General features: G+C 40.3%; 1 protein-coding gene, 1 long non-coding RNA gene and 1 other non-coding gene across 3 annotated transcripts; 1 reads left to right on the forward strand and 2 right to left on the reverse strand.

Annotated features, from left to right (window-relative positions):
• Window positions 1–24,481: 24,481 nt before the first annotated feature.
• Window positions 24,482–45,399, forward strand: OVCH2 (ovochymase 2). Its single transcript, XM_069554725.1, has 14 exons — window positions 24,482–24,569; window positions 27,407–27,516; window positions 29,181–29,272; window positions 31,461–31,633; window positions 31,990–32,085; window positions 32,317–32,468; window positions 33,599–33,796; window positions 34,928–34,943; window positions 36,632–36,722; window positions 37,371–37,495; window positions 38,258–38,398; window positions 38,773–38,903; window positions 44,398–44,491; window positions 45,218–45,399. Exons 1-14 carry the CDS (start codon window positions 24,482–24,484, stop codon window positions 45,397–45,399), a joined length of 1,689 nt encoding a protein of 562 aa, XP_069410826.1.
• An 8,656-nt stretch (window positions 45,400–54,055) lies between these two features.
• Window positions 54,056–54,159, reverse strand: LOC138421429 (U6 spliceosomal RNA). Its single transcript, XR_011249507.1, has one exon. It is a non-coding gene; the product is annotated as a U6 spliceosomal RNA (small nuclear RNA).
• Window positions 54,160–54,172: 13 nt separating this feature from the next.
• On the reverse strand, window positions 54,173–56,615 carry LOC138420882 (uncharacterized). The gene is made up of 3 exons (XR_011249352.1): window positions 56,402–56,615; window positions 54,788–55,096; window positions 54,173–54,413 (listed from the first exon to the last, which is right to left on the reverse strand). It is a non-coding gene; the product is annotated as an uncharacterized lncRNA (long non-coding RNA).
• Window positions 56,616–60,948: the final 4,333 nt, after the last annotated feature.

The following is a 60,948-nucleotide window of genomic DNA, read 5'->3' on the forward strand; positions in this document are numbered from 1 at the left end:
TTAATAGCTGTGCAGGCATTGGAAATAAGGGATTGGTGAGACTGCAAGTTGGAGAGTTTAAACTGAGACTTTGACACCCTTTTCCACATTTCTACTCATAATTCAAGGATCTTTTCCTTCAGCTTCACTGTAATGATAGCTAACTGGTAATAGTAATATACTCTTACTAGCCAAGTGGATGAGAAGCAGAATTTTCTGTCTCTTCTTTGACTTTTGGAGAAATAAAAGCAACAAACTCCTATCTAGGAAGTAATTGTAATTGGTTTATCCTGATACAGGTTTGGGATCTGACTACATTCTTTGTTTACTGTAAAGTGTAAAATTCCAAGTTGAATTATCATAAGTCATGCATAGGCAGTAATGTAAAACAGATTACTGTAATTCATTAAAGATGTGATATATCTGCAGTAGATTAAAGATGAATGCAAGTATTGTGCTTCTACTCCCATTGAAGAGGGAGTCAAATTCCCTACTGCTGCTGCTGCTGCTGCTAAGTCGCTTCAGTCGTGTCTGACTCTGTGCGACCCCATAGATGGCAGCCTACCAGGTTCCACCGTCCCTGGGATTCTCCAGGCAAGAACACTGGAGTGGGTTGCCATTTCCTTCTCCAGTGCGTGAAAGTGAAAGGTGAAAGTGAAGTCGCTCAGTTGCAACCCCATGGACTGCAGCCCACCAGGCTCCTCCATCCATGAATTTTCCAGGCAAGAGTACTGGAGTGGGGTGCCATTGCCTTCTCCAAATTCCCTACTGCTCAGTTTAATTAGGTCTTAGTAACTTGTTTGACAAGCTCAAGTGATACTCTGGGAGCTCTGTAGCTGGGACTTTTGGCAGATTTTTTTTAGGATTCTTGGAATATTCATCTTCATCCCTCAGGGAACCCAACTGTCATGTAGTGAGAAGCCTAAGCACCCACCTGGAGTGACAATGTATGTTAGTTGCTCCAGTTGATAGCTACAGCTGCATTCCCAGCAGATAGCTAACATTAACAATTAGAAAAAGCAAGGGAATTCCAGAGGAATATCTATTTCTGCTTAGCTATGCTAAAACCCTTGATTGTGTGGTTCACAGCAAACTCTTGAAATGCTTCGAGAGATGGGAATACTGGACCACCCTACCTGCTTACTGAGAAACGTGTATGTAAGTCAAGAAGCAACAGTTAGAACAAGGCATGGAACAACAGACTGGTTCAAAATTTGGAAAGGAGTATGTAAAGCCTGGGTGTTGTCACCCTGTTTATTTAACTTCTATGCAGAGTACATCAAGTGAAATCCTGGGCTGGATGAAGCACATGCTGGAATCAAGATTGCCAGGAGAAATATCAACAACCTCAGATATGCAAATGATATCACTCTAATGGCAGAAATCAAAGAAGAACTAAAGAGCCTCTTGATGAAGGTGAAAGAAGAAAGTGAAAACGCTGGCTTAAACTTCAACATTCAAAAAAAAAAAATAAGATCATGGTATCCAGTCACATCACTTCATGGCAAATAGATGGGGGAAAAGTGAAAAAGTTTGTAGATTTTATTTTCTTGGGCTCCAAAATCATTGTGGATGGTGACTACAGCCATGAAATTAAGAGATTCTTGTTCCTTGGAAGGAAAACTCTGACAAACCTAGACAGCATATTAAAAAGTAGAGACACCACTTTGCTGACATAGGTCTGTCTAGTCAAAACCATAGTTATTTCAGTAGTCATGTATGGATGTAAGAGTTGGACCATAAAGAAGACTGAGCCCTGAAAAATTGATGCTTCTGAGTTGTGGCATTGGAGAAAACTCTTGAGAGTCCCTTGGACTGCAAAGAGATCAAACCAATCAATCCTAAAGGAAATCAACCCTGAATATTCATTAGAAAGACTGATACTGAAGCAGAGACTCCAATACTTTGGCCACCTGATGCAAAGAGCTGACTCGCTGGAGAGGACCCTGATGCTGGGAAAGATTGAGGGCAGAGGAGAAGGGGGCAACAGTGGATAAGACAGTTGGATGGCATCACAGACTCAACAGACATGAATTTGAGCAAACTCTGGTGGGTAGTGAAGGACAGGGAAGCCTGCAGTTCTGCAGTCCATGGTGTCACAAAACATCGGACACAACTTAATGGCTGAACAACGACTATCCAGTCCAGACTAACTCTTCATCAGTAACAATGAAACTCTAAGACACGGAAGTAATAACTTCAAAAGATTGGAGGGAAAACAATGACCAACAAGATCATCTAAGGCAGAATTACAATTGTCTGGAGACATTTTTCAATCCATAAATCAATAACTCGAGGTAGCTTGAAGAAAATAAATAGAAAAATTGCAATATATATCACAATAGAACATCAAGAGTTTTCAAATCAGTGAAGAAAGAAAGAAAATGAACCAGAAGGAAGGTCTTAATACACAGGATGGAATGTTGTATAAATATATTGACAAATATTTGGATAAGTATAAACAAACACTGAGTTAATAAAGCAAGGATTATGCTTACTTTGGAGATAAAAGTAATAGTAAAGCTAGACTTCTGGATTGTAGAACAGCATTTAGGAGTTTAGAAATCATCATTCCTTCTTAACAACAATAAAGCTGAATCAACTGACAAAATAACAACTTTTCTTAGTCCATAAGAGAAGTGATATCACAGGGCAACACCCTGCCCCCTAAATTGGAAAGACAGACAGGTAGCTACAGAGGCTCACACCTTAGTGGAACAGAAATTCATGAGTAGAAATCTCCTAAGGAATCATTACTGATTTAAACCCTTAAATGTAACTGATGAATTTCTGGAGGCTCAGTGTGGACCAATTTAAGAAATAAAACTCCAAGGGGGCTCAGTCATGTGAGGTACCTCATTAAGTGTTTTACCTCCAGGAGCTCTTACCATATCCTCATAGCAAGCATCACAGAAAAATCCCCTCAGACTTCCAACAGGGGAAGGAAAGAAAGGAAGCGTTATGAAATATGCCAGCAAGTTCTGTCTGTCTTTACAGGATCTATCCTCAGGAGAAACCATTCAACCAGAGCCTAAGCTACTTGTGATGAGGCAAATACACAGCTCCAGCCCCCTCTAGTCATTCTGTCACATCTGAGGAGAAAAAACTGAGAAGCACTGGTGAAATTCACAGTCCAGGGCATAGACTCAACAAAAACTGAAACCAATTATAGAACTGTAGAACACTCCTCATCCCCCACACCTTACCATGACATTACTAAAGTCCTGTTTACTGAAGTTTCTTTTACCCAGTATATCATGTTTGCCATTAAAGAATTTGTTTTCAAAGCATGCTGAAAGGCAAAAAAGTCATCAGATATGGCAGGAATGTTGGTATTAGCAGACTAGAAATGTAATTATCAGACCAGAGATGTCCCTACAGATCCCACAGATATCAAAATGGTAATTAAGAAACACTATCAATGATTTTATGACTGTAAATTTGATAACCCAGATAAAATGAACAAATCCTTTGAGTACACAATCTACTAAAACTCACACAAGAAGAAACAGATGATCTAAATAGGCTTATATCTATCTATTGAAGATATGGAATTAAAATTAATAATCTTCCAAAACGGAAGACACCATGTCCAGATTGGCTCACTGATGAGTTCTATCAAGCACTTAAGGAAGAAATTATACCATTTCTTTACAATCTCTTCCAGAAGATGAAATCAGGGAATACTTCCTAATTCATTTATGAAGACAGCATTATCGCTAGACAAACACAAGTAAAAAACTATAGAATAATATTTCTCAAGAATAGAGATGCAAAAATACTCAACAAAGCATTAGTAAATTGAATCCCACAAAATATAAGACACAGACCTACATATTCTAGAAGTGGTTGAACAAACATGACCTGGGGGACAAAAATAAAACTCTCATAATACCTAGGTAGCATCATAGTCTGATATGTAAGAAAATTCAAAAGAGTATATACATTAATTACTGTGTTTAAAGAGCCTGCAATGTTTTGATATACAAGATCAAAATTCAAAAATAAATGACAATTTTCCACTTACAGAAGGATGGAGGAGAAGTACATTTCCCTATTCTGATTATTAAGCATAATTTCAAACTCTGGATATCATATATGAAACAAGCATAAAGAGACTCTGAAACTGGAGAATGAGATACAAACTTCTAGAAACCTTAGGATCAAAAGAATGACATGGAAGTGAGTTCCCAGGGTTTTCTTTTTCTCTCTTTTATCCCAAACTTGGGGCTGGCAAAGCCAGCAACTTAGAAACACCAACAGGTGAAGACCAAAAAATAGCCCCAACAAAGTTTAGTTCTTTCTAACCAAAGGACTGGGGTGGGGGAAACCTAGCAAAACGGAAAACTTTTGGACAATAACTGTTCTACTCCAGCCTAACATCACTCACTCACACACATGGATAAATGTTCTATCCCAGCTAAACATCACATACATACATACAACAGAGTTCCATTCCCACCAGAAAAGGATGAATGAGGTATCTCAGCCCTCTACTAAGATAGTGTCAGGAGAGTCTGAGCAGGAAACTGAAACTTTCATCTCTGCCAGTCCCCCTAAGGCCACTCTGTCAGTGCCAGTCCCCATCTGACAATAATAAGGTAGCACCCTCACCATTCTCCTTTACACAACAGAGCAGTTTTGGAGAAAGCCAGCTACACAGAAGATTTAAAGAAGATCCAGACTCTCATAATGGAATACCCCAAAGTCAATGATTCAACTAAAAAGTCACTCATCCTAACAAGGACCAGAAAAATATCAACTTGAAAGTGAAAGTGAAGTTGCTCAGTTGTGTCTGACTCTTTGCAACCTGTGGACTGTAGCCCACCAAGCTCCTCCGTCCACGGGATTCTCCAGGCAAGAATACTGGAGTGAGGTGCCATTGCCTTCTCCAACTTGAGAAAAAACAAATAATAGTCACTAATGCCAAAATGACAGAGATGTTGGAAGTTCGGAATTATCTGACAAGGATTTTAAGGCAATCACAATAAAAATGCTTCAACAAACAATCAAAAATGTAGTTGAAATTTTTTTAATAGAAAGTCTCAGCAAAGAAATAAAAGATACAAGGAAGAAACAAATGGAAATCTTGAACTGAAAAATACACCCCAAATAAACTCAATAAATGAGCTCAACAGTAGAATGGAGGGGATATGTGAAGAATCACTAAAATTGTGGTTAAAACGAAAGAAAAAACATGGTAACAGTGAGAAAGAATGGACTAAAAAAAATGAATAGAGACTCAGGAGCTATGGAACTGTAACAAAAGATCTAACATTTATATAGTCAGAGTCTTAGAAATAAAGGAGAAGAAAGGTGGTATTGAAAAAATATTTGAAGGAATACTGGCAAACTTTTTCAAATTTGGCAAAAGACTCAAACCTATACATTCCAGAAGTGTTTGAGAAAATAACAAAGAGGATAGTCCCAAGGACATCTGCACCAGCATATATAATAATCAAATTTCTGAAAACTAGGAACAAAGAAAAAAATTTGAAAGTAGTGAGAGAGCAATGGCACTTTACCTATAGCAGAAAACCAATTCAAGTGATAGCCAATTTATTATCATAAACTATAGAGGTTAGAATGAAAAAAAATTAAGTGCTAATGAAAGAAACTCTCAACCATGAATTCTATATCCAGCAAAAGTATTTTTCAGGAGTAAAGAGAAAATTGAGACATACTCAGATGAAAGGAAACTAAGAGAACTGATTACCAACAGACATACCCTAAATGAACAGCTAGAGGAAATTTCTTAAACATAAAATAACTAATAAAAGAAAGAATAGTGAAACATCAAAAAGCTGATAAGTAAAACTATATGGATAAACAGAATACATGTTCCTTCTCCTAAGTTTTATAAACCATGATGATCATAGCAAAACTTACAAGGCTATCTGATATGGCTCTTCAAATATGTAGAAATACTTAAAATAATTGTATAATTAACAGAGTAAAGAGACATAAAGGGAAAAAGACTTCTACTCTTCATAGCAATTCATATGATTATGCCATAGATTTTGTCATTACCAATAATTTTATCAATTCCATGATAGTAATTTCAAACATCTCATTCTTTCAGTATCAACTCTAGGTCCATTATGCAATTTTTTTTTAATTCCACTGAAAGCACCAATAACTGACGCAACTGTTTTTTCCAAGTCTAGACTCTGCCCTCTGTTCAGTTTCTACATCCCTTCTGACCTAGTTAAGATTCCACAGATCATCATTATAAGCATTCCTATGGTTACATCTCAATTTCCTTCCTGTCCTTCTCTTTATTCTCATCTAACAAAAGTAACTTGTGGTTGAAAGCACTTTTCAGCTTAGGTACACCTATAATATCAAACTGTGTCTTGAGAAAAAACAGATATGTTGACTAGTATCACTTTAGGTTATGACAGCAACCTTCAAGTCTACCTACATAGATGCCCAGATATACTATATTTTCCTAGTAAATTCATTTTTTAAACCTTCCATTCCATCCTTATGTCTCATAAAGAATGAGTAAACTGTGGTCTATAGAGATTTGAAAAGTTTATCATTGTCATATATATTGTTAACTAAGCTCAAAACTAGAACCTATATTCCATTCCCTAATTGTTGACTACAGCCAAAATCACCTAGCTCCCATGCAATTGTCCAAACAAGAAAATCAAATATTATAATTCATACTGGATTTATTATATCTGGGAAAATATCTGAAGTGGCACAAATTATTTTTTATTTAAAAATATTTATTGAGCACTTTCTATTTATCAAACACTCATCTAGGTATTTGTGAGCTTCTTGAGCTTCACTAAAAGAAACAAGAACACTGCCCTCTTACATTGTACATTCTATTTTGGAGGGCAAACAATTTGAAAAGAGGAAAAAATAAGAGTAAATAAGCAAGAAATTTTAAACAATGCTAAGTGCTATGCAGAGAATTAAAATATGGTGATTTGATAATGAATTTGTGGCTGATTTTAAATTGGTCAAGGGACTTCCCAGGTCATCCAATGGTTGAGAATCCACCTTCCAATTCAGGGGACTCCAGTTCCACCTCTGGTTGGGGAACTAAGATCCTACATGTTGCAGGGCAACTAAGCCCAAACCCTGCAACTACTGAGCCCGCACACCCCAACTAAAGAGCCCCGTGCCACAGCAAAGAGCCCACACACTGCAACAAAAGATCCACACACCACAACTAAGACCTGATGTGGTCAAAAGTAAATAAATAATAAAAATATAATAAATTGATCAGAAGAAACCTCTGTGCAGAGGGAACATTTATGGAGAAGGAAATGGCAAACCACTCCAGTATTCTTGCCTGGAGACTCCCAGGGACAGAGGAGCCTGGTGGGCTGCCGTCTATGGGGTCGCACAGAGTCAGACACGACTGAAGCGACTTAGCAGCAGCAGAGGGAACATTTCAAGTAAAGTATAAATGATACAAGTGAAGATGAAGTTTGAACATTCTAAATGCAATGGGAACAATAAAAAGTTTTAAACAGAAAGTCATACTCTAATTTACTTAATAATAAGATAATTCCAGCAAATCTAGGGGGACTAAATTGGAGAGGAGTAAGAGAATTAGCAGAAAACCTTGCTAGAATGTTTTATCAATAGTAGTCCAAGTGCACTATGATGCTGGCTTGGGTGGCAGTAATAAGGAATGAGAAGAGTGGGCAGATTAGGGAAGTAATTGATGTGTTAAAGAGTAATTTGTTGTTGGGTCAAGAGAAATGTGAAGACAATGCCAATATAAGAATTTTTTAAAAAGAGAAGAAGCTCAACTAAACTGCAGCTACCTATAGTTTTGAGGTTGTTCCAGCATCCCAGTAAGAAACAAGCCAGACCACTTGAAAAAGCAAATACAAAACAATGAAAAAAATCAGCAAGTACCACTGCTGCTGCTACTAAGTTGCTTCAGTCGTGCCCGACTCTGTGCGACCTCATAGATGGCAGCCCACCAGGCTCTGCCATACCTGGGATTCTCCAGGCAAGAACACTGGAGTGGGTTGTCATTTCTTCTCCAATGCATGAAAGTGAAAAGTGACAGTGAAGTCGCTCAGTCATGCCCAACTCTTTGCGACCCCATGGACTGCAGCCTACCAGTACTAAATATCAAATAATATTTCAGAAGCACTGCTATCAAATATCAAAACCTGCTACTTGAGGGACAAGAAATGTCATCAATTTTGAAAGGAACAGAGTTGACCATGTGTAGATTCCTGAACTGCCAATTGGAACATTTCCTACTTTTAAAAAAACCTCAACATTGAAATCTTTCACTAAATACACAGATAAATAACTATCAGTACTTTGTTTTTACCTGATTCTTAGTCAGCTATGAAAACTTCATACTCCATCAAGTGATAATTAAAATCAATGCATTTAATCAAATATTTATATTAACTTCATAATAACAATGTAAGAATGCTATATCTCTGGGCTTCCCTTATGGCTCAATGGGTAAAGAATCCACCTGTAATGTAGGAGACACAGGAGACTCAGGTTTGATTCCTGAGTCTGGAATATCCCCTAGAGTAGGAAAAGGCAACCCACTCTATTATTATTGCCTGGACAGAGGAGCCTGGCAGGCTACAGTCTGACAGGTCATAAAGAGTCGGACATAACTGAGTGACTAAGGACACAAGCTAAACCTCTGGTTTCATTCATTAGTCTCAGGATTGTGTCAGAGTCTCAAAAGACACAAATCTAGAATAAATCTTATATTTGTATAAGAAAATATATACATGAAAGACTCAGATGAATTCAAAATATGATATGAATGCTAGTATGATATAGAAAGCATGACATACAGGGCTGCAATGGAAAGAGAAGCTTTCAGAGCCAAAAGATCTAGGGATAAAATCCAGGTCTGCCACTTACTAACTAGGTGATCTTATAAAAATTACAAAATCTTTCTAAGATGCAATGTCCTTATTTTACAAATTGAGATAATAATCATACTTACTTCACATAGTCACTGTGTTAAATGGTATAGGTTAACACACCTAGCAATGGATGTCAATGAATGAATAATCCATAAATGAGAATCACATCAAGTAAGCAAATCTAAGCTTCCACTACCAGTGCAAAAGAACATTTATAAATTAACAACAATGGATGAATGTTACCTCCTTGTCTACTATTATGACGGAGACAGACTCGAGGAATCACTTGTGTATAGCAGGGCTTATTTTTGCAGGATTTAGGAACATTAGAGTACAAGAAAGACCATAAATGCTTCAGCATCAGACATACACAAGTTTGTTAATATCCTATTGAAAATCCAATGGGAGAAAATCTAATGAGATTGAGAAAATTAGATGTGTTTTCATGTTCCTACATGATTATGCTTCCTAAGAGATTTATTAAGGTCTCAAGGGCTTCATTTATTCTCTTCATTATTTACATACATATTATAACTACAAAGATCTAATTAGGTTTGAAACTTGATTTGAACCAATATAATTAACATAGGCTATGCTGTGACCATCTGTGACATTTCTGAGAAACAATCATGACTAGGTACCTAGAACTATTTTCTTGAGCTCTGTCCTATGGTTCCTGTTTAGGCACACCTGGGAAACTGCAGGAAGAGTCAGATGCTTTTCTCTGTGTCAAAATGACCCACAATTTAATTCAGACTTGACATTTCCCACTTATCATAGTGTTTCTTCAAATCCTGAATTCTTGAGATAGATGTTGAATTATCAAAGACACTTATATCCCATAATAAAAAGGAAGCAGACTCATAAAGAACAAACTAGTAATAACCAGTGAAGACAGGGAAGCAGGGAGGGGCAACACAAGCGTAGGGGAGTAAAGGTAAAAGCTATTAGGTATAAAATAAGCTACAAGGATATATTGTACAACGCAGGGAATATAGCCAATATTTCATAATAACTGTAATGGAATATAACCTTTAAAAATGTGAATTACTGTGTTATACACCTGTATATGATATTGTACTGTCAGGCGAGTGTATACCCCTTGGTTCTGTCTCGTCACAACAAAGGTTTGGAGTGATGGACATTAAAGCCCTCGGCGTGTCAGCTCTCGGGTCTTGGACAGACTGTGTTATAGCTCTAAGGTCTCAAACAGACTGTGTTATAGCTCTTAGACGAATCAGTGTTACAGCTTTGTGTTTCAGCTCTATTTTATTTAGAAAATAGGAGGAAAGTACATCCTCAAGGCATGAGAGCATGTTGACCCAAAGTCGCAAAGAGAAGAGTGACCCCACGCGAGAGAGAAAGAGACCTAGAGAGACCCCCCGCCCTTTGGCTAGTGCACCTCTTTTTATATGGTTTTTTCTCCCCCCGGGCCTGCCCTAAGTAAATGGACAGGGAAGCCTGGTGTGCTCCTGTTCATAGGATCTCAAAGAGTCAGACGAGACTGAACTGAGCTGAATTGAGTACATCCAAGAGGATGCCAGCCAGGAGTATTGTTTGTTCTACCTGAGGTCCTCACTCCGGTCCTCGGACCTTCCTTTGTTCTATTTTCTCAGGATTTTCTCTTTCTTGTCTTTTAGCCACCACCATTCTGGCCTCCTGTTTCCTATTCTAACTACCTAACGGTACAGAAACTATACTTCAATTTAAGAAAAAAAAAAAAAAAAGATACTTCTTTCTTTCCCTGCCCGTATTTATGTCCATCCCAATCTTCCTTTTCTAGATAAGCCAAGAATCTCTTCCTTGTTCCTGACTTCCATGTGGCCAATTGTTAGTTATTGTTTGTACTGTTTTGAAATTACTTTTCTTTACTAAAAAAAAAAAAAAATTTTAGACAATTCCTTGTGAGTATGGATTAATTGCCTTCATTCTTTGTAATGATTCACAATATTCCAGAGTATCTAATGAGTTGCTGTTTTTTTTTTTTAACAATGCACCTGTTAGTGCTTCACTGAAAATGAAAGTTAAAATCTTAGTCTCTCAGTCATGTCTGACCCCATGGACTGTGGCCCGTCTGGCTCCTCTGTCCATGGGACAGAGAGGGTAACAGACAGGAAGGCCAGAGGTCTCCAAATGGAGGAAATAGACTGCAAGTGTCAGACATTTTTTTATCTCTCTCTTAAGCGGCAGAAGGAAACACACTAGTGATATATATTTTTCCCCTTCTCTATACAAACTTAAGAGGTTTCTCTTAAAATACTGTGTTGCCATAATGACACCTGGTTCCACCTGAAGTTAACCGTTCTCAAACCTTGAGTTAACCAATGCATTTTTCTTATGGAAATGTTTGTCTTAAGCCATGTTAATATACTATGCATTTACCCTAGATTCTGTCTTCAAGTCAGTTCTGCCTAATCGCTCAGAACCAACTTGACAAACCAGTATTTTATACTCAGACATTGTTTCCCTAATCTATGTAAATGAAACTATTTGTATGGTAATCTGAGATTCAAGTCAATCATTTTATGCCCCAGGATGACTCTTCTGGTGCCAAGATTATCCCCAAATGCATCTTATGGATGAGGGGCCTGGTGCCATTATCTGAGTTTTAAGACATCCCTTTCTTTCATTAACAGACTGCTAGTGACTATATAACATCCAGCTAAAAACTAGCAGGGGGGTACTCTTTCTGCCCCCTTCTGATGTCTATGTCAGAAGCTTTCTCTATCTCCTTTATACTTTAATAAAACTTTATTACACAAAAGGTCTGAGCAATCAAGCCTCGTCTCTGGCCCCGGATTGAATTCTCCTCCAGAGGCCAAGAATCCCGGCGTCTTTTTGTAGTTGAGCAACAACCATTCAGGATTCTCTAGGCAAGAGTAATGACGTGGGTTGCCATGCCCTTCTCCAGGGCATCTTCCTGACCCAAGGATTGAAACCAAGACTCCAACACTGCAGGAAGATTCTTTACCATCTGAGCCACCAGTGCCAGTAGTCCTCTTGGATATACTCAATTCAGCTCAGTTCAGTCGCGTCTGACTCTTTGTGATCCTATGAACTGAAGCACGCCAGGCTTCCCTGTCCATCAACAACCCCTGGAGCTTACTCAAATTCACGTCCATTGAGTCGATGATGCCATCCAACCATCTCATCCTCTGTCGTCCCCTTCTCCCGCCTTCAATCTTTCCCAGCATCAGGGTCTTTTCAAATGAGTCAGCTCTTTGCATCAGGTGGCCAAAATATTGGAGTTTCAGCTTCAGCATCAGTCCTTGCAATGAATATTCAGGACTGATTTCCTTTAGGATTGACTGGTTGGATCTCCTTGAAGTCCTAGGGACTCTCAGTTCAACCCACAGTTTGAACACCAACACCACAGTTTAAAAGCATCAGTTCTTCAGTGCTCAGCTTTCTTTATAGTCCAGTTCTCAAACCCATGCATGACTACTGGAAAAACCATAGCTTTGACTAGATGGACCTTTGTTGGCAAAGCAATATCTCTGCTTTTTAATATGCTGCCTAGGTTGGTCATAGTTTTTCTTCCAAAGTGCAAGCGTCTTTTAATGTCATGGCTGTAGTCACCATCTTCAGTGATTTTGGAGCCACCCCCCACCCACCCCCAGCCAAATAAAGTCTCTCACTGTTTGCATTGTTTCCTCATTTATTTGCCATGAAGTGATGGGACCAGATGCCATGATTTTAGTTTTCTGAATGTTGAGTTTTAAGCCAACTTATTTACTCTCCTCTTTCATTTTCTTCAAGAGGCTCTTTAGTTCTTCTTCACTCTCTGTCAACTGAGGTTATTGATATTTCTTGTGGCAACCTTGATTCCAGCTTGTGCTTCATCCAGTCCAGCATTTTTCATGATGTTCTCTGCTGCTGCTGAGTCGCTTCAGTCGTGTCCAACTCTGTGCGACCCCATAGATGGCAGCCCACCAGGCTCCCCCATCCCTGGGATTCTCCAGGCAAGAACACTGGAGTGGGTTGCCATCTCCTTCTCCAATGCATTAAAGTGAAAAGTGAAAGTGAAGTCGCTCAGTCATGCCTGACTCTTAGTGACCCCATGGACTGCAGCCTACCAGGCTCATTCTTCCATGGGATTTTCCAGGCAAGAACACTGGAGTGGGTTGCCATTGCCTTCTCTGATGTACTCTGCATATAAGTTAAATAAACAGGTGACAATATACAGCCTTGACATATTCCTTTCCCAATTTGGAACCAGTCTGTTGTTCCATGTCCAGTTCTAACTGTTGCTTCTTGACCTGCATACAGATTTCTCAGGAGGCAGGTCAGGTGGTCTGGTATTCCCATCTCTTTCAGAATTTTCCACAGTTTGTTGTGATCCACACAGTCAAAGGCTTTGGCATAGTCAATAAAGTAGAAGTAGATGTTTTTCTGGAACTCTCTTGCTTTTTCGATGATCCCATGGATGTTGGCAATTTGATCTCTGGTTCCTCTGCCTTTTCTAAATCCAGCTTGAACATCTGGAAGTTCACAGTTCTCATAGTGTTGAAGCCTGGCTTGGAAAATTTTGAGCATTGCTTTACTAGCGTGTGAGATGAGTGTAATTATGTACTAGTTTGAACATTCTTTGACGTTGCCTTTCTTTGGGATTGGAATGAAAACTGACCTTTTCCAGTCCTGTGGCCACTGCTGAGTTTTCCAAATTTGCTGGCATATTGAATGTAGCACTTTCACAGCATCATCTTTTAGGATTTGAAATAGCTCCACTGGAATTCCATCACCTCCACTAGCTTTGTTCATAGTGATGCTTCCTAAGGCCTACTTGGCTTCACATTCCAGGATGTCTGGCTCGTGAGTGATCACACCATCGTGGTTATCTGGGTCATTAAGATCTTTTTTTGTATAGTTCTTCTGTGTATTCTTGCCACCTCTTCTTAATAGCTTCTGCTTCTGTTAGGTCCATACCATTTCTGTCCTTTATCGAGCCCATCTTTGCATGAAATGTTCCCTTGGTATCTCTAATTTTCTTGAGGAGATCTCTAGTCTTTCCCATTCTATTGTTTTCCTCAGTTTCTTTCCATTGATCACCAAGGAAGGCTTTCTTATCTCTCCTTGCTATTCTTTGGAACTCTGCATTCAGATGGTATATCTTTCCTTTTCTCCTCTGCTTTTAGCTTCTCTTTTTTTTTTCACAGCTATTTGTAAGTCCTCCTTAGATAACAATTTTGCCTTTTTGCATTTCTTTTTCTTGGGGATGGTCTTGATCCCTGCCTCCTGTACAATGTCATAAACCTCTGTCCATAGTTCTTGAGGTACTCTATCAGATCTAATCCCTTGAATCTATTTCCCACTTCCACTGTATAATCATAAGGGATTTGATTTAGGTCATACCTGAATGGTCCAGTGGATTTCCCTACTTTCTTCAATATAAGTCTGAATTTGGCCATAAGGAGTTCATGTTTTGAGCCAAAGTCAGCTCCTGGTCTTGTTTTTGCTGACTGTATAGATCTTCTCCATCTTTGGCTGCAAAGAAAATAATCAACCTGATTTTGGTATTGACCATCTGGTGATGTCCATGGGTAGAGTGTTCTCTTGTGCCAGAGGCTCCTGGACACTCACGGGCAAGTCTGGATCAGTCTCTTGTGGGGTCACTGCTCCCTTCTCCTGGGTCCTAGTGTATACAAGCTTTTGTTTGTGCCCTCCAAGAGTCTGTTTCCTCAGTCCTGTTTAAGTTCTGGTGGCTCTATGATGGGGTTAATGGCAACCTCCTCCAAGAGGGCTTATGCCATACCTAGGTCTACTGCACCCAGAGCCCGTGCCCCTGCAGCGGTCCACTGCTGACCCGTACCTCTACAGGAGACACTTAAACACAGTTCTGGCTCAGTCTCTGTGGAGTCTATGGGTCCTGGTGTGTACAATGTTTGTTTGAGCCCTCTGAGCATCTCTGGCAGGTATGGGGTTTGTTTCTAAACATGATTTTGCCCCTCCTGCCTGGATGTACTCTAAGAAGTAGAATTACTGGGTCAAAAGATTTATACAATTTAAATTCTAATAGATACTGCCAAATTAAACTTTTAAAAATTGTATCATTTTAAAATAATGTTTTACATTAATAATCTATTAGATTAAAATTTTAGTTGTTTATTTGATCTATTAAGTTCTAAAAGTCTTGCATTATGATTGTAGATTTTTCAGTGTTTCATATTCTTATCAGATTTTGCTTTAAATATTTAGAAACTGTATTATCAGTTATATAAATGTTTAACAGTACTCTAAAGTCCATGCAAATTACACCTTTTGTTTTTATAAACCCTTTAAAAATATCTGTGTTGATTTGTTTTCCATCTGCAATATCTGAGCATATTCATTCCCTCACTCCTTAATTAATCATTGGTATTATCAAACTTGTCCATGTATACATCCTATTTCTGTTCTTTCACATCTCAAATTTTAACGCTTTGTTTACATTATCTACCAGTGTCTGGAATTATTTTGTTTCTATAATTTTGTTTGCTCATTCCATCTTCTTGTGTTTTTGTGCTTCCTTAGTTTCTCTCTTCATCCAGAAAAATATGGATTGTGAGAAATAAAAATGTTGGTGTGTCTCCATGATATGAAAATGTCTCTAGATTCCCTCTTGCTTGAATCACATAGTTTTAAAATATAGAATTTTGTGTAGATAAGAATTTCCCACCTCATAACTTAAGAGTTGCTTCCTCTCTTCTTGCCTCCTACATTGCTGATGAAAAGTGTGATATCAATATTTTTGTCCTTCTGGAGATAGACATTGCTACTTATAGAAACTTTCAGAGTGTTTTCTATGTTTAATCACACAGTTTTAAATATAGCAGTTTTGTGTCGCTCCTCATACTTGGTACTGAAGGAGACCTTTCTCACTGCAGAGTCTTGTCTGGTCAGCACTAAAATGTTTCCTTTAATTATCATTATGCATTACTTCTCACCTCTCACTTCTCCATTTTCACTGTCTTCTGTGACTCCCACTGAATGAATGTTGAAGCTTCTTGATCTGTCTTCCACAGCTTTTACCTTTTCTTTTATTCTTCACCTCTTTGACCTTTTGTGCTACATCTTGGGCATATTCTTCAGTTTGGTTTTTCATCTCACTAGTAGAGTCCTCCCTCCCTCTGTCCATTTTTGACGTTTAACTCATCTGTTGAGGGTTTGGTTTTTTTATTTCAACAATAAACTTCTCCAATATCTCAAGTTGATTTTTATGCATGTAATATATTCTTATTTTCCTCTGAGTATATTAATTATACTTATTCTAAAGTCTTCATTCTAGTTACTTTATTAACTCCTTCCCTTAGGCATTGGATCTACTGATGATTACATTTACTGTTTTCTTTCATAGCTTTGGGTTTTGTTTTATTTTTTTCTTGATGATTAACTCTTTCTTGTTATTTGGTTAACTTTATGTTTTCAATTATCTATTAGTCTTTATGTGGATGCCATAAACATTTACCAAAGCTACCTCTGAGACAAGATGTATTGTCAGATAGGAATTCCAAGGGGCTGGACTTCTGAATTTTTTCCTATTCCTATTCTCTCTGGATGCTGCCAGCTGCTTGGAATGCTACCTTTGCTACTTGGACCCAAATAATCCTTTGCATTTCCCTCCCAGGGGAAAAGACTGAAACAGATTCCTGTTTGAAGTAAGTTAGAGTGGAACAGATTAAAGTGCCTAATTTCTCTATTGGGATATCTCAGAAAATGACCCTATTTATTGTCCAGTAGATTTCTTCTTCTCACTTTTACTACTGCTTCCAAAGCTCTATCACTCTAGAACTTTTTCAGTAATTTTCTCCTTTACCTTTGCTTCAATTCAGTTTCATCTGCTTTTTACCTTTCTAGGAATACTAGTAATTTAGACCCATTAAATATCCTTTTCTGGTTTTCTAGAATTGCTATTAGTTCACTGATTTCATATACATTTCTTATCATGAATTTGGATCAGGAACAAGAAGTAACAGTATGCTCTCAGGTTGTCACTTTAATCCAATCTCTAGGTGGGAGTCATGGACTCTGTCTTTATAGAAGTCTTGTTTAATCCCTGTTGGACAGGAGAAAGCACACAGGACCCTGAAGGCAAGTGAAAAAGTGAGATTGTGAGACAAATTGTGAAATAATTAAGGGCAAGCAGAGAATGCAATGAGAGCAATCAAAAACAATGAGGCTATTATTTCAAAACATCCAATCTAAAAAGGAAGAGATGGTTTGGAAATAAGAGGTGTTAATGGAGAGAAACTGTGAAAAGGAATACGTGCTTCCCTCTCTTCACACTGTGAGTTTTAAAATACAAATAAGAGGATTCCAGGGAGGAGAGAGGTTTAATTATGTCCAGGAATTTCAGGAATATTGTGGAAAGGAAGAGTGGGAAGTGTGTTCCCAGGAGTAGTAGACATAGGGGTGTATAGCAGAGAAAAAAACTTGGGCAAAAGTGTGGAAGTCAGAAGTGTGAGAAGAAAGGGGGAAATGGCATATGGATTTGCCCAAGGCAAGGCTAAAAAGCAAAATTTAACACACTGGAAAGAAGGTAGAGAAAAGGAAGTTGGACAGAGATTGTGTTTGCAAGTAGAGACATAACTACAAAGTTTTTCAAGATGAAAACTTTATGCGTTATGCTTCTAACTCAGAAAGCTTTCTCCTAGATACTAGTGTTTTTGAACACCAAACTTTGGTTAGTGAGAAAGCCAGAGAAAGAGTAGTTTGGAACAATTTAAAAAAAAATCCTCACAAGCATAAAATAAGAAAGGTTATATTATTTTTCCATAGAAATCTGGTTAAAGAGAAATTGTGCAAATGCATCTTTATTTTATGCAAATTTTGAGACAAGTGATTAATGAAAGCCAAAAAAGAAAAAGGAAGAAAAGAGAAAGAAAGAAAAGGGACTGAGGGAGAGAGGAAGGAAGGAAATAGAAAGGAGATTGAATCCTCCTGGTGTGCCAGAGAAAAACAGAAATGGTACATAAGGAAACTTTCATGGACTTAGTTGATATAGTAGTATGATTACAGTATGAGGACCAGGAATCAAAAGGCATGAATTGAAATCAACACTCCAGCATTTACTAATTGTCTAACCTTGGGAAAGGCTATGAAAGTTTATTTGAATCATATTCCATATTTGTAAAATATGGATAAAACCAGATTAGGATTTTCTTGACTATCTAGTGGGATAATATGCTACAAGGATTATTTAGATTGTACTATGTTACATTACTTCACAATGATACTAAAAATATTAGTTGATCATCTTTAGAGGATACCAGAAAATGACTCATTATTCTTCAAAATGACTGATAAAGAAAAAGAAACAAGTATTTGTCTTAACTTTCTTATATCAAATATACTGTGAGGTACTTAGATAGTTGATGAAAAAAATGTTTATAAAATAGTTACAGTTGATAAACACAGAAGAAATAATAAAATTAGAACATCATCATTTTATAATCATTAATTAAACAGTGGATCTAGGCAATCATTATCAAGGGCTATTTAATCATTAAATGAAAAAATATGAGGAACTTTATACTGAATGAGTCTGAACCCACTTACTAATTTTAAAGTCATAGAAAGGACAACCAGACATTATGTGCCTCATGATATGATGCAATAGGAAGTATACAACCTTACTATAAAATTTCTTGCCAAAAAAATCTAACCTCAATCTGATTAAGACTCTATCTGGATGTGCCTATCAGTTCACAGGTCACACAGAGGTCATAGGAACACATTAGAGGAAATAGTTATGTAATCAGTGAAACATATAATGTATAAAATTCTAGAGGACTAAATAGCCAATTTCTTCAACAAAAATAATTGTATGAACAAGAGAAAAGGAAGTTATAGCTTTAAAAGACATGATATACAGCAACTAAATGAAACGAGTAGAGCGTTTTAGATTTTAATAACACAATTGTAAAAAAAAAAACTCTAAGACAATTGGGGAAATTCAAACACCAAATTAAAAAAAAAAACACTTATTTATTTATGGCTGCACTGGGTCTTCACTGCTGTGCACAGGCTTTCTCTCTATTGCAGCAAGCGGGGACTACAGTGTGGTGCCTGGTCTTCTCATTGCATCGGCTTCTCTTCTTTCGGAGCGTGGGCTCTAGACTGTGGGCTCAGCAGTTGTTGCACACAGGCTTAGTTGCTCCACAACATGTGGGATCTTCCCAGACCAGGGATCAAACCCATGTCCCCTGCATTGACAGTAGATTCTTAACCACTGGACCACAGGGAAGTCCCTCAAACACCAGATATTTGATATTAAAGAGTTATCAGTTTGGTGGTTATTAATGATATTGATTTCCCAGGGTCTCAGTGGTAAAGAATCTGCTCACCAATGCAGGAGACATGGGTTTGATCCCTGGGTTGGAAAGACCTCCTGGAGGTGGAAATGGCAACTCACTCTAGTATTCTTGCCTGGAAAATTCCATGGACAGAGGAGCCTGGTAGACTACAGTCCATGATGTCACAAAGAGTTGGACACAACTGAGCAATGAAACCACCACCTCCAATGCTATTGTGATCATGTCTTTATGAGTCCTTATAAGTCTTCCCTGGTGGCTCAGATGGTAAGGTGTCTGCCTACAATGTGGGAGACGCAGGTTCAATCCTTGGGTTGGGAAGATCCTCTGGAGAAGGAAATGGCAACCCACTCTGGTACTCTTGCCTGGAAAATCCCATGGACAGAGGAGTGTGGTAGGCTACAGTCCATGGGGTTGCAAAGAGTCGGACATGACTGAGTGACTTCACTGTCTATAAGGTGTATACCGGATTGTTTGTAAATGAAATAAAATAATTCCTGGGATTTGTTTCAAATTCAGATTGTAGATGGAAATGCTTAAGACACACCAAAATGCTACTAGCACTCATCAATGAATTTGGTAAAGTTGCACAATACAAAATTAATATGTAGAAATCTGTTGCAGTTCTATATGATAACTATGAACTATTAGAGAAATTAAGAAAATCCCATTGACCATTGCATCAAAAAGAATAAAATAACTTGGAATAAATCTCTGTGGAATTTAAAGACCTATACTCTGAAAATGATAGTACACTGACAAAAAAACTGAAGACAATACAAACATATGGAAGATATACCTTGTTCATGTGTTAGAAGAATTAATATTTTAAAATGATCATATTACCCAAAGCAATATATAGATTGAATTTAATCCCTATAAAAATGCCAGTGGCATTTGAAAAGACCCTGATGCTGGGAAAGAGAGAAGGCAGGAGGAGAAGGGGACAACAGAGGATGAGATGGTTGGATGGCATCACCAACTCAATGGACATGAGTTTGAGTAAACTCCAGGAGTTGGTAATGGACAGGGAGGCCTGGTGAGCTGCAGTCCATGGGGTTGCAGAGTCAGACATAACTGAGTGACTGAACTGAGAATAAATAATTCTAAAATTTGTTTTTAAACAAAAAGACCGCAAGCAGAGAAAACAATTTTGAGAAAGAAGAACTGAGGTGGAGATATAAATGCTCCTTGGTTTCAAACTGTACCACAAGTCTACTGCCATCAAAACAGTATGATATTGGCACAAAAACAGACACACAGATTAACAGAACAGTATAAATAGTTGAGAAACAAACCCATTCACTTGTGGTCATTTAATCTACAACAGAGGAAGCAAGACAATGCAATGAGGAAGAGATAGTCTTTTCAATAAATGATGCTGGAAAAACTTGATAGCTGCATACGAGAGAATTAAAACATTCTCTCACACTATATACAAACTCAGATGGACTAAAGAACTAAATGAAGACTGAAAACCATAAAGTTAATAGCAGAAAACATAGGCAGAACACTCTTTGACATAAATTATAGCATTAGTTTTTTGGATCCATCTCCTAAGGTAAAGGAAACAAAAGCAAAATTAAACAAAGGGGAACTAAGTAAACTGAAAAGCTTTTGTACAGCAAAGGAAACCATCAACAAAATTAAAAGACAACCTACTGAATGGTGGAAAATATATGACTGATAGGGGTTAATATCCAAAATATATAAGCAGCTGATACAGCTCAACATCAAAAAAAAAAAAAAAACCTAACTGAAAAATGAGCAGAAGACCTAGATAAACATTTTTCCAAATGTATATAGGTTGCCTACAGGCACATGAAAAGATGTTCAACTTTGCTACTCATCGGATAAATGGAAGTCAAGACCTCACATCTGTCAGAATGGATATAGTCAAAAAGACCACACTTTACAAATTGTGGCAAGGATGCGGAGAAAGGAAGCCTTTGTACACCGTTGGAGGGAATGTAGATTGGTGCAGCCAATTTACAGTGGAAACAGTTTGGAGGTTTCTTTAAAAACTAAAAATAGAACTACTCTATGATCCAGCAATTCCACTCCTGGGTATATATCCAAAGAAAATGAAAATACTAACTCACAAAGGTACATGAATCCCAGTGTTTACAGCAGCAGTATTTACAACTGCCAAGATATGGAAGCAATCTAAGTGTCCATCAATAGGTGAATGGATAAAGAAGAAGTGGTGTATATATATATATATACACCATGAAATATTACTCAGCCGTAAAAAAGTAAATTTTGCCATTTGCAACAATATGAATGGACTTAGAGGATATTATGCTAGTGAAATAAGCAAGACAGAGAAAGACAAATACTGTGCGTTATCACTTATATGTGGAATCTAAAAAATAAATGAATAGAACAAAACAGAAACAGACTCACAGATATGAAGAATAAACTAGTGGTTACTAGTGGGGAAAGGGAAAATAGAAGGGACATGATAGGGAATTTAGGGGTACAGCTACTACGTATAAAATAAATAAACTAGAAAGATATACAGCACAAGTAATAGAACCCATATTTTATAGTAACTTTTAAATGGAGTATAATCTATAAAAATTTTGAATCACTGTGTTGTACATCTGAAACTAATATAGTGAGTCAACTATACTTCAGAAATATATATAAGATTATAGAGTTGTAAAAGATATAAAATGGGCCAAATATAAGTTATTGTTGAGGAAGAGTGATAGGTATATGGAGGTTTATTACACTATTTTCTCTTCTTTTAAAAGAGATTTTAAATTTACCACCGTAAACAGTTAAAATGATAAACAACCAAGCAGAAATATGAGCAAGGGATACAAAACTACAATAATTGGAAAAATAAATACTAATTACCACTAAATACATCTGAAATATTTGATGTCACCAATAATTAGGCAAACTAAAAATTAACAACAGTGACTTATGGTACAGGTTATATCTTTGCACATAATGAGAAAGTTGATACATCAGTTCTACAATGTATTAGGTACCTAGACTTCTATCTTTCCACTCAGTGATCCTTACCTTGCTTTGGGGCCACAGAATGATTGCTCCAGCTTTGACCATTTTGTTCATTTTTCAGGAAGGAGGAAGGGGGAAAGTCTAGAGCCAAAAGATTTATGTCAGCTAAGTCCATCTAAACTTTTTTAGAGTATCGCTTGAACCCTAAATCAACAGAAAGAACTCAGTAACAAGGCCTGTTCGTATACAGAGGAAGCTGGAAAATGTCCTTTGTTTTGTGTTTAAATTAGGCACTTTGAAGAACCCAACAAAATCAGGGGTCTGTTACCAAGAAAAAAGGGGTAAATATACATAGGATATACAACCAGAAAACTTCACCCTATAATTTCAGATTAGTCATTACTATTGCTACTTTATGCTTGGTTATATATTTATATTTATATTTTAATATTTTTCTTTATTTTATATTTTTTATATTTTATATATATTTTATATTTTTTTTCTTTATTCATCATGGCCTCTTACATCTCTCTCCTTCCTTCTGGACTTAGTTTCTTCTGATGTACTTTCTTCGTTTATTGGCTCTCTTATCAATGATTGCTGATATTAAATCTTCTTAAGTGTTTTTTTTTTCCCCAAAAAATATCTTTGCTGCTGCTGCTAAGTTGCTTCAGTCGTGTCCGACCCTGTGCGACCCCACCAATGGTAGCCCACCAGGCTCCCCCGTCCCTGGAAGAACACTGGAGTGGGTTGCCATTTCCTTCTCCAATGCATGAAAGTGAAAGTTAAGTCGCTCAGTCATGTCTGACTCTTAGTGGCCCCATGGACTGCAGCCTACCAGGCTCCTCCATCCATGGGAGTTTCCAGGCAAGAGTACTGGAGTGGGGTACCATTGCCTTCTCCGAAAAAAATATCTTTATTTTACTCTTATTCTTAAAGGATCACTTAGTTGGGCATAAAACTTTAGGTTAATAGTCATTTTCCTCAGCTCTTTGTTTGTTTTTTTTTTTTAATTTTAAAATCTTTCATTCTTACATGCGTTCCCAAACATGACCCCCCCTCCCACCTCCCTCCCCACAACATCTCTCTGGGTCATCCCCATGCACCAGTCCCAAGCATGCTGCACCCTACGTCAGACATGGACTGGCGATTCAATTCTTACATGATAGTATACATGTTAGAATTCCCATTCTCCCAAATCATCCCACCCTCTCCCTCTCCCTCTGAGTCCAAAAGTCCGTTATACACATCTGTGTCTTTTTTCCTGTCTTGCATACAGGGTCGTCATTGCCATCTTCCTAAATTCCTCAGCTCTTTGAAAATATTATTTTTTTACTGTTTGTGGATAAAGCCTCAAATGATGTTCCAGTGTCCTTCTTTTCATAAGGAAGTCTTGACTCTTCCCTAAATTTGCAGTTCTCACAAACTTTCGGTTTTAAAACATCTTTTGTTTGTATGTGTATTAGTTGTCTGTAATATTTTTATAGACTTATTTTGTAGATAGGTATAAGTTGCCACATGAAAGATACTTCTAGTTTGAAACTGCTGTTTTGAGCAGGTAATTTGTAAAAGTTGATAGAAAATTTTTCATATTGCTATGTGGTCATATAGGGCATTGGCCAGTTCACAGGTGCCTCTTACACAGTGACTGCCTCCCAAAAACTCAGCCAAGGAAAAGGAAGACAGATATAATCAGAGCTGCCTCCCCATGCCACATCATCTACCAGGTATAGAAACCAAGGTAATTTAATTTTGCCTTCCACAAATACAAAAAATGTTGAAAGAATGCAGTTCACAAATACCTCAACGAATAGTATCTTAAATTGATTTCCTGAGTGTGCTACCAGATTATCTTTTTTCTAACACATGGCTATAACCATCCATTTACATTTGGAAAACAAGAGAAAGACAGATGCTTCAGGATATTCTGATAGGTTATTTGCAAGCATGTAGGAGAGTCTATCATTGCAAATAAGGACAACTTTGATATTCAATTCTTTTGTAGAACATGGTAACCTGTCCCAAGAAGCAAGTACTGTTTGCAAATAGAAGCCTTAAGTCACCAACCTCTTGGCTTGCCAGATAAACTCTGGGGGAAGCAATGAATTGATGTGGGTGCAAAGGGACATGTACTATTGCTTGATCAAGACTATGCTTCTGTGGTTGACTCCCCACATCTTTCAAAGATCTTTGCAAGAAACCACATTCAGAAACATCATTTGGACATGGTTGAATGCCTCATGTTTTGGTTAATAAGTAACCTTCTTTTAAGTTGGTATATTTCTGCTCTTACAAGGCTTTCTATTTTGGTTCTCTTCAGTCTCTCTAAAATTTCAGGGAAAAATTCTGAGTTTCAAAATGCATATAAGCAAGAAGAAGCTCATTTTACTATTTGGAATAGTCTTTTTGGAACAGAGTAAATCTTCAACTCTCTCTCTCCCCAAAGGTAAGTTCTAGGAAGTCTATCACTATCTTTGAAGAAATAACCTTTGCTGGCAGTGGGTATCACAGTTTTACTCCATATTCCTTTGGGAGAACAGAAGAAGCAAATATATTCTGGAGATTTAGTTAGATTTCATGTAATTAATTTGGACTTCTCTCCTGCAATCATCATATTAAACTGAATAGAAAATTTATGGAACACAAAATACAACTTGGATAAGTTGCACTGATCTGGAAAAGACTGGAATTATTCATTTATTTGAACACATTCCACAATCCCATCTCCTTTAATGGAACAAATTTGAGAAATCAGCATAAACTGGGAAGCATTTGTAATCTTTTAAAAAATTATACTTTTTACTGTAGTTTGGTCTTCGCCGGTGGCTCAGTTGATAAAGAATCCACCTGCAATGCAGGAGACCTGGGTTCAATCCCTGGATTGGGAAGATCCCCTGGAGAAGGGAAAGGCTACCCACTCCAGTATTCTGGCCTGGAGAATTCCACGGAGTGTATAATCCACGGGGTCGCAAAGAGTCGGACACGACTGAGCAACTTTCACTTACTGTAGTTTACTGTATACAGGATACTGCTATAAATAGCAGATGTGAAGTCTGTTTACTGCAGTATATTTTGTATATAAATGATGTTTTTTTCTTCAAGTAACATAAGCTGAGAACAGTTCTTGGCAGTCTTCTTCATAGTCAGATTTGTACCTCAAGAATCATCGTATTTTCTACTTTTCCTTCAATGAGTTCAGGAAATACTAAATTTTTTGTATACAAAGGTATTTATGATTCAGTTAACTGAAACAGCTAGAAAATAAGCTTTTGATTCACTGTTATGCCTGCTCTGGATTCAGAATCAAAAGAGTGTTACATCCATGCTTTGTCATTAATTAACTGTGCATCTCTTTGATTCTTCATTTTCCCATCTGTACTGTGGGGATAATAGTGCTTGATTTATAGTCAGAGAATGGAAATTAAATGAGAAGCTATTTGAAAAAGTTTTGTGTATTTTAACATATTGATCTAAATAGCTATGCTTTCATGGGTATTTTCTCAAGAAAAGTCATTTGTCCATCCTTCCAACTTTTCTAAGTGTTCAGTGTATGCTAGGAATGTGCTAAATCTTGGAAATACAGAGATGAATAAAACAGATTTTTTTCATTTTCACAGTAAATGAGGGATACAGGCAAAGAATTTTTTATCCCACTATTTCACGGTGAAAACTATAAAAAGGGAGAGGAAAGGGTTTTACACAGGAGAGACACTTAACACAGTTTGTGGAAATCAAGGAAGACGGCTCAACTGAAGTGATCTCCAAGCTGAAGAATAGGGATTAGAGGATTCAACTAGGTAAAGAAGTGGGGCAAATATGAGGCAGGGCATTCTAGGCCTTCCGAGAGAACATGTAGAAAAGAATGACCTGAAGTAGGGACAGAAGGTGGATCTTCCCTGATTACCAAGCAGAATGATAAGTACATGGCGGTTCATTTATACTGTTCTCTCTACTTTGGAGAAATTTTAAGTTTTCCATTACAAAAAGGTAAAAGCATAAACCAAGTAGAAATATGAGCAAAGGAAACAAAACTTCAATACATGGAAAAATAAACACTAGTTACTAGCAAATAAATTTGAAAAATTTGACATCACCAATAATTAGACAAACTAAAAATTAACAGTGCATTTTAAGCATCTTAAGCTAGCCCATCTCTTAGCTGAGGAGTCCAAAATTTAAAAAAAAAAAAAGGCAGAACAAACATTGAGAGTAACTAAGTAAATGCAGCTTTTCAAGGATAAAATTCTTTTCCATAAAAAGGAAAGGGTTCTTTTTCCCATTACCTAGCAACCCTTCTACCCTAACACCATTCTGGTATGTGAATTAGGACACTGTCTCCTTCCCAGTCCACTATCATTAAACAATCTGTTACTTTCCACTGTTAGAGAGCATTAAATCTAATATTTGACTGTGCCGGGCACTGCTGACCATCATCTCCTGGGTCAAGCAGAGGACAAGATGCTGACACAGATGCAATCAAAGGCAGACTACAGGGGCTTCCCCGGTGGCTCAGTGGTAAAGAATCTGCCCGCCAGTACAGGAGACACGGATCTGGTCCCTGATCCAGGAAGATCCCACGCGCCACGGAGCAACTAAGCCCATGAGCCACAGCCGCTGAGCCCCTGCTCTAGAGTCTGGACGACACAACCACTAAGCCTGTGTGCCCCAACTACTGAGGCCTGTGTGGCCTAGAGCCCGTGCTCCACAACAAGAGAAGCACTGCAAGCAGAGACACAGTGCCCCCGCTTGTCCCAACTAGAGAAAAGCCCACAGGGCAACAAAGACCCAGCACAGCCAAAGAAATATGTGAATAGATAAGTAACATTACTTTTTTAAAAAGTTTAAGGCAAATTATAGTATTACCCATTCAACCAATTAACTGAGCAACATCTGGGCATCAGTCTAGTGGGTTTGAAAGAATAACCACAGTGGAATGTAATAAATGACACAGAAGCACAGAGCGCTCTGAGGAGCCTAGAAGGGGCCAGATGGCTTAGAATCAAAAGGGGACTGTATTCGTGCTAACCCAGTGGAGATCTACCTCTGAGGCCCTAAATCTTCATGTCAGAAAAGTAGATCTTCACGATATGCAGGTTCCATGTGAAAAAGCTGAACAATTGCTTATACTGCAAATCACAGTAAACCCCACAATTAATTTAAAGCCATTTTGTACTATTTCTACATGCTCTATGTCTTACAGTATTTCTTGCTCCGAAGAGTTTCCTGTATACCTCAGAAATAAGAACTATCTAATCTCCAAATTTTTGTCTTTCCCCTCCCCAGTTCCCACTTGTGGGCAGAGTCCAGTGAAGTCACAGTCTTTGAATTACCTGAACATTTTCAGTCGCATCGTTGGGGGAAGGCAAGTGGCAAAGGGTTCCTACCCTTGGCAGGTGAGTCTCAGGAAACCTTCTCTGGTGGGATTATGAGCTGCCTCAAGATTGGATCTCTCAGCATCCCATGCTACTCATCAGCATGCTCCATTCTGCTTAGTTCATCAGCAGAGATCTCATGAGTGTGTACAAGGATCCAAGAGCCTCCTGATTTTCATTAGTTGACTTCTAGAAAAGATGTGTTCAGAATAGTTACAAGCGCTGTTGACTCACTCCAAAATTTAGAAATGCCATCCCGAACTTTCAGTCCCTAAGACAAAAATCCCACTTCAAATTTATAAGTTAAAAAATAATTTTCTGATTCAATAAACATATTTAAAATAGACCTATCTTGTTATAGTTAAAGATGATGAGGGAAGTCAAAGGTGTCATATCCATGGGCCTACTTTATATTTGGGATGTAAGGTTCACACCTATTTCATAGGGCCCTTCAGGGAACAATCAAGAGTTTATGGTATGTAGTTAGTCTCCTTAGTATACAGTTGGTATCCTAAGAATTCTGTGTCAATGTAATTTCCTGGTCCTTCTGTGCCTATAGAAATGAGTTTGTGCTTCTACCCCTAGACTATGGTTTTCTCATTTACCTTCTTTGAAAGTCTCCCAATTTTCTTTACCCTGGGACCCATCTTGTCTCTTCATTTTGTAAGTAGAGTGATAGTTTTTTGTTTTCACTTCTCTCGAGTCAGTCATATTAACTTTTAGATCAGTGGCTATTTAGCAATGATTTGATTGAATTTTTGTTCAGTGGGTTGATGGAATGGCTGAATCATTGTTATTTGATTAACTGATGAATTAATTATTTGGCTGAAGAGTTGGTTTATCAGTTTCTTACTTGGTCAATTAGTTGGCCAGTCAATTCAGAAGTTCACATTTAAATCATAGTCAGGGATGATTCACTGACTGTTACTTACTTGTACTTTATTCTATTCTTACCCTTTTCTCTGTATTATTTTTTTATTTGCTCATAGAAAAATTTTTGATCAAAAAGGAGACAATTCTAAAAAATTGCTTTTTTCTAATTCCAACAACGGAAGTAAAAGTATTTATTGTACCCTCTAAGTCATGAAGGAGTCAAGCCAAGTATCATGAGCAGGATAGGACATGGGACAGGATAGGACATCTATTTAGAAATAGATCTAAAAATAAGATTGAAGAAATTGTAAAGGTTAAATAGTTAAAGGCTGTTAAGAAAGCAGTAAATCCAAACTATTCCTCTGGGATGCCTAGAGAAATTGGAACAGACTTTGGAAGACTCCTTTAGCCCTCACCTTGTCTTTATCCCAGACTTTTTCATCTGGTCTATGCTGTATCTTATGTCTCTCTCTCTCTCTCTCCCTCTCCCCATTCACAGATATCATTCATATTGTTAGAGTAACAGACTGGCTGAGCATTATCATATAAATAAGTACCCACAGTTTTTGCTACCAACTTGCTAAAGCCTCAAGTTAACTACCTCTCTTGTGGACCAGGGGTGGGAATATTCTGAGTCCAGCTTTGCCCTTCTTTCTGAACTATAGTGTGATTGGTCTACCACTTCACAGTTCATGATTTCTGATATTTATGAGTAAGATATCTGGGTCTCTTTTTCAGAAGATGCTCAGTCTCCAGGTCTGGGGGGATCCCAGGCCATTAACTTGCTCCCATTTAAGGTCTTTGCAACTCAGGTGTCTCTGAAACGAAGGCAGAAGCATGTCTGTGGTGGGACCATCATCTCCCCACAGTGGGTGATCACGGCTGCTCACTGCGTTGCCAACAGGTAAGGAAAGTCCAGCCAATTGATAAAGGTCAGATTACATTTCTTCTTCCTGGGAATCAGCAGCAACAACTCTATTAAAATATGGGATGGTACAATGTATGCTTTAGGGGAAGACATGCTGGTTGCATAAAATAAATATGGCTCAAAGACATTGTCAAGGGCTCTAAACTTGATAGAAAACATGCATTCCTTATAGGAGTGAATACTTTGATATTTAAAATGATTGGATTAATAAAGAATAATATCCAAGTGAGAAAAAAAAATCACAAAGATAGATTTGTGAAAGTTCTCCCCTAGTTTTCTTAAATTCCAGTGAAAAAATCATCCAGCTCATTATGCATCTTAATAAATGAATAAAAGAAAACAAAAGAAGGCCAATAAAACATGAAGAAGGCTTCTGTGTCTTCCTTCCTATTGATCCTGGCTCTCTGAACTTTAACAATTTCCATCTTTTATCCATTCTCTTGTGTGCTCCAAATGTTCTATTGTTGCCAGTGTTCTTGATACGCATAAAGCAGCAGTCAAGATCATGTCCCCCTATTTTCCCTCTTTCATTTCATGTCTGCAAACATCTCCTGGGTATTTCCTTAAAGCTGTACACTAATAGCTGTCAAAGATACAAAGATGACTCAGAGGTGAACCCTGCCCTCCAAGAGCTGATAGTTTAAAGAAGAGTCAACTGATAATTTCACTGTAGTGTGGCATGTGGTTAGGCTAGAGAGATGCTAGGGAAGTATGCCAAGAGAAAATGATGCCTTTCCCAATGTTGTATTAAATCATCTCTTCTGGATCCCCAGAGATCCTCTTCTAGATCGCTAAGGGCTTAATCTACCTCAACGCCTGCTATCAAGTTCCTTTCAGATAATTTTGCAGCAGGTAGAAGTAATATAGGTCTTCAGTCTTCCCGATGTTAGATCTCTAAAATACAACCAATACAGTATACTAATGCATATATATGGAATTTAGAAAGATGGTAACAATAACCCTGTATGAGAGACAGCAAAAGAGACACAGATGTATAAAACAGTCTTTTGGACTCTGTGGGAGAGGGAGAAGATGGGATGATTTGGGAGAATGGCATTGAAACATGTATAATAACATATATGAAATGAGTCGCCAGTCCAGGTTCAATGCATGATACTGGATGCTTAGGGCTGGTGCACTGAGATGACCCAGAGGGATGGTGCAGGGAGGGAGGAGGGTGGGAGGTTCAGGAAGGGGAACACGTGTATATCTGTGGTGGATTCATGTTGATGTATGGCAAAACCAATACAATATTGTAAAGTAATTAACCTCCAATTAAAATAAATAAATTTATATTTTAAAAAAACACGAAGGAAGTAAGGAAAGATGCCCTCTTCCCAGTACGGTAATCAGTCCCAAAGTTCTGAGTGTGCATACTCTCTGGGATATCAGAGTTATGATGCTACTATGTCTTTCATGGTATGTGTTAGGTATTAGATCTCTGACATTAAAGCAGGCTGTCTTCATAAGAATCACCAAATACTCCCAAAGGATATCAGTGATACCCTGTATGCGAGACAGCAAAAGAGACACAGATGTTTAGAACAGTCTTTTGGACTCTGTGGGAGAGGGCAAGGGTGGGATGGTTTGGGAGAATGGCATTGAAACATGTATATTATCATATGTGAAATGAATCACCAGTCCAGGTTTAATGCATAAGACAGGGTGCTCGGGGCTGGTGCACTGGGATAACCCAGAGGGATGGTATGGGGAGGGAGGTGGGAGCGGGGTTCAGGATGGGGAACACATGTACACCTGTGGCGGATTCATGTCATTGTATGGCAAAACCACTACAATATTGTAATGTAATTAGCCTCCAATTGAAATGAATAAATTTATATTTAAAAACAGACAGACCAAATTAACCATCTGGGGTAGCTTTAGATCTCTGAATTACAGTGTTTACACAAACCCTTGGACACTTAACAAATAACATTGCAAAGTATTCAGTTTATCTTATTATTAGTTCCACATGAGGCCACTTTCACTAGTCCCCCACTCACGTTGGGAACCTCTACATTTGGAATCATTCTTACTTTTTCTGTTCAGTAGCTGTACATGTGCATTCTCCATCCATCTCATTTTGAAGAGGTCAGTTTGTCAACCATTACAACTGTACTCAGCTTCAGTGAAATCCATCCCTTTTACTCTTTCCTCCTCATAGAAATATTGTATCAACTTTTAATGTTACTGCTGGTGAATATGACTTGAGACATGTGGAGCCAGGAGAGCAAACCCTCACCATTGAAACCATCATCATACACCCACACTTCACTACCAAGAAGCCAATGGATTATGATATCGCTCTTTTGAAGATGGCTGGAGCTTTCCATTTTGGTAAACATTTGAAGTTTACTCTGAATTGTCCACCCCATGTTCTCCAGAACTTCTGTTCCGTAGCACAGTTCCTAAAGTATAAATTATGTAGCATGTGCCCAGGATCTCTGGATCATGGACTTTGAGACAGAAAATCGAGGTGGGGTTCCCCTACCTGAAACTCATTTTGCTTGTGACTTTAGAGATACAATTAAGTGGAGTCAAGAAAAGTTCTGTTTTACTTTGATAAGAGACCCCTGGAGGTACCAGAGACATCGCAAGGCCTTGGGGGATCCACCTAGATGTCCATTGGTGAGTGGCTTGTGGTGTCTCTCCTACATGAATGAAACAAACCCTGCCTTGCTCTTTTTTTTCAGATCAGTTTGTGGGGCCCATGTGTCTTCCAGAGCCAGGGGAACGATTTAAGCCTGGATTTATTTGTACAACAGCAGGCTGGGGCCGCTTGAATGAAAGTAAGAACTTCCATGTTCTGCTCTTAATCTGATATCAGAACTTTCTGGTAGGTAATCAGAAAATAGAATTTTTAATCTATTTGTAAAAGACCGTGTATAAACATTTTTAAAAATAGAGAATGCCACATTGTACTTAAAAATTCAAATCTTTCCAAAAGACACAAGCCTGAATGGGGCATCTTCAATGCAGGGAGGTGAAACAGTACCTTGCTGGGGTTTTGTGTTTTCTAGATGGCATCTCTCCACAAGTCTTACAGGAAGTGAACCTGCCCATTTTGACCCAGGATGAGTGTATTACAGCTCTGTTGACCCTAGAGAAACCCATCAGTGGGCGGACCTTTCTCTGCACAGGCTTCCCAGATGGTGGAAGAGATGCATGTCAGGTAGGTGGGAGTGGTCGGGCTGACAGGTCCCAGACAGAACTTCCCTCAGCTTTGTCATCAGATGAGAGGCTGAAATAAGGCTATAGGAAAGAGTAGACCTGGGAAGAAGGATCAGGAGTGAGAAGGGAGGTCAAGTCAAAATAAAGGGACAGTTTCCTTCACTGTTCACCTGAAATTATCATAGCATGTTTAATCAGTGACCTGGGTTTGATCCCTGGGTTGGGAAGATTCCCTGGAGAAGGGAAAGTCTACCCACTCCAGTACTCTAGCCTGGAGAATTCCGTGGACTGTATAGTCCATGGGGTCCAAAGAGACAGACACGACTGAGTGACTTTCACTTTCATACCTCAATACAAGATAAAAAGTTCAAAAAAAGAAAAAGCCTCAGGCTCCAGAAAGATTATAAATCTGTTTAAAATATCAAAAGTATTCATAATTATTAGTGACATTATAATGATATTTCCAATGTGTATATGTTATCAAATACCTAGTTTCTAAACTTTTTGATGACTGTCAGTGATATCTCTTGGTTATTTATTACCAATAAATAACTGCAATTGACGGGGTCACAAAGAGTTGGACACGACTGAGTGACTGAACTGAACTGATTTGAAAAGACAAAAAAAATTAAAGGGACAGTTTAAACAACCTGTTTTTAGCAAGGACTAATTTCAGAGGAGGTCTTTCCAAAAGACCAAACACTGAAGATGATGCCAACAATGAACTCAGAGTTCCCCAGCCTGAAGGACAGGTGGCTCCTTCCTACTTAAGCGATTTCCAGTTTGTGTATAATGGGAGCTTTTCTTTCTCTCCATCCCTCCTGCTGACCAGGAACTAAGGTCAATATGACTACTGGGCAAAACTTCTCTGAGTCTGTAGGATGAGACGGTAGAAGGAAACAATGTGATGTCTGATGAAAGCCCCAGATGGGGAAGAAGGAGGTGGATTTGGTGGACTCCAGTGGTATTTCTGGAGCGAATGGGAATTGTACTTGCCTGTTCTCTCGGGTCCTTGAGTCCAAAGTATTAGAAGTGAAGAAATTCATTGATCGATTCACTGATCCTTGTCTAGCATCTTTGTGGGGCACAGACACTGACAACGATGGTAACAGAGATCTTTTCTCCCTACAGGGAGACTCAGGAGGGTCCCTCATGTGCCGGAATAAGAAAGGGACTTGGACTATGGCTGGTGTGACTTCCTGGGGTTTGGGCTGTGGTCGAGGCTGGAAAGACAATCTGCAGAAAAATGATCAAGGATCCCCTGGGATCTTCACAGATCTTACTAAAGTGCTTTCGTGGATCCACAAACACATCCGAATTGGTAATCAAGCCAAAACATAAGGTCAAGAAGCTAGGGAAAAAGAGAACATCAGCAGAGTCTAGGCAAGTCAAGACCATTGAGCAGACAGACTCTGCTTTCATCTTTAGTGTCTCACATAAGGATTGTGGTATTCACTGAGGCTAAAAACGGACAAGCGATGATTCGCACAGCATACAACTACTCAATGAAACATGAATACATCCATCCTAGACTTTGTCAAATTTGCATTTAATTGAAACTGTCTCAGCTGGTGGTATGTTTCCACCACTTACTTCTCACTGACTGTGCTAGCAAGATTCAGCAAGCTATAGCATGGGTCAGTGGTTATCAACCAGGGGGAGTTTTGCCCCTTCGGGTAACCGTGACTAGAGACATTTTTGGTTGTCACAACAGGAGAGAGAGGAACCACTGGCATCTAGTGGGTAGGGGGCCATGGATGATGCTAAGCACCCCGCAGTGCACAGGACAGCACCCCCACTCCCACCCAGCAAAGAAGGATTCAGCCCCAGATGTTAATAATGCTGTGGCTGAGAAGGCCTGACATAGAGCCAGGTACTGTAAATCTGAAAAGGCCAAGGTCTGTATACATCCTTCTACTAGACTGACCAATTAGTTAATTGAAACTTCATTTTTTGCCTCCAAATCCAACTTAACTGGTGGCTTCCAACCTCACTAGGACATCTATTTCTTCCTAAAGGGGTTAATTCAAACTAGTTCAGGAAAAACTTGTGATTGTGTTCAAGTATATGGAACACTGGCAGGTATTTGAGTCCTCAGTTCAGGTCGTAGCTATCTCAGCAACTCTTTTGTGATTGTGGGTACATTATTTCCATCTCTACCCTCTCCTGTCATGAAAAATTAGACGAGTACCCCAGATGACCTCTTCTTGCTTTGCGTAATCCCCAAGCCAATGAACCCACTTAATAAAGACAGTGAATCATTTTCTTAAAACACAAAGGCCCCTCTGCTGCTTTGTCAATCTATCCCTTCTGTTCTTTCCACAGATTATATTTTCATTAGTTGCAAACTGACTTAAAAACCTCTGCACTTTTGCCAGGGAGATGCTACCTTCTTGAAATATTGCCCAAGATACCACAAACCTTGAATCCCATCTTTCTTTTTCTTTCCCAGGGAAGCAGAGAAAGAGCTCCAGAGGTGGGTATTTTTCATCGCCTGCTCTTCTGGGAGCATGAATTAATCTCTACTATTTCTGAAGATTGGTTCCCTTTATAATCAAAAGTCTCCCTCTGCAAGGGTTCTCCATACTCACTATGTATAAAAACATCGCTTGGAGCACTCAGTCATTCATCCCCAGCCAGTGAGGGCCCACCCTCACCAGCAGGAGCCCCACACTCCCTCCCAGTTCACTTCTTGTCAATCCAGAGCTCCAGCTCAATTCAACAAACAGTTATCAAATTCTCAACTTGCATCTCAGACATGAGGGAGGAGGTGAAGTGGATAGTGGTCAGGTTTCTGAGCTCAGCTTGTTCAGAAAGCACAGGGAACCCACCCCAGGGTTACATTGCAAGTCTTCAGTGAATTAACTCTATGACTGGGGGCAAGCTCCTTTCTACCTCTGAACCTGAGTCTGCTTATCCAAAAAGGAAGCAGTTTGGACCAGATGGTCTCAAAGGCATCTTTAGCTCAGCAGTTCTGTGAGTCTGTGGAACTAACTCCAAAGAGCAAAGTGGGAAAAGAGTACCCTGAGAGCTCAGTGGAGAGAATGGCTGTTTCTAGCTGGGAAAAAAAAAAAAAAAGACAAAAAGACAAGGGAGGCTTTGGAACCACAGACATCTTTTAACCTGAACCTCAGAGAATAAAGGATGAATAGAATTTTGTCAGGTGGGGATGGGATACAGGTAAAGAAAAATATTCCAGCTCAAGGAATCATGCTTATGAGAAGATGGATACTAAAAGATGAAGATAGGAAAATTTAGGGTGTAATAGAGACCCAGTAAGTCAAAGCAGCTAAAGCGTAGGATATGTGAGGGGTTTTATGAGAAAGAAGATTAAACATATAACTTGAGACCAAATTATGGAAACTTTGAACACCAGTCAAAAAAACTTAGACTTTATTGAGTAATAGGAGTTGACTAACTAGATAAATAGATTAGAGCTATACTGAAGTGCTGTAAGAACTGTACATAGGGAATAAACTGGAGGAGAAATAATGCATAGTAGAATTATGAGATTATGCATTAGTTCAAGAGATAAGAAAATAAGGCTTGATTTAGGGCAATGGCCAGAGAATGAAAAGGAGGGCATCGGAATAGGATGAACTAGGACTGGATAGTCACTAAAGTTAAGGGTGGTGAGAAAAAAGGAGTGGAGGATGACACCAAATCTCTGAGCATGAAGAGCTAAGAACACAAAAAGTATTCAAATCAGAAGCGGAAGCAGTTTTGCAGAAAAGGAATTGTATTTGTAGCACGTTAAGTTTAAGGGGAAGAGACCTAGGAGGGGGCTGAAAAATCAGAAGTTTAGGTAGAGATATAATTAAAACTGAGAGTGTGAATGAACTAGGTCAGAAGGCTCATGTAGAAAGAAATGAAAACTCAGAACAAAACCTAGTAAATACCTGCATCTGTAGAGTGGATCTATGGGGTCAGAGAAAGAAGAGTAAAGGAGAAGAAATCATAGAATCTCAAAGTTAAGCAAGATCTACAAGGAACCAAAAAGGATAAAGCATCACAGAAGCCAAGACAGGAAAAGATTTCATGAAGAAAGGAAGGGAGCATGTGGAAGAGTCAAGAGGTGCCAGTGTCTGCATGTATTCTGGAGGGAGAGGGCTGCTGTGGCTAGCCATCGCTGTTAGTCCTAATTTTCATGGCTTTCCCTCCCAGCCACATGCAGTGAGCAGGATCGCGTGGTCAGAGCATCGGAGGGGGAGCTGCACTTCCCAGAAAGCCCCTTCCTATATTATGAGAGCAAGCAGTGAGTAGCCCCCACTGCCACCCCTGTCCCAACTCCCACCTCCATTTTTTTTAACTTGTTTTATATCGGAATAGAGCCGATGACTAATGTTGTGATCACTTCAGGTGGACAGCAAAGGGACTCAGCCATACGTATACATGTATCCATTCTCCCCCAACTCCCTTCTCATCTAGGCTGCCACATAATATTGAGCAGAGTTCCCTGTGCTTATATAGTACGACCTTGTTGGTTATTCATTTTAAACATCTCAGTGTGTACAAGTCCATCCCAAACTCCCTAACTATCCCTCTCCTCCATTCTCCCCCCACCACCTAGTAACCATAAGTTTGTTCTCTAAGTCTGTGAATCTGTTTTGTAAATAAGTTCATTTGTATCATTTCTTTTTAGATTCCACATATAAGGGATGTCATACAATATTCTTCTTCTTTGACTTCACTCAGTATGACAATCTCTGGGTCCATCCATGTTGCTGCAAATGGCATTATTTCATTCTTTTCCATGGCTGAGAAATATTCCGTCATAAATATGTACCGTATCTTCTTTATCCATTCCTTTGTCCCACCTCCAGTTTGACTCTGCCCCACTCATTGGACTGTGACAGCCACTTTCTATCTGAAAATGACACCCTGTCAATGTGTCTACCTGCAGACACTGTGCCTGGACCCTGTTGGTACCAGAGGAAATGCATGTGCTCCTCAGTTTTTCCCACTTTGATGCAGAGTCTTGTGACCATAATTACCTGTCGATATATTCTTTAGAAGACACACTTATTGGTGAGTGGATTTGCACATTGTCAAAGGGACACTATTCCAGGAAGATTTAATGGGGCCTGGTTATAGTATGTCTAGCCCCAAGGCATTTATAAACAGCACATTTCCTGTCTCCACTGCTGAGACTTAGAAATGATGGTGGAAAGGAACGAAATCTGAGCCTGTGTGAGGGCTGGAAGGCCACAGTGCATTTCACTTACTGCCTTTGCTTCCCATGGAACCAGGCTTCCTAGACTCATTTGCCAGACCTGGAGCCCATCGGGAGTAAAATACAGGTCTACAGCTGTGACTCTCAGGGCCCCTTGGGCAGAATGCTGCTCTCCTGAGCAAGAAAATAACCTTTACCTGCCTCATCCAGCTCAGAAGGAAGACAGCAACAGATAACCACAAGTAGGAGACAAAAGTTACTTATGTAAGAAACAGAAATGGAGGCCCATTCCTATGGTTCTAAACTGGAGATAATATGGCCTGTCCCTACTTTCCCCTAGGAGACCTTTAACAACGTCTCAGGAGCAATTTTTGGCTGTCACAACTAGAGGGAATGTTGCAAAACAATTTTTCAGCCAGGATGCTGCAAAACATCCTACAAGCCCAAAATGGCCTGAACACACAGAACATTCCAGTTCAGAACATCAGTAGTACCAAAGTTGAGAAGCCCTGATTCAGACAAGCCTGCACTATCATGAATGTTCAGGTCCCTGCAAGTCTTTTAATGGGTGCTGTTTTCTAGGCTCTGAGCAAAGACTCTTCTTTCTTATGTTGCAGCGAAATTCTGTGGAGAGAGACTGGCTTCATCAGTTCTTGTTGGCTCCAGCACTATAAGGCTGAACTTCATCTCTGATAACACAGATTATGCCGTTGGGTTCAATCTCACCTATAAAGCTGTTAAACCAAACTACCTTCCTGGTAAAACTGTTTACTCTTATCATACACTATGCTGACCTTTTGCAGAAGTTGAGGTCCCATAGGAATTAGATGATGGGTAGGGAAACCACCCAAGGCCCACTGAGCTCCACAGCAAAGAAGAGCCCAAGGTCAGTGAGACAGGGGGTACAGGGGCTCTTCGTGAAGTCTTGAAAATGCATGCTTGTTGCCCACCCACATGAGCCAAGAGAGCTTGATGACTTCTCCAGAACCAGTGCACAGACCTCCTCTTTCTTAATGGCTCTGCCTGAAGAGTTAGTTCAGGCATCTTTCGTGAGGGGCACAAGGGTGAGAACAAAGAGGTCCCCTCTGTCCATGGTGATGCCACTGCTTAGACCTTCTCCTTTGTATTGCAGATTCTGGCTGCGACTCCTTAACGATCCTGTTTGAAGAAGGCCTCATACAGAGTCCTCACTATCCTGAAGACTACACCGACATGGCCATCTGCAATTGGGTCTTTCAAGCCCCCAAACATTACCTAGTTAAGGTACCCTTACTTGGCTGTGGATCTCCACAGAATCGCTTACATGAACACCATGAGGGCAGAGGTTTTTATCTGATGCGTTTACTGCTGTATCCCTTGTACTTAGAACCTAGCACCTGGCACACAAATCTCTTGATAAATACTTGGTATCTGACCGATGTATTCTATCCTGCAACTATCCACACTTGCCACTAGATGGCAGCTGTGCGCTTTCAGTTCAGTTCAGTCGCTCAGTCGTGTCCGACTCCTTGCGACCTCATAAACTGCAGCACAGCTGCTTCCCTGTCCATCACCAACTCCCGGAGCTGACTCAGACTCGTGTCCAGACAGTCGGTGATGCCATCCAATCATCTCGTCCTCTGTCACCCCCTTCTCCTCTTGCCTTCAATCTTTCCCATCATCAGGGTCTTTTCAAATGAGTCAGTTCTTCACATCAGGTGACCAGAGTATTGAAGTTTCAGCTTCGGCATCAGTCCTTCCAAAGAATATTCAGGACTGATTTCCGTTAGGATTGACTTGTTGGATCTCCTTGCAGTCCAAGGGACTCTCAAGAGTCTTCTCCAACACCACAGTTCAAAAGCATCAATTCTTTGGCGCTCAACTTTCTTTATAGTCCAAGTCTCACATCCATACATGACTACTGGAAAAACCATAGCTTTGACTAAACGGACCTTTGTTGGCAAAGTAATGTCTCCCCTTTTTAATATGCTATCTAGGTTGGTCGTAGCTTTTCTTCCAAGGAGCAACGTCTTTCAATTTCATGGCTGTAGTCACCACTTGCAGTGATTTTGGAACGCCCAAAAATAGTTTCTCACTGTTTCCATTGTTTCCCCATCTATTTGCCATGAAGTGATGGGACTGGATGCCATGATCTTAGTTTTCTGAATGTTGAATTTTGAGCCAACTTTTTCACTCTCCTCTTTCACTTTCATCAAGAGGCTCTTTAGTTCTTCACTTTCTGCCATAAGCATGGTATCATCTGAATATCTGAGGTTACTGATATTTCTTGTGGCAATCTTGATTCCAGCTTGTGCTTCATGCAGCTCAGCATTTCCCATGATGTAATTTGCAAAAAAGTTAAATAAGCAGGGTGACAATATACAGACTTGACGGACTCCTTTCCTGATTTGAAACCAGCTTGGTGTTCCATTTCCAGTTCTAACTGTTGCTTCTTGATCTGCATACAGATTTCTCAGGAGGCAGGTCAAGTGGTCTGGTATTGCCATCTCTTCAAGGAATTTCCAGTTTGTTGTGATCCACACAGTCAAAGGCTTTGGCATAGTCAATAAAGCAGAAATAGATGTTTTTCTGGAACTCTCTTGCTTTTTCCATGATCCAGCGGATGTTGGCAATTTGATCTCTGGTTCCTCTGCCTTTTCTAAAACCAGCTTGAACATCTGGAATTTCATGGTTCATGTACTGTTGAAGCCTGGCTTGGAGAATTTTGAGCATTACTTTGCTAGCATGTGAGATGAGTGCCGTTGTGTGGTAGTTTGAGCATTCTTTGGCGTTGCTTTTCTTTGGGATTGGAACGAAAACTGACCTTTTCCAGTCCTGTGGCCACTGCTGAGTTTTCCAAATTTGCTGGCATATTGAATGTAGCACTTTCACAGCATCATCTTTTAGATCTGAAATACAACTGGAATTCCATCATCTTCACTAGCTCTGTTCGTAGTGATGCTTTCTAAGGCCCACTTGACTTCACATTCCAGGATGTCTGGCTCTAGATGAGTGATCACACCATCGTGGTTATCTGGGTCATAAAGATCTTTTTTGTATAGTTCTTCTATGTATTCTTGCCACCTCTTCTTAATAGCTTCTGCTTCTGTTAGGTCCATACCATTTTTGCCCTTTATTGTGCCCATCTTTGCATAAAATGTTCCCTTGGTATCTCTAATTTTCTTGAAAAGATCTCTAGTCTTTCCCATTCTATTGTTTTCCTCTATTTCTTTGCACTGATCACTGAGGAAGGCTTTCTTATCTCTCCTTGCTATTCTTTGGAACTCTGCATTCAAATGGGTATTTCTTTCCTTTTCTCCTTTGCCTTTCACTTCTTTTCACAGCTATTTGTAAGGCCTCTTCAGACAGCAATTTTGCCTTTTTCTTTTCTTTTTCTTGGGGATGGCCTTGATCCCTGTCTCCTGTACAAGGTCACAAATCTCTGTCCATAGTTCTTCAGGCACTCTATCATATCTAATCCCTTGAATCTATTTGTCACTTCCACTATAAAATCATAAGGGATTTGATTTAGGTCATACCTGAATGGTCTAGTGGTTTTCCCTGCTTTCTTCAATTTAAATCTGAATTTTGCAATGAGGAGTTCATGATCTGAGCCAAAGTCATCTCCTGGTCTTGTTTTTGCTGACTGTCTAGAGTGTCTCCATGTTTGGCTGCAAAGAATACAATCAATCTGATTTTGGTGTTGGCCATCTGGTGATGTCTATGTATAGAGTCTTCTCTTGCATTTTTGGAAGAGGGTGTTTGCCATGACCAGTGTGTTCTCTTGGCAAAACCCTGTTAGCCTTTTCCCTGGTTCATTTTGTACTCCAAGGCCAAATTTGCCTGTTACCCCAGGTATCTCTTGACTTCCTACTTTTGCATTTCACTCCCCTGTAATGAGAAGGACATCTGTTTTGGGTGTTAGCTCTAAAAGGTCTTGTAGGTCTTCATAGAACCATTCAACTTCACCTTCTTCAGCATTACTGGTTGGGGCATAGACTTGGATTACTGTGATACTGAATGTTTGCCTTGGAAACGAACAGAGATCATTCTTTCATTTTTGAGATCAGAGGCAACTGTGTTCTTTACTTTTTGCCATTTTGCCCAACTGTGCACTTTACTTTTTGTCATTTTTGAGTTGCAGAGGCAATTGTGCACTTTACTTTTTGTTGAAAAGTTGCCTTTACCTTTGTACCAGGTTAACTTGTTCCATCAATGTCTAGTCCTTTCAAGAAATAAGCATTTCTTCCTTATTAATTAAACTGTTACCAAAACACGTTGTGGGACGTAGATAACAAAAGTGCAGTGCAGAACAGTTTCAGGGACTAGCATAATGTGTAGCAGGAGGGGTGATAGAAGGCGAGGCTGAGATCAAAGTAGGGATGGCTTTAAGCGTCAGGATACAGAACATATCAGCCTTCGACTGCGGTGTTTTGGACATCTGTTTCTATGCTTGTTCACTTAACACTAGCGTGCTGTCTGCAGACGTGCCTTCAGGTAGATGGTACTGCAGTCAGGGTAAGGTTGGAAGTAAGCATTTACTTAGAACATTTTCTCTTTAATTATTGAAAGCAAGAAAGTATATGAAGGAGAGAAAGTAGATGATAAAACAATGGGGAAGGAGCAAGGGTGAACAAGACCTCAAAGTTCTTGTATATTTGAGGCCAAAAAAATAAAAGATCTGACCCAGGAAGAACCAAATTGGTGCAGTGTTATGACAGTCCAGAGAAGAGAGCTTTTAAAACAAAAACCAAAACAAACAAAGAAGTATGGCCAGTAGCTTGAATTTCCCACGCAAAGTTAGAATTTGAAGAGAAGCAGGACTCCCCCCCTTCTTTGGCTTGCCTTCCTCTCCCTCCGTCCCTCCCTCCACCACCTCTTCTGATAGATCTTGATCTCCTTCCCACTTTTCTCTCTCCCTTCCACAGAGAAACCATTGTACAGCTCTGAAACCTTTTGTTCTTCTCAAACATGCTTTTAAATGTTAACAAAGTAAAAAGACAGAACTTTTTTAAAACGTAAAGAGGACTGAGCACCTGCTAGTCCCCACCTCAACCCCTCATAACGAAGGTAGAATAATTGAGATGGACAATTGAAAGGAGGTGGAGGTGGTGGCAGCTGAAAGGTCAGGTGAGGTCAGATGTCAGTAGTAGAACAAGATCACACAGGTTTTAAATGTGAGAAGACACAGAGGAAGTAAGGCAAATGTAGCTGTTGTCTTCCTAAAAGTTCCTGAAACCCGAGCAGAGTCAGGCAGACAGTTCAAATAGCAGTGGGATTAAGGGAAGCTATGTAATGACAGGGCTTTCGTCATAGCTCAGTTGGTAAAGAATCTGCCTACAATGCAGGAGACCCAGGTTCGATCCCTGGATTGGGAAGATCCCCTGGAGAAGGGCATGGCAACCCACTCCAGTATTCTTGCCTGGAGAATCCCATGGACAGAGGAGCCTGGCAGGCTACAGTCCATGGGGTCGCAAGAGTCAGACACGACTTAGTGACTAAACCACCACCACCTTATAGTGACAGAGGAGAAAAGATTAAGTATGAGCATATTTCCAAAAAGAGGAAGAAGGCAGAATTTAGCTGAAAGTCTAAACATACAAGTGTTAGAGCTAGAAGTGATTCAAAAAAACCTGTGCGACCAAGTACATGAGTGCTGTGCATCAGTGAAAAGACGCACTCACATCCGGCCAGCGTCGCCTGCAGGACCCATTTGAGACAGTCATTTGTAAGTTGGTACGACAGGTCATGACTATGTGCATACCATCTGACTCAAAGAGAAAAGAGTCTATTTTTATTATTCATAAGTTTTATTGCTTTGCATGTTCTGTTCACCAACTTTGAACATTTTAAATTCTAAGTTTTAAATATTATCGATATTAAACAAAATAAGTTTGTTGTTATTGTTTAGTCGCTAAGTCATGTCCAACTTTTTGCAGCCACATGGACTGCAGCACAGCAGTCTTCCCTGTCCTTCACTGTCTCCTGAAGTTTGCTCAGACTCGTGTTCACTGAGTCAGTGATGCTATCTAACCATCTCAGCCTCTGCAACCCCCTCACTTTTAGAAATATTTTGAACTTTCTTTAAGTTATTTATTATAGGGATTATAGATTCCCCTGTGTCGGAAATTTCTGGTTTAAAACAGATTTATGTAATTTTTCTCCTTTTTTTAAAACCTCTTTTAATAAGACAGAATGGTCAGAGTAACTGAAAGTATCTGTTTCCAGAAAATTCCAGGAAGGATTTAAGAAATGTTTGAATGAATCCTATTTCTGACATGTCTCCTTGACCCCATGTCTTGTTACCATGAATCATCACTTGGCTCCATTTCTTGTCCCAAACATACAGGCCTCTGTGTCTTTTGCCGAGTTTAGGATCCATTGAATCCCCGTCACATGCGTGTATAAAATCTAGACTGCCAGCTCATCATTTCTATCTCCCACTGCTGCTCTCTTTAAACTCAGTTGGTTAGGGATATCAGATTGCTTGAACATTGTTCTTTGAAGTTCCTTTGCTCCTCTAAGGAGGCAGCTGGGGAGCTCAAATAATTGCGCGTTTTCCCACCTTTACATTTGGCCCATAATCGGGTGCTTACAGAGAGGTTTGGGAGCCTGTGGTTTAGCATCTTTTCCTAAGTAATATAACTCATTCAGAAATGCCCGTTACCTTTCTCGTCTTGCTCCAGGGCAAGCTGAACAATTGGAATTCTTCTGCTTGATCAAAATCGGTTAATGTATTCATACTGTCGACTCTGAATGTAACGTGGAGCCTTCTCAGCTTTCATTTCAGGACCTAAAGATAGAAGAAAATGGAGACTGCACTTCCGACTATGTGAGCGTGCACAGGGATGTAGAAAGGAAGAAAGAAATAGGTGTGTGCAGGGGCTCTGTATCAATCTAGAGGGGTGGGGTGGGGAGGGGATGGGAGGCAGGTTCAAAAGGGAGAGGATATATGCATACCTGTGGCTGATTCATGTTGAGGTTCGACATAAAACAACAAAATTCTATAAAGCAATTATCCTTCAATTTAAAAATAAATTTTTAAAAACAACAAAAGAAATAGGTTTGTGTTCCCTGGGAGCCTCAGCTTCCCTAGTTTGCATCTGGATCTGGTCCTTCTTGGGAATCCTTTTAGGGAATAAATGGGATGTGGCTCAGTGTTCCTTTCCCTGCATCAGCTCCATCCTTCCCTGTGCTCTCATTACCTCTCCTTCTCCCCGGATGTGGAGGGAGGCATGGAGCGAGGGTGGGGAGAGCTTCAGGGAAAATCAAAGAACCATTTGAATGGAAGGCCCACGTAGTCTAGGGATCAGAGGGGAAAGTGCTATTGAGATAAGCCCTGTGGCTGGAGTCAGTTCTCTTAGTGGCATTCCCAATGGGACTATTTGGGAGATAAACAGAATTGAAATGTTAGCAGGGTTAAATATGTAGTACTAAGAAGCAGTCTGCCTTTTTCATTTTGAAAATGAATGGTGACATCTGCCGGAAAAGTTTATTTCTTAACAGTTACCTGAAGGACAATCATTTTTCTTCTATCCACTGCCATGTCTATTTGCTGGGCCCTTGATCCTGTTGTGCCTGGGCTGGGCTCGAACCAGCTCGGCTGTGTGGCTTTCTTGTCCCCACCCCTGTGGTGAGCATCACCAGGGTAATGTCCATCAGCTTCCAGTCCAATGAAAACGGGACCTTCAGAGGTTTCCAGGCTACAGTTTCCTTCATTCATGAAACAGGTAAGAGGACTGAGGTACCAACTCCGAGTCTCATCCTCCTGATGTGGTAAATAGAGCAACCTTTAGAGCTTGGCATGGGTACAGTCAACTCTTTATTCACTGAATCTGTGAACCCTGAACCACTGCTCCTGGGGTAATGCGGAGAAGGTAGGTTCCTATCAGCCTCTGGTTTTATTTGTGTTTCTGTTTCAGGTCACCTTATTTAATATACATTGCTGATTCATTAACACTGAACTCACTCACAGCCAATACCATTGTAACTTGTGCCTGAACAAAGCTTATCCGTCACATGTATTTTCTCTGCAAGGCACAACTGAGCCTTTTTGCACTTAGCCACACTAGATGGCACTGGAGCACTATGTTTCGGGCCATTTCAACCACCCAAAAAAGCACAAAAATGCAGAGACACATACTAGCGACTATCACAGAGTGAAGCAAGTCAGAAAGAGAAAAACAAATATCATATATTAATGCATAAAAGGGGACTCTAGAGAATGGTACAGATAATCTTATTTGCAATGCAGAAATAGCGACATAGACGGAGAAAACAAATGTATGAATACCAAGAGGGAAAGGGGGATTGGGTGGGATGAATTGGGAGATTGGGATTGACATATACACGCCATTGATACTATGTGTAAACTAGATAACTAATTGAGAGCCTACTGTGTAGCACAGGGAACTCTACTCAATGCTCTGTGATGACCTAAACGGAAAGGAAATCCAAAAAAGAAGAAACATATATGTGTTCAGTTCAGTTCAGTCGCTCAGTCGTGTCTGACTCTTTGTGACCCCATGAACTGCAGCACGCCGGGCCTCCCTGTCCACCACCAACTCCTGGAGTTTGTACTCAAACCCATGTCCATTGAGTCGGTGATGCCATCCAGCCATCTCATCCTCTGTCATCCCCTTCTCCTCCTGACTTCAATCTTTCCCAGCATCAGGGTCTTTTCCAATGAGTCAGCTCTTCACATCAGGTGGCCAAAGTATTGGAATTTCACCTTCAACATCAGTCCTTCCAATGCATATTCAGGACTGATCTCCTTTAGGATGGTCTGGTTGGATCTCCTTGCTGTCCAAGAGACTCTCAAGAATCTTCTCCAACACCACAGTTCAAAAGCATCAATTCTTCAGTGCTTGGCCTTCTTCATAGTCCAACTCTCACATATATGTGTATGTATATATAATAGATAGATATAGATAGCTGATTCACTTTGCTGTACAGCAGAAACTAGTACCACATTGTAAAGCAACTATAATGCAATAAAAGTTCACTTAAAAAGAACTAAAACATTTTTAAAAAGAAAATAATTAAGGTGATAAAAAACAGCATGCCTGAAAATGAAAAAATAAAAGTACGAAAGTACAAAAAGCAAGACAAAACAGAAAGTGGTGCTAACAGACCCATGAAAGGACACTTGTTTACAGTGTGAGAGCTGAAACAAGACAAGAGTGTGGCTGAGACCTCAGCCAGGACACGTGCTTCAAGTAACTCAAAATTTTCATGCTCTGCACATGTCCATGAATGACTGTGAAAGTACCAGGAGGACTGGCTTTGAATTAACAAATTAATGTTAGCAAGTAGGTGAATTTGAAAGTTCGGAATCCACAAAGAATGAAGATCAGCTGTATGTCTGCATGTTGGCCTTTCCTAACTAGATGTGCGACCTAAGAGTCCTCTAAGATTCATCCTCCTCAGTCTTATTATGGGAGAGGAATAAACACACGGTAAGAATGTAGTAAGGATTGAATCAGACAAGATATGGTTGGCCAGGAGCCAGGGTGTGTGACACACGAGGGAGGCTCAGAGACATGAAGCATTGTCACCAGCCCCTGGGGCCTGGACACCAGAAGATTCAGCTTCCTTCCAAGCTCTCTCACCCATGAGCACTCTGTCAAAATCCTAGAAAGCTAGTTACTGGCTTCTCAAGATGTTCATTCTTTTTAAGTGATAAAGAGCTGCTTATGGCAAACCCAGGTTATAGTTAAAACACTCCACTTTCTAGTTCAAATACCCATAAAATCCAACTGACAGGATGCCCCAGAATTCTAACAATAATAATTTTTTGATAAATCCTAAATGCTGACCTTGTTTGCATGCTCTGAGCAATTGTATTATGCTTATACCCAGATTTTAACATCTCTGGATTAGAGAATGAATCCGTGTTTCTGGAGACATGAAATGTGCCACCTGAAGAATCCAGTGATTCTGGTAAGCTGTTTTGGAGAACGTGACCATGAGAAGCACATGCAGTGTATTAGTCCAGGGTTCAACCAAGAACCCTCAAAAGATAATATTGGAATTCTAATGTCCAGTATCTAAGGACACGTTTTGTGACCTTATTTGGAGACAGTGTGTTTACAGAGGCAATCAAGTTAAAATTATATCATTAGTATGGGCCCTAATCCAATATGACTGATGTCCTTATAAAAGGGAAAATTTGAAGAGAGAGACATGCGCATATGGAGAAAACCACATGGACATGAAGGCAGAGACTGGAGTGATGGGTCTTTTATGAACCAAAGGATGCTGAAGATGGCCAGCAAAATACCAGAAGCTAGAGGAGAGGCCTGGAGCAGGCTGTCCATCATTATCATCTTCATCCTCAGAAGGACTCAACCTTCCCAACACCTTCATCTCAGACCTCTAAGCTCCAGAACTGTGATGCAATAAATTTTTGTCTAAGTCACCCTGTCTGTGATATTTTATTATGGTAGATCTAGCAAGCTAAGTCGCAGGAACTGGCTTACAGGATTTGGGGGCTGACTAAGCAAGTCTATTTATAAGGCAGGCAGGCAGGAAGGGAAGATCACAGGACTCTGGAATTTCACAGATGTGGGCTGAGGCCATTCTCCACAAGCTCTCTTCTTTTCTCTTCTGGGGAGCCTTCTGTGTTAAGGCCTTTCCAACTAATGATGTCAGGCCCACTCAGACAATCCAAGACGGTCTTCCTTACCTAAAGTCAACTGATTAGGGACTTTAATTACATCTGCAAAAATCCCTTCATAGCAACATCTAGACTAATGTTTTATTGAATAACTGGAGGCTGTAGCCTGGCCAAGTTGCCATATCAAAAAAGTCATCACATAGTGCTGGATGGGATGTGGTCACTGTCCCTTTGCTCAAAGCAGCACTGAAATACTTTCAGTCACAGAATCAAATTCCCAATTCAAGTGATTCATGCAGTAGGGTTGGGTAAATAGTTTACCAGATCTGATCTGACTTACAAGATCCATCCGCTGCAAACAGAGTGAGTGAACTGCTATGTCTGTATGCAGGCAAGCACTGAGAAGCTGGGCTTTCTCTTTTCCTTGTTTCCTCTGTAACATCACTGACATCCACGTGTGACATCCAAGTTCCTGTGGGAAACGTGATGAGGGGGCAGTAGAGGCTGAGGGTAAGGGAACTTTCAGATTGCCATTTTGATATTTCGTCAAAAGAAAAATCACCTTATTTTTAACTAAAATTTCTTAAATTTTATAAATTATCTGACACATGGAGCACAGAAAAACAGTGTGCTGGGTGAGTATTCCTTTTAATGAGGACGTATAGAAGCAGTCTGAATTTTCTGGGTTTTGTTTTTTGGCTTCTTGGACGGCATGAGTCATCGAAACCCCGGGTGGAACCTCTTTGCGGTGTGGTCTGCAGTGGTTCCTGCTCTTGGCCACCAGGGGGAGATATAGTTAACGAAGTCTTCTCAGCCTGAACTACACAGGTTATCTGCCAAGGAGTCTCATTACTACTCTCGGCTAGATTTTATTCATCATTTTATTCCCAGTGCCTATCACAATGCCCAGGACACAGGAAATGCCAAATAAATATTTGATGACTGAAAGTAAATAACCCACAAATATCTCCAGTAAGGGAGGCTTTCCTGGTTCCCTCTCACTGAACACCCACCTACTTTGGGGGCGTTTCTTCCCTTATACAAATACACAAAAACTTACAGAGGATAAGATAAAGAGTTTACATGTGTCCTGTTTTAAATAGCACACCCAAACTGGATTGCATAAGTCATCCAATAAGCTATTTTGTCTTTCACTTTTATTTTGAAAATTTTCAAATCTACACAACAGATGGAAGAATAATACATGAACTCCTGTATATATTCCTCAGCTGTTGACATCCTGTCATGTTGTCTTGATACGGTGCCCTGATTTGGTGTCCTCTTTGGATGAATCTCTGTACCAGAGCCCAGGGCGTGGGGGAGATGGGTACAGAGAACTACATAGGTACTAACCTAGATATCTTAAAGGGCTTTATATCCTAATAATGAAAGTTACATGTACAGAGAGAGAGTGAGTATGTGCTCACTCACAGCCTACTCTTTGCAACCCCATGGACTGTAGTCCACCAGGCTCCTCTGTCCATGGAATTTTCCAGCAAGCACAGTGGAGTGCGTTGCCATTTCCTACGCCACGGAATACAGTAGACTTGTGTAAAACTAAAAGCATTCAAAACTAATAGATGGTGTTAGATGCCAGGATAGCAGTTATGCTTTGGAGGCATAGTGACTGGACTGGACTCCTGAAGTATCTTTAGAGATTCTAATAGTCTAAATCTTGATCTGGGTTCCAGTTGTACTTCTTAGAAATTCATTTAAAGTGTTTTATTTTTTGAGTATATTTCTGTATAGATGTTACTTTAATAAAGTTGACAAAGTGAAAGAAAGTGAAGTCGCTCAGTTGTGTCCGACTCTTTGCGACCCCATGGACTGTAGCCTACCCGGCTCCTCCGTCTATGGGATTTTCCAGGCAAGAACACTGGAGTGGGTTGCCATTTCCTTCTCCAATGCATGAAAGTGAAAAGTGAAAGTGAAGTCACTCAGTCGTGTCCGACCCTCAGCGACCCCATGAACTGCAGCCCACCAGGCTTCTCCATCCATGGGATTTTCCAGGCAAGAGTACTGGAGTGGGATTGCCATAAAGTTGACAACAAATGGGGAAATGTGCCCCAAAAACCACAATACAAGAAAATCCTGAATACCAGAAAATACAAGAAATAACTTCTGAGGTGATTAGGACACTGCTCTTTGACTGGGGCTGTTTGACAAAGAAAAATAGGATGTCAACTTTATTGCATACACTGTGGGGAACCCTTGGATGGTTGTAATCAGGGGAGTGATGTAATCAAAGCAAGCCCTCTTCAATGGTTCATTTGGGAGTGAGAGGACAGGGAAAGATTAACCCCAGGGAGAGTAGTCCAGGTGAGCAATGTTGAAGATCCAAGCCCAAAGACAAAAGATGGATTCAAGATATATTGTGAATATAGGATCTAAAGTGTTTGGAGACTTGATAAGTGGTACTGAAAAAAAAAGTCAAGCGTGAGCTTGATATTTTATTCTTGGGTAAAACATCATTTCCAGTTATATATGTTATATATATGTGTGTGTGTGTGTGTATATATAATTTCTAGAATGCAATAAGCATTTCTCATTATTTCCAGGTATCATTAGAGTTGCTCAGACCTGGACTTGATGATGAGGTTTCATGGGTAGCTAAGTTGTATCTCGTTGGCCCCCTTCCAGGTGGGCTTTGCAGCACCACTCTCTCTCCCCCTTGCCAGGTCCCTTCTCAGCCAGACTGTGGGAGGCAGGAGGCCATGGTCAGTTCTTGGCCATAGCAGGTCAGTGTGCAGATTGCCACCAAGCGTAGCTGGGAAGACCCAGCTCACCCTTGCTCACTGCTTCACCAATATGTAAGTACACCTGGAAATTGGAGCATGGTGGAAGCTAGTGGTTTAACTTGATTGATCATTAATTTTTCAGCTACCATCTCTGTCATCTACTAGGGTCTTCTGCTGCTTCCCCATTTACCACCGTCACAGGCAATCTGCTTCCCCAGCAGAACTTGAGTTCCCGAGTGCTTGGGAAATTTCTGCCCCTTCACACTATTTCACAGTAAAATATGCTTCTAGTATATTTTAATTAAACAGGAGGCTGGTTGTTGGACAGAGATATATTTTATTATATCTCTCTTCCTAAGATCTTTAAATCAGAAATGAATATTGAATTTCGTGAAATTTTTTAGCATCTATTGTAATGACTGATTCTCTCCTTTGACTTATGAGTACATTAAATCTATGTTAATAGATTTCCTAAGGGCTTCCCTTGTGGCTCTGATGGTAAAGAGCTGGCCTGCAAAGCAGGAGACTTGGGTTTGATCCCTGGATCGGGATGTTCTCCTGGAGAAGGAAATGGCAACCCACTCCAGTATTCTTGCCTGGAGAATCCCATGGACAGAGAAGCCTGGCAGACTTAATGTTCCTACAGTTCTGAATCCGACTCAGACATTCATCTTTCAATGTACTGCTGGGCTCTGTTACTACTGTTTCATTCAGATTTTTGCATCAACATTCATCATTGAAACTGACTTACAGTGGAGGTTCTCAAAATGTGGTCTGGAGACCGATGGGGATCTCCAAGATCCTTTTAGGGGGTCTGCAAGGTCAAAATGCTTTTCATAGTAATTGCTGTTCAGTTGCTAAGTTGTGTCCAGCTCTTTGCCACCCCATTAACTGCAGCATGCCAGGCTTCCCTGTAATTCACTATCTCTTGGAGTTTGCTCAAACTTATGTCCACTGAGTGGGTAATGCCATCCAACCATCTCATCCTCTGTCACCTTCTTCTCCTGCCCTCAATGTTTCCCAGCATTCCCTGGGGGCTCAGATGGTAAATAACCTGCCTGCAATGCAGGAGACCTGTGTTCAGTCCCTGGGTTGGGAAGATCCCCCGGAGAAGGGAATGGCTACCCACTCCAGTATTTTTGCCTGGAGAATTCCATGGACAGAGAAGCTTGGCAGGCTACAGTCCGTGGCTTCACAAATAGTCAGACATGACTGAGGGGCTAACACTTTCATAGTAATACTAACACATATTATTCTCTTTCATTCCCATTCTCTCAGGGATGTATCATAGAGTTTTCCAGAGACTGTATAACATGTGATATCTCAACAGACTGCATGTAAAAAGCAGATAGGAAATTCCATCTGTCTTCTATTTAGCCAAACATTAAACGGTTTTGAAGAAATGGGAAACAATGCCAGTTAAATGTAAAAATTTTTTTTATTTTAGAAGATTTGGTTATTTGAATACATGTTATTTGTTAATACCTAATAGTTCTACTGTGGTTATCTTAAAAATGCATAATCTAAACAATTTCTGCTTTAATTTCTAGCATGTTAACTATTGATAAATATTACTTCCATAAACAAAAGCTCTTTAGAATTTTCAGTGATATTTTTCAAAGTGTAAAGGTGACTTGAGACCAAAAGGTTTGAGAACCGCTGGCTATGGTTTTCTATCATCTGCCTTTGTCAGACTTTGGTTATCACCATTCTTCGTGAAAAGAACTGAGAACACTCCTTTAACTGAGGTATAATTGACATGTAACATATTAGTTTCAGGTGTACAATATAATGGTTTGATATTTGTATTTTTGCAAAATGATCTCTGCAGTAAGTGTAGTCAATTTCTACCACCCCGCATAGTTACAGTTGTTTTTCCTTGTGATGATAACTTTTAAGATCTATTCTTTTAGCAACTTTCTCTTAGAGCTTTCCTTCTTGCTCTATGCTTTGCATAAGCTTACAACTGGAGAATAATAAATAATGATGTCATGTGATTAAATATACTAGCCATCTACTCCTTGAAGATGTTAACAATAACTTTCTGTTTCCTTCCTGATTGCTAGGTTTTAGGCTTAAAATTTTCACCTTCACTCAATTTTGATCATTTATCAGCTCCTAATAACAGCTATAACACTCAGATTTTCCTACTAATTGCTCTGAGTTGTACAAAATATTTCCCCATAATACCTTGTGATATTTTCTACTTTCCCAATTTTGGATATTTTCAAAATCTTTTTAAAAAAACTAGACTAGCCTAAGATCTTGTCATTTTATAGAAATATTATTTTTATTTCAGAAAACTGTTAGTTTGGTAATGAACCTATTTCCTGTGGCTGCACCCTCTTGAGTCTCTTCAGCTAACCCAGACAGGCAGGGTAACCAGGGCCTTGAGACCGTGGCTCTGAGTTATTTCCTGCAGTTGATGAACATGCATAGCTATAACCATTAGAATGCAGCTGCAAGTCTTGATTATGCTCCTGTCAGAGCTCTTAAATCATCAGGTGATGTCAAACAGACTGAGCCCTAGGATCATCTATATACTTAGAAAAGAGAGCAGTCTCCAGAGCCTCGCTGGGCTTCTGGAAGGACTGTTGCTGCCTTTATTGCAGTGGTCAAGATGATGGCTTTGCTTTCCCTCCGATTCTAGGGCTCCCTGGAGAGCCACCTCCTAACCTCAGATTTTCTTAATATGTATATATTTATTTTGCTGTGCTGGGTCTTAGTTGTGGCACATGAACTCAGTTGTGGCACGTGAGATTTAGTTCCTTGACCAGGGAGTAAACCCGGGCCCCCTGCATTGGGAGCATGGTTTCTGAGCCATTGAACCACCAGGGAAGTCCCCTAACCCCATATTTTCTTAATGAGGCCATATCTGTGATTTTTTATTATTATTTTAATTGAAGGATAATTACTTTACAATATTGTGATGGTGTTTGCCTTACATCAACATGAGTCAGCCACGGGTATACTTGTGCCCCCCATTCTGAACACCCTCCCACCTCCCTCTCCACCCTATCCCTCTGGCTTTGGGTGCCCTGCTTCATGCATCCAACTTGCACTGGTCATCTATTTTACACAAACATATGGAGCGCTTCACACGTTTGTGTGTCAGCCTTGCACAGAAGCCGTGCTGATCTCTGTTTCGTTCCAGTTTTAGTATATGTGCTGCTGAAGCAAGCACCCCGTATCTGTGATTTCTTTTCTTCTCACTTTCTAGTTACCTGGGTGGTGAAAGCAAGCATCCGTGACTTGGCCAACGGCTCCCCTCAGGTAAGAGACCTCGGCGCATCCCTCTCTCCAGCCTGCCTGGCCACCAGCATCACCGTGACTGCCGCAGCCCCACAGACCATGGGCTTCCCCCAGCATTGACCAGAGGTTGCTCGTTCATAGATGTTTCTGGCCCAGAGTACCGGATTTGGACTGAGTCTCCCTTCTCTTTATAAAGAGAGAAACAGGATTTAAGAGCCAATTCCAGGTTTGTCAGTTGTGTCTAGCTTCACAGTTGAGGCCTCCTCCTCTCCTGGGAACCCTCTACTGCCCACAGGCCACTTTCCCTTGTTTCCCGCCCTGCAAGACTGCAGAACAAGCTAGTCATTTAGGGACCCCTCCCTGGAGCCCTTGTCTGCCTAGAGCCGTGCGGGCACTTACAAGGGGCAGTCTGACAGCATCCCACATGGTGACCAGCTACCCTCACTTCATGCTGTTTCCCCTTCAGGGGGAGTTCAAGCACTCAGGCTCCATGAGCCTCTCTTCTTCCATGGGCTTATTTAACACTCTTTCCGTCTTATTAGAAAAGGTCCGTCACCTACCTCGCAAGCTACCCTGCCTCCTGCAGCACCCCTGCAGACTACGACTTGGCACCACCGCAGCCGGTAGCCTTGCTTCACTTGTATCACCACCTTCTTCCAGCCCGAGTGCCTGTGAGAGGCGATGGGCAGCTGCTTCCAGCGTGGGGCACAGCCACAGGATGGGGGCCCCATCCACATCTGCAATCGGCCTCACACGAGCATCCCGGGAACCTTCCATCGTCACAGCCCTTCACAGTCTTCTGACTTGCACACCTGCTCTCAGCGTCTCTCACACTGCCCCTGACGTGTGAACAGGTGAGGACCCTTACCCTGTGTTCACGAAAAGAAACAGGCTCATAAAGCTGTGGTGACAGAGTCAGACAACTGCAGAGACAGAGCCTGCACTAGACTCAGCTTAAGCCCAGCCATCCTTGCACAGCCCCGCTTTGGGGCTAATTCCACGCTGCTCTGGTGCCGTGCCACCCTTCCCAGCCCACAGCTGATCCCTGTTCGTACAATAGTTGACATTTATTCATTACTCTGGGCCAAACCCTTTATGTGCATAGAATCCTCTCAGTAAACCTGAGAAACTGGTACTATTCTTAACCCTAATTTTACAGATGAAGAAACTGAAGCTCAGTGATCAATTTCTTTGCTCCAGTAAGTGGCCTAATAGGGATTCCAAGCCAGGACTGTCTGAAATCAGAACTTGGTGCTCCTAACCACTGTACTATACTGCCTCTGCATGTACTCTTGGCCCAAAAAAGAAATATCATAGCAGAAGCAGATGTGGGGAGGATGTGAGGGGTACAGGTGAGTTTAGGTTGATACTTGTGGGATGTCCAGCTACAGATGTATAGGGACTGTGAAAACAGCCACGGGTGATGTGATTTGAGAGGTGGCAGATATGGGTGAGGGTGAGGGTTGCAGCCTTGGAAAAGGCCATTTTCAGAGGAAAAGGAGAAAGGGAGAGAGGAGAAGCTGAGGAGAGGCTGAAGGAGGGAGCAGAAGGGGAGGGGGAGAAGGACAGAGCATGGAAGGCGAGGAGAGAGCTTAGGGTTCAAAAAGAAGGATGGCCAATAATGTAAAATGCTGGACAAAATCTAGTCCTGTAAGAATGGGGAAAGAGGTCTTTTGATTTGGCCATTGGCAGCTTGTGGGTAATCTCAGTAAGTCAAGATTCCGTGGTGTGATGGCTCAAGAAGGAAAATAAACAGGAGCTGACCAAGAAGCCACAGAGAGACAGACTTCCTTCTCTGAAGAATGGTCTCGAAGTACAGTGGCTAGTCTCTGGGCTGCTGATGCTCCTGGCTTCAGGATTCATGGATGTAGACTAAAACACTAGCATGATCCCGATAGCCACTTATTTCTCAGCCTTAGTCTTTGAAGGCACTGTATTAAAATCATGTAGTAGCCCCTCTTTCTTATTCTCACAGCCATCACTTCTTATAAATGTTTCGGGTAATATAATTTTCTTTGACAGCTTGCCAAGAAACATCACACACCTTTTAATTCACACAGTAGAATCCTCTTTCCCTTTGTCTTTACAAATAAAGTGCCCAAATATCCCCTTAAAAATATATTCTGCCATTTTTTTTCTAGACATTAATTGACCTTAACAAAGAGATTTCTTGCCTTCAAGGTGGAGAGAAGGCCAAGTTACTGCAGCTCAGCATCGTCATCCTTGCCTCTGAAGCCTCCAGGTGTTTGTGCGTCCCTCTCTCCAGGGATCCTGTGGACAGTGCTGTGGCTTTCCTTCTCGGGAGGCATGGATTCCCACTGGTACGCTCTCCACCCACCGTCTCTCTCCTCTCTCACAAAGCTCATGAGGGACTGGGGAGTTAACTACCTGTGGGAAAGATTCCAGTTGTCACCTGGTGGCTTGGTAAGGGGGCCTCTAGTGGAGCTGCTGGAACAATGGGAGGTTAGAATCTCCCGGATGCTCAGGGACACTCTGTAGACAGTTTTAAAGAACTTCTTCTGAGAATGGAATAGTCCTTTATAAAAGCACTTTTTTTTTTGATTTTCAGAAGCATCCCACTCCAGATAGGAAATAAGGAAAAGGATCTTCCTTTTATATTTTCAGGCTTTCAGTTTCCTTTCTCCTTGCTTCCAGAATCAGATCACTACTGATTGCAGCATAGAGTAGGGCAGGCAATTCTATGGCTTCAAAAGATCTATTTCATCCTATTTGGACAGGTAGACTATAGTCAATAAATCATGTATTCATTATTCCTCCTCAATTCTCACAAGACTTATTATTAACATATGTAAATTTTGTATGTTAATAATTGAGGTTTCCCAGGTGGTGCAGTGGTAAAAGAATCCACCTTTCAGTGCAGGAGACGCAAGAGATGCAGGTTCTATCACTGGGTCAGCTTACTGGAGCTGGGAGCAGGGAGGGAGGGATGGGGAGTTATTGTTTAAAAATTATATAGTTTCAGTTCTGCAAGATGAAAAAACGTTATGGAGAAGGATGGTGATATTGGTTGCACAGTAATAATGTATTTAATACCACTGAACTATACACTCGAAATGGTTAAGATGGTAAATTTTATGTTGCATATTTTACTACATTTTTTTAATTGGGAAAAAAGAACAGAAGACACCATGATATTCTCAGAGTTGACCCCTTAAAATGATTAAGTCTTTGTCATCTCCTCAGAGTTTTTATATCTGGATCATTCTCCCTCACTATAAATTCTTTCTCAGGAATCTCTTCAGCCCTAAGCAAATAGACGTCTGCTAATTCCATCCCATCCCTGTTAAACATCCCTGGAAGAGTCTGAAACCACTTGGACTCAAGCTGAAACCCATCCCTACATAAGAAAATTAACTAAGTCCTATAGATACTCCATACACCATAATTATTGGGGTTAATTTCTGTGTTATACATAAGATTCTGGGCACAAGATCAAAAAGTAAGAAGAAAGAAGCAAGAAATAAGCTCTTAATGCTTGTTGAAGCTTGATTTAAGAGCCAATGAAAGAAATGTTTCTGTTTCAGGGAGGGTGTCTGGCTCCTCAAATGAAGCCCTGGAGGTGTCCAGTGAGTCCAGGTCCTCAGCCCTGTCAGACCGGAAACTCAACTGTGTCAAGATTTTCTTAGTGAGGAGGCTCGTGGAAACGAGTCCCAGGATCAGCGGAAGGATATATAAACACAAAGGTGAGTGTTTTAATGCAGGGCTGGGGCAGTTCACTTCTAGTGAATGGAATATGTGATATGGGATATGTACATCCACTCTTCCCAACTTCTGCTGCCAAACTTTTTTGAAGGACAACAGAGACCGGGCATCACCCTCAGGGGCAGCCCTGTCACTCTTCCAGGAAGCAGAATGCTCTGATGCCAAGCAGGGTAGTAAATACCGGAGCTGAGCCCTGCTCTCTGACTTCCCTTCTCTCAGGCCCCATGAATACCCATCTCATGTTAACAGTCTGTCTTCAGGATAGGCTGTAATACAATGACTCAGAGCATAGATTTCTTAATCATAGTGGTGCTACACACAGTATACTGCACCCTAAACAATGTGATCAGATTCAGGTATTCCCTAATATCTACAATCATCTATTTATAAACAATGTCCTAGATTGTAATGAGACTAGCCCAGTGCCTGCATATAGTAGACATTCAATGATGGTTAACAATGTGCCACCTGTTACAGAAAGCTGCTGCTACTGCTGCTAAATCACTTCAGTTGTGTCCAACTCTGTGCGACCCCACAGATGGCAGCCCACCAGGCTCCCCCATCCCTGGGATTCTCCAGGCAAGAACACTGGACTGGGTTGCCATTTCCTTCTCCAGTACATGAAAGTGAAAAGTGAAAGTGAATTTGCTCAGTCGTGTCCGACTCCTAGCGACCCCATGGACTGCAGCCCACCAGGTTCCTCTGTCCATGGGATTTTCCAGGCAAGCTAGCCTCGCTCATTATGCGTCAATTCAGGTCATCCTTGGGAGTTTGAGGGCCACATGAATTTGCCCCTGTAGACAATCAACTCACATAGTAGGCATTCTAGTTTTCTTAGAATAATATTTGCTTTGAACAATATACATTAACAAATGTGGAATAGGGAAGATTTGAACTACTGTTACACGACTGCATTGTTCTCGGGTGTTTGCATCCTGAAAACCCATTCCAACAAGACTGTGGTTCCAAATTGTTTTGAATGAAATCAGATTGACTTGAAACAAGATTATGAACATGACAATGTGGCTGAAATCATGTTTTCTCAAAAATAAGTATTTTGAACCACTGCTGTTTATCAATAACTTTAATATACTCTGGAGTATTTTATATATCTTTTCACATCTTGAAAAAGTTTTGGTCTTTTTTTCCCTAACTTAAGGGGTGGAGGAGGCTGACTTGCTTTTATGCCATTAATTCCTGCCCAGCTCATAATTTAAATATCCAGAATAAGAACTCTAACATGATGTATTGCAAAGGGCTAGTAGGGCTTTTCTTTCTGATGGGATACGGGTGCTCTTTAGGCTCTTCTTAGATTTCTCTCTTCATTTAATCAACAAACATTTGTAAGTGGCTCTATCTGCATCAGGTATCTAGTCACAAGGGATACTTCAGTGAGCAAAATGGACAAAAGTCTAGTGGAGATGGGGAGGCAGATAATAAAGAAGTAAAAAATATATAGCAGTTGGTAATAAATGATAGAGTGAAATAAATCAGGGATGAGCGATAGTGAATGCAAAATAGAAGGATGTTTGCAATTTTAAAAAAATCTATGGTCCAGGGAAAACTGATAAGGACACATCTGAGAAAAGATCTGAAGGTGGTAAGGGTGAAGGCTAGGTAGATATCTGGAGACTAAAGCATTCTAGCCACAGAGGATGGCAAGTGCTAAAGACCTGAGGTGGGAGCATGTCTGAGACATACCGAAACCCACCAGAAGGTCAGAATGCCAGGAGAGGCATGAACCCAGGGAGATCAGAGATGCTGGAGGGAAGGCAGCTTGTATGGGACCTTATGGGCTAGCGGAAAGACACTGGGTTTCCTCCAAGTGAAAAGACATTGGCTTTTATAGTTTTACTCCAAGTGAAAAGACATCGAGTGGAGAAGCAGGGCCTCAACCCATTTAAACAAGTTCACTCTTGCTCCTATGTTGAAACTAGACCACTGGGAGAAGGCATGGGACAAAGCAAGGAGATCAGTGGGGAGACTATTGCAATAACCAGGGTAAAAAACTGACATCTGAGTAGAAGCAGTGGACATGGTGAGAAGTAGACATTGAACTAAGAGCCAACACGACTTCCAGAGAAATAGAATTAAGGTATAAAAGAAGAAGTAAAAAATGACCCCAGTGGTTTTGGCCTGAGCAACTGGAAGTACAATGCTGCCATTTCCTGAAACGAGATGTTTTGAACAATGTACACTAACCAACATGGCAAAGAAAGCATCTAAACTATTTACATATGACTATTTTGATCTCGGGTATTCTCCTCCTGAGATGACTTCCTTAGATGGCTATAAGGCACAGGATTGTGGGGGAGAATTGTGACTTTATATCTGATCACATTAAGTCTGAATTGCCTATTGCCGTTCAAGAGGAAATATCAAGTGGACAGCTGCCGGGAGCCAGTGTGAGGAATCCCGCCCGTGACAAGGTCATGAGGAAGGAAGCTGACATACGCAAGGCGTGCTCAGACTTCAGGGGCCCCTCTGGAAATTCCTAAGCATGTACCCCAACAAAAATCTGCCGGCTTTTGTGCTCTGCTTTTCCACTCTTCTGACATTTTCTGGAAAAAGTCAATTCAGGGCTTTAGTCTTCTGCATTTGAAAGAGTGTTTCAATCCAAATACCCCTCTGATGGCTTTCTAGCCTGCCTGCAGGACTCGGTACAGCTGCGCGTGTGATTGTTTGAGGCCTCCTGACCGCAGGAGGCACAGGAAGCTTAAAACATCCTAGGAACGTAGGGGCTTCCGAGGAGTCAAAATCTTTAGAATAGGACTGATTAAAGGTTTCATTTGTTGAGTCAATGCTTGCTGCCAAATGTTCATATCCTTTATTTTTAGATATAGTTGGTATATAGAAAAACAAGTAGTAGACCTGGTATTAGCAACATTAGATCTTTGAGTTAAGTACCTTCTTTGTTATAACCCACTGCACCTTTGTTCTATAGAGATGTAACTTTAATGCTTTAAGGAGATGCAGATTAAAGAAAAACACTTCAGGG

The sequence above is a fragment of the Ovis canadensis genome, chromosome 15 (assembly GCF_042477335.2).
Source record: "Ovis canadensis isolate MfBH-ARS-UI-01 breed Bighorn chromosome 15, ARS-UI_OviCan_v2, whole genome shotgun sequence".
Classification (NCBI taxonomy): Eukaryota; Metazoa; Chordata; class Mammalia; order Artiodactyla; family Bovidae; genus Ovis; species Ovis canadensis.

Bases quoted from the DNA above. Each gene is read 5' to 3' on its own strand.
- OVCH2 (XM_069554725.1), top strand. From the start codon at position 24,482: ATGCATATAAGCAAGAAGAAGCTCATTTTACTATTTGGAATAGTCTTT. The intron at 29,273-31,460 runs GTAAGGAAAGTC...TCCTCCTCATAG, and splicing joins GCTCACTGCGTTGCCAACAG to AAATATTGTATCAACTTTTA. The intron at 32,086-32,316 runs GTAAGAACTTCC...TGTGTTTTCTAG, and splicing joins CTGGGGCCGCTTGAATGAAA to ATGGCATCTCTCCACAAGTC.